Consider the following 70,223-nt stretch of genomic DNA (forward strand, 5'->3'; position numbering starts at 1 on the left):
GAAGGGCAATTTGATCCAAAAATTAAAAAAAAAATAGATGAAAGGGTAAGTAGTGGCATGTATCAACTAACTATGAAATTGTGATGGCATGGATATAAATATGTAAATAGTAATGGTATATTTCAAAACCATGAAAGTTGCAATGGCACGGGTTTAAATATTACATTCACTAGTTGTAAGTTAAGCATGGAACAGTCACATGTCTCAGCATCTGCCACTAAGAAAGTTTGTCTCAACATCTGCCACTATGAAAGTTCGTTGTTAAGGACAGTCCATCTATAAACTTTAATTTTTCGAATTTATGTATCTAAACATTTACAATTCTTCTTATTCTTAATCCATACATACGGCAGGGTATGACCTATACGAACAATAAGACGACCAATCAAGAAAACCATAGTTAAAAACTAATTTTTTAACTTTTAATTTGTTGGGTTGGACGACAAGTTCGGTTATATAATGCTGAATTATAAAATTAAAATTCTACCATTGAACATTCTAATAGGAAATGATGACAATGTCATTAATAAAAGTGAGCAAATTCAATCATTTTTATATTTGCTTTTCAATGAGATATATCCTAAATGGCAATATCCTAACATTGCGGAGTTCATCACTCTGATGCGCAAGACACAACGTAAGCTCAAATGTTATATATATTTAATAAATCACTTTTAAAATTTAAGAATGAGAGCCTATGCATCGTTGGAAATTCTACCATTAAACATTCAAAGGAAATGATGACAAGGTTGTTCATAGTAGTGAGCAAATGTAATTATTTTTATATTTGCTTTTCAATGAGATGTATCCTAAATGGCAAGATCCTAACCTTGCGGAGTTTATCACTCTAATGCGCAAGATATAACATAAGTTCAAATGTTATATATATTTAATAAATAACTTTTTAATATTTGAGAATGAGACCCTATCCGTCATTGAAAGGGGTGGTGGCAGTGAATGTCTTTCTTTTGAAGTGGTAAAAGTTTACATATACATATATCAATAGCTAAACGTTTTATATGTATTGCAGGATTGATCAGTTGCTTTCATTTCTCTTATCGCCTCTAAATATATATCTTATAGAAAATTATAACTCAAACATATAGAAAAGGCATCTAAAGGATATTATTTTTTCTAGATAATATAGTTCATTGCATGTTGCGTTTTTTTGTTACAACTATATAGGATATATAGTTCTAGTTGATGCGGCTTAATATATGTTGAGTTTTATAGTAATGACTATATTAAGTGCGTTATAAATGCAAATGACATATCAATGATTATGATCAAAACATAAGAAAGATCTAAATATTATTATTTTCTATATTATGACTCACTGCATATTGAGCTTTCGATTATAACTATATAAATAGGATATATCGATAATACTCACAATAGCACATCATATCTTCAAAGCAGGTTGTGGAGAACAATCCTATTTATATTTCTATAAAAGTGTACGGATGTGTGCCAAGTGGAAAATATCCAAATCCCCCCTCCCCCCTCCTTAAAAAATCTACTTTAGAGTTTTTAATGCTCATGAGTTATATCCCTATTTAGATACTTTTTTATCCTGGTAAAGGGATTTCTTCTAGGACCTCTTTAAGGAATACCTACCTTTTTTCCTTCACCATGTCTAGAATCATCCTAGAGAAATAATATTGACAATTCAACATATCTCTGAACCTTTCCTCTTGCTTGCCTTACTTTGAGACTTTGAGTAGTCTGCATGCTCTGGACTATTGAATAGATCAATGTGGAAAGTGGCGAGACGGGGAAGCGGCGGCGGTGTGGATACGGGGTCCTGCGGCGGCGGTGAGGTGGGGAGGTGGCGGCGAGGTGGATCTGGCGTCCCACGCGGAGCTGCCATCGCGTGGCAGCCTCTGCACCAGCGCAGCAGCTGAGGACAGCCAGTGGCGGCCATGAGCAGAGGTGGACCCTCGTCGTCGTCTGCTCGTGGTGTATGGCTCATGGCAGCAGGTTTGAGGAGGACGGTTGGCCATCTCCTTTGATGCTGGCCAGGCAACCCCCTCTCTGTGGACATCCTTCCCTCCTCAGTGGGGAGCTCCATAGGTGGATGGAGGTAGTGGCTTGACGACATGGGATGGCTTAGGTCACCGAAGCGGCGTGGCCCAACTCCGGGCTCTCCTTGGCCGGATTCGACAAGGAGGCTGGTGGGTAGCAGAGTGGAGGAGACCTAAGACAACACATAGGGAAGTTGGTGGCGGGGTAGAGAATGCTGGCGGCGGGCAGGGACGTCTCCCTTGATGTCGGTCGGGTGTCGTCTCGACTTGTGGAGCATCTCCCGTTCTCTATGGGATGTTCTATAGGTAGGTGGGGGTAACGGTATGTCAATAGGGGAAGGCTTGGGCTGCCGAAGCTACATCGTCCATTACCGGGCTTTTTGCCGGATTCGGAGCTGAGGTCGGTGGATGGCAGAGCGAAGGAAGCTAGCTCAGCGTTGCGGGGGAGTGACAACTGGTAAAAGGCGCTGGCGGTGAGGCGAAGTGGCCAGTCTTGATGTCGGTCGGCGGTGAGGAGCCGGACCGGTACGGCGGAGGACACACGCTACCGAATACCAATGTTGGGCTGGTGGTATTAGATCTGGCAGGCGACAGACCACAGAAACGGGGTGAAGAGGATCCCAGGCGAAAGCCTAGCCTAGCGCTTGATTGGGCTGGCAGTAGCTACGCCTTTGGACGCGGTAACCCTCTTGAGGGTGTTGCCGAGGTACCCTCCTTCCTCGACGGGGGTCTCTAGGTGAAAACCGTGTCCAATTTCTTTGGACGGATGATGACTGCGTCTTTTGGCATCGCAACCTTCATGGGGGCGTTGTTTTTTTGGACTATCATTCTATGGTGTTGCTGTAAGCCTGGCGGCGACCGGCATGCATAGCGGTGGTCGGTCCGTCGTTCGGCCCTCCTCTCTATAGCTTGTGTTTGTGCGGTTGGCGTGTGGTGTCGGGGCGTGTGCTTTGGTGCACTTTCTTTCTCGAGAGCTAGCTGTTGATGAAAAACTTTGTTGAGACTTTTTTTCTTCTATCTTTATAACATTTGGATGACTTCCTTCACTCACCCCGACAAAAAAAACATGGATATGTATATCCTATAGAATTTCTGGCTTCAGGTTTTTTTTAACGAATTTCAGGCTTCAGCCGTGCTCCAAGTCATCGTATGAAGTATGAAACTTCAGCCATCATTTAACAGTTAACATTTTTGTGCCAAATATTAACTATATCTCTATCTCTACTATTATAAAAATTAAAGATGTTTTTGCCATAATTTTGATACGTTATCTGTATTTGAATCGGTTTTAATTTTGTGTTTCGACTTTAATCTATATATAGAAAAAAAATAAGTCCGACTCAAAAAAGGTTAAAAAAAAGAAAGGAAAAACGTCCAAATTAACGAGCGATAAAAAAAAGCTTCCATCTATCTATTATATTATATTATTAAAACAGCCTTGAAAGGAGGCACCACGTTCGCTGTGGGGGCTAGAAATTCCCACATTAATCGAAGAAAAAGAGAAAAATCTACACCGTTAGATCGTAGTGGATCTAAATTATAACGGTATAGATTGATAGCTATATATATGTAGTACAATTGTAGTTTTTAAATTATAATAAGTTGTGGATGAAATATAGCAATCTACTACTCATATTTGGAATCAGGCATATTAGAATCGGCTTTTTTTCTTTGATGAAACCGTTAAGGAGTAGGATTAGGATTGCAGCCGCACGAATTTTTTCTTTTCTTTAATGAAACCGTTACGGGGTAGAATTGCAGCTGCCCAGGAGCCAAGTGCCGACCGGCCCTTCATACTCTGTCTGGCTGCACGGCTCTTGTGCTTAGAATTCTAGATTTACTGTGAAAAGCATAGGCTCATGGTAAACTGACACACGAACCCCATATGAGATTAATTAATTTTCAGAAAAAAATAAAATCTGAAATTAGCAAAAAAAGGAAAAGAAGAGTTTGAGTAGAAATACAATTTAAAAATAACTAAAATTCGAAATTAAAATTATGCAATATTGGAAGAAGAGTCTATATAAAAACCCAATACGAAAATATTAAAATTCAGAATAAAACAATAGAAATTATAAAAAAAAGAAAAGAAGAGTTCAAGTAGGAATACAATTTAAAATTAACTGAAATTCGGAATTAAATATAAGCAATATTGAAATAAGAGTACATATAAGAACCCAATAATACTAATTAAGATTCGGAATGAAAAATAGAATAAAATCCAAAATTGGACAAATTAAAAAGAGAGTTCAAGCAGGAATACAATACGATATTAGTTAAATTTCGAAATAAAAAATAAAATAAACTCTGAAATTATAAAAATTAAAATAAGATTTAAACTAGGATACAATTTATAAATAATTAAAATTGGTGATAAAAAAATAAAGACCATCTAAAACACATGACGGGATTAATTGAGTAACAGGCCTATAAAATAGTAGAGCGGTGGCGGTTGATGGGATATCTAAAATCTATTAATAAAACACTAAATAGAATGATAACGGGCATGTCATGAAGCAACCGGTACAGGCGGTTGGTGGGACTTCGGAAAGTAAAAAAAAACAATGATAACCATATTTGATTTTTAAAATCTCAATGATAATAAAAAGGAGAGGCGGCGGGAGGGTCGTACAGGAGTACAATGGCAGAGCGGACGATGGTTGGTGGGACTTCTAGAAAGTAAAAAAATGAATTCCAACGATAATTATGTTCGATTTTTAGAATCCCAATGGTAATAAAGAGTAGGCAGCGGACGGGTCGTAGAGGAGTATAGTGGCAGCGTTTGACGAGATTTCTAAAAATTATAAAAAATGGAATCCAACGAGACAATAAATTATAAAAACTATAAGGTCCAAATTTAAAAGGTTCGGGCTTCTGAAAAGTAAAAAAAATAATGATAAAATCTCAGTGAGAGTAAAGAAGGGAGGCAGCGGGCGAGCCGTATTGGAGTACAGTGACAAAGTCGCTGACGTTTTGGTGGAACTTCCAAAAAGTAAAAAAAAAGAACCTAAACGATAATTATGTTTGATTTTTAAAATACCAATGACAATAAAGAGAAGAGGTAGTGGATGGGCCGTAGAGGAGTATAATGGCAACGTTTGATGGGACTTTTACAAATTATAAAAACGAAACCCGGCGGGACAATAAACTCTAAAAACTATATGATCCAATTTTTAAATGTTCCAAGAAGAATTAATAGAAACAGTGGTAGATCGAGGAAGCAAATAAAGAAAGATATGACATAATTAAGGGGTATCAACTGGCGTGTGACTTTTAAAAACTATAAAATTAAAAACACAATGATGATAAGGTTTGGTCCAACGAGATAATTATTTAATAAATTTTAAGTAAAATTATATTAAAAATATATAATTTTGTATGGGTGCTAGCCGCGCAATTGCGCGGGTCACCCAGCTAGTTGTCAGTAAAAAAAAGAAAAAAACATCTCGTCGTAAAAAAAATAGTCCGACTCCAGTAGAGAAAGGGAAAAAAATCTCCCAGTAAAATAAACAAAAAAAAGTCGGTTTGGTTTTTTTGCACCGGTATTTTTTCCCCTTTTTTCTTTGCACGCAAAAGAGTTTTTTATGCGCACACGGTAAGTCTTTTGGTTTTTTGTCCGGCTTTTTTTAATCCGATCTGTTCATCGCGTGCCTCTCGGGCACTTTTGGTTTTTTTTCGTCAATCTTTTTTGTCGCTGGTTTTTTCTCCTGTGCACTTTTTGTTTTTCTCATCCGGTTTTTTAATCCCATCTGTTTGCCGCACGCCTCCCTAGGTGAACCCTAGCGCCGCGCCGCCGCCATATCGATCATGCATTTTCTCCTCCAATTTGATTACAAAATCGATTCCCCACTCCTCTCTCATCATTTCTCCATGATTTTCCCTTTGATTCAGTGCCAGATTTAATCTCTGTTTTACCGTTGCCGATGATGACGGCAATCTTCCCCGGTCATTTTTATCCCGAGTTTTACGCTCTGATCTTGGGGAAGACAGAAAGAGTAGATCGAGTGGATCAAAAACCCTCGACCAATTTGACTGGTCGAGAAAGATTCTGCCAGATTTGATGGGGATATTTGCTCTGGCTACCGTACGGGCACGGGATTATCTTCGGGAGGTTGAAGATGGTAATCATCTTCCCAGACACGGGACTATCTTTGGGAGGTTGAAGATGGTAATCATATTTGGGAGGTGAAAGATGGTAGTCATATTCGGGATGTTGAAGATGGTAGTCGGCTGTGTGAGTTGGGTTTACGGCTCTACTTATGGCTGGGTCGAAGAGAAGCAGACCAAATGGAGAGAGGTAGCGGACTAGCCTAGGGCTGAAAAGGAAGGAAGGCTTTCGGACGAAAATCCAGGAAATATTTTCATTAACTTTTTTAATTATAATCTACAGCGATCCCAATATTAAGATTTTTATTAACTTTTTCAATTATAGTGTATGTTGATCATAATATTTCAATTTATTGCTCAGCTCTTAATATATCACTGAAAAAACGTCTTTACCCATTGCAACGCACGGGTATTTTTTTTATTTTTTCTAGTCAATTATTATGTCTACTACTCTTGGTAAATAATCCCTATCTACCTTCTATTGTGTTGCTAAGCCACCTATAACATTTTGGTTGCTAAACAACTTCTACTACGGGAGGTTTGGGCCTAGGCCCGTTTTCCCTTTTTTTGGTGGGGGCACTTCTTTTTCTTGACAGGCAATGTGGACCTTATGGACCAAATGGGTGTTGCGTTTTTTTTAAAAAAAAAAACTTGCTTTCTAATTCATCCCAAATTCATATGCATAAAAGCTTCAAACAAATATATAGTTCATGGGTAATTTTATCATCTTTGAGAAAGTACTGAAAGGTATCACATTTTCTAATGTAAAATTTGGTACATCTAGATACAAAATATCTTGATGCACCAAAAATTTTAATATAAAATTTAGGTACCTCGAGGTATTTTTCTCAAGTACTATAAAATTGCTATGTTTCTATATCAATTTTTTTATACGGTAAGTTTCTAGGTAGATAGTTCACGTAGAAAGTTTCTATGCCTAGGTGGGTTTGTCTTTCTTTTCTTTTATTGAACTTGCCTTTTGAACTTATTTTAAATTAACGTTCATAAAATTCTCTACTGCGGATATTTCTATGTAGAAACTTTTGAGTCAATAAGAAGGAACACATCCCGAAGTGGAAAAAAGGACCTTAAGGCCCTGGTCGATTAATCCCAAAGGAAAAGGGATGAGAGAGGATTTATTCCACATATATTATGATGTGGAATTATTCTCATTTAATCTCCTCCAAACAAGATCTAGGGACTAAACTTTAATTCATGTCACATCAGATGTTTGAACATTAATTTAGACTATTAAACATAGACTATTTACAAAACTAATTGCATAAATAAGAGCTTATCTACGAAACAAATTTTTTAAGCCTAATTAATCCATAATAAGGGAATGCCTACTGGCATCACATAGACTAATCATGGATTAATTAGATTCAATATATTCGTCTCGTGAATTAGTCCAAGGTTATGGAATAGGTTTTGTCATTATTCTACGTTTAATATTTCTAATTAGTGTCCAAACATCCGATGTGACAGGAAAAAAAAAATTTTTAGCCCCATCAAAACTCGCCCAAGAGAAAACGAACGTGGACTCGATGCACGTGTGGAGTGAACCTGTCGGAATGCGTTTTTGCGTGGACTGAAAACGCACCCACGCTCACCCGCACCATTAGACGCGCACCCCCAACAATTCACATCATGGCTCGCTTGTCCATGCCCATACACGTTGAAAGCCACCAGCTCGTCCACCGTGGCAATATCCTCTAAAATTGCTCAACGTGAACTTGCCACAGGTGAGGTGAGCATGCGCGCGCCACGGCCGCGGCGGTGGCCGGCCGACGGCGACACGTTGTGCTAGATGAGGTGGTGCATGACATCCACGGCTTCAACAGTTCAACTTCCGGAGTTGAACTGTGCAAAAAATCCGACTCAGGAATGCAGGATTGTCCAAGCACACACAAACAATCTCCAAAAATCCAAATGAATCGGTCGCATTTCAACTAATTAAGGCTGCGTCTAGTTGGATCCAAAGTTTGGATTTTGATTAAAATTGGAGATGACGTGACTGAAAAGTTATGTGTGTATGGCAGGTTGATGTGATGGAAAATGACTGAAGTTTAGATCCAAACACAGCCTAAACTGTTTTGACTTGAATTTTCGACGAGTGTCCTGCATGCACATGCGTGAACACCTCAGTTGGAGTTGGGTCACTCCGATTGAACCAGCAATTGGGGCCAAGTGGCCAACGTTGATTGCATCAGTGGGCACACGATGACTTCGTTGCTTCTACTGTGCAGCGAGTGATATATATGCGCGTGATATATATGCGCGCGTGCGGCTGACTTCCTTGCTTCTACTGTGCAGCGAGTGAATTAGAGCAGCTAGAATAGTAGACTATATAAGAGCAGGTACAATAGCAGGCTATAAGCCAGCTGCAAACATATTTTAAGTAGATAAATGATGAGAGAGAAGGGCAGCTGGCTACAGATTTGTAGCCAGCTGCAGCACGGATTCCAAGACGCAGTGTGTATGACAGGTGGGACCAACTATTAATAGTGTAGTATGTAACTATTGTATGAATGAGCTATTAGATTGGCTACAGATAAATTGGAGCTAGTAGTTGGCTATACTATTGAACTTGCTCTAAGCCAACTATAAACACATATCGAGGAGAGATGAAAGAAAAGAAGAAAAACAGCAGCTATAAGCACGGACTACAAGAAATAATGTGTGTATGACAGGTGAGACCATGTATTAATAGTGTAGTATACGTTTATGGATAACTATTGTACAGATTGCTAATTAAGTCGACTATAGTTGATTTGAAGCTAGTAATTGGCTATACTATTAAACTTGCTCTTAAGCTGCAGCTGAGCTTTGTCACTGTCGCGCATCTTAGCCGCACGCCGGAATTCCAAACGAGTTGCAGCCACGCGCGTGCGACAATACATTGCGATCTCGTCGTCGCCATTGTCGATCGATCAGCCAGAGAGGTGGCCGATAGTTGGCTGTGAAACAGTGAAAGTTGCAGCAATTCTGGAAGCTAGCTGCTGCAGAGAGTCAATCGGAGAGAAGACGACAGAATAGTCGACGGTTGAGAAGAACGTTCAGAAAAGTTGCTTCCATCTATCTTTTCCTGCGAAGAAATGAAAATCTGATGTGGAAATTAGTTAGCAGCTATAATATCGTCACGTGCACATGAGTGGCCAGAGTCCATCGTTTGTCCTATATGAAGTCAACCGTTGTCAAATTTTGAATTTCAAATTTTATTTCGAAGTTAATTAACTTGGTGTCCTTTTTACCGTTGGTTTTTAATCACTGGAAATATATACTCCCTCCATTTTTGTAAAGAAAATCATTTTGGACAGCGACACGATCTCCAAAATGCAACTTTGACTCCTTCTTTCTATAAAAATATTATTGAAAAGTGATATATGTATACTTTTATGAAAATATTTTTCAATACAAATCTATTCATATAATTTTTACATTTTCAAACTCAACAACTTAAGAGTTATTCATAATTTATATTCCCAATGTTTGACTTAAACACTGTCCTAAACAATTTCCTTTACGAGTACGGAGGGAGTATATTGTAAAAGTTTTAACTACAATTTTTTTATTGCTAATAAATTGTTTTTGTTTATAATCTCATCTTATAGCCAACAAATGAGGCCCGAGGATATAAGCTGTCAGCTGTCATCACGATCTTTTCTCTTATATATGTTGTTAACTGCCGATAAGATTGACTCGTCACACCATGGTGCATGGTGATCTACAGGAAAGAAGTTATCAGGGAAAACTTGATTGTCATTTTGTCAGAGTTCCAGTCAAACTCAAAGCTACGAGCATTCTGCCATTTCGAGTCTTGGAAAGGCACAGGTTAGTGTATCTACTCGCATTTTGGAAAGTGGCAAGAAAAATATTTCAAAGATCTAGAAGAGAGTTACTCCGTACCTTCAAAAGATGATCTAGAAACGAGCCAGTGATCAGTGTTGGAAGAAAGAAAAATGACATACTATAATAATCTTATAATTGAAAAAGAAACTCGAATGATGTTCAATACTAATAAACTAATGATATTTTTAATCAATAAAACAACGAAATACTATTAACATTATTCACTTTAAAAAATAATCAAAAACAAATTCCATCCGGTTATTGTTTTACCGATAGTACGTGTGAACATTTTGTTTTCTTTTTAGAAAATAGATTAAACCGGCCTCTATTCAAAATAGATATACACAACGAACGTGCGAACAATTTAGCGAATATTCAGTAGTCCTTCAGAGAGAATTGTCAGAGGTACGAACTGCTTAATGGTGATCGAATCGACAAATAATGGATTAAAGACAATCAATAAAGCGCGCCATTCCCTAAAAAAGAAAAGACGAGAACTAGCATGTAAGAGCATGCCCAACAGCTACCCAAGAACCCTCCAGCGCGCGTGAGACAAAAACCAGATGATTGGGAATGAAATATCGCTTCTTGGAAGTGGGGATCGATATATACGGAGAAGGGAACGAGATATTTTGGGAGCAGTCATAGTGAATCTGTTGGATTCAATTTTTGACCAAAAATCCTAAAATTTCAGGATAGGGAATGAAAAAGGGAAGCTATTGGTAATGCTCTAAGTACGTTCAAATCAGCTATATTAATTCATATGATGTACAAGGGATATATACTCACCAATAACATTTTCCACACGATATGTAGTCTAGTTAATTATTATTAACTCTGTCTCAAAATATAAGAGATTTGGTCCGTATAATTAGTTAAGAGATGAGGTTGTATTTTACAGATAGTACGCGTGAACATTTTGGGAGAAAATGTTATTATTCTACCGAGAGTACGTGTGAACATTTTTTGGGACAATTTAGTTTCAGAGAGAATTTTCATAGGTACGAGTTGTTTGATGGTGATTGACTCGATGAATAATCGATTAAAGACAAGAACTAGCAGATAAGTACGTAGCACAAATCAGCGTACGCATAAGGTGTTGTTTCTTATACACTTGCACAGCTCGAATATAAACGATTAAATCCATACATCTTAGCACTCTAATTAATTGCTGATACGATGTTCCAAAAAAGAAAAAGAAATTGCAGATATGATTATGTGTAGCTTTCGTCGTTGAATAATCAACACAAACTAGTCCAAAGGCAATCTTACGTACGTCACAGGGGTTCATGGTCAGTGGTCAGAGAAGACTATGTAGCTTTGACTAATTTACTCCAATTATGCTGCTCCTTGTTCTCTGTTCTCACTTTGCTTACATCGGCAAAATGCTAACCCACACGTAATTAACAATTTAACATGCTTGCTGTGTCAATCAAAATTTTACTACTTGTGAAAGCCGTACAATTAGTGTGTCATTCTCCTGTATATATTATGGCCATTGATGGGTTAGGTTAGAACAGAAATAGATTATATACAAATTAAACACTGCATTTGTGTTTGTTTTCCAGGTAACCATTAATTTTCTAGAAATTAACGTTGTAAAATTTATGTTTTTAATCAGCCATGAGAAATACTTTCATAGCATCCATATATTGTGAAAAAATATGAATTTATAGATACTGACAGTCAAAATTAAAAATGTTTGACGAAATACAAAACTAAAATTACAAGCAATTTATAAAGCGGAGAGTCCTTTTTCTTTCTATAATAGTATCAAATCTTACAGTATAAAATGTAGTTTTCACGGATTTATGTATTCCTACCTAAAAACATGAATGAGATGAGGATTATTGGTGAGGAGCAGTCAATGCACCAAATCAGCCGCCACATAGTTAAGTATTACCACTACCAGTTGTAGTGCTATATGTAGCTTTCCAGTTGCCTGATTTTACTGGAGAACTAAAATATTTTTAGAGGCAGTCTTGGACTCCGACAGGATGCTTAATCATCGAGATCAAGACATGATGGACCGGTACACAATGTTAGAACTAATTAATCATGCATTTCGTGTTAAATTAGTGCACATGGGTCGATCAGGATCAGTATTAGCCGCCGTAGATTAGTACACTCTTTACCTACCGTCTTGGAAGTATGTCCCTGCTACTCCCTCTTGGAAGTACGTTTTTATGTCAATATAAAAATAACAACATTCATACTACCAAAATATTTTCAGTGTCAGTTTTAATGAAATGATTTGGTATTGTAGATATTACCAAATTTTTCTATAAATTTAATCAAACTTAAGAATTTTTTACTATGAGAAAACATCAAATCGTCAAGCGAGTAGAAGACTATTAGCTGAGTGGACAGGGGAATCGAACCTCTGGTATGTCCGACATCCCGGATAGAACAAAAAAGACTATTAGCTCATTTCTGATACTAAGCACTAATTTATTTCCATTTTCCTTTTCTTTTTGTTGGTTTATGGTATTCCGGTTGGATTTGGATCAGATTCTTCATCTAGAAACAGCAGTGTTGAGAGATTTGACTTGGAGAGTCTTGGTCAAACTTAGTGCGTTGCAAAGTCTTCATCCTCCCTACCAATCCAAGGATGGCTGCACATCTGGACTTTCAAAGCATTTCCGTACACACACATAATGCAAGATCCCGATCCACCTAATGTAAGAGGACAGTACGTAAGAGGATCCGGTTCCGTTACAAACAGGGCGTGAATTCAACCGAGAATTATCACTGCTATAATCGATTACATTATGGATCTGTTTAGTTGGTGAAATAAAAATATTTTAGTGTCACATTGGATGTTTGACCGGATGTTGGAAGGAGTTTTCGAACACGAATGAAAAAACTAATTTCATAACTCGCCTGGAAACCGTGAAACGAATATTTTGAGCATAATTAAGCCGTCATTAGCATATGTAGGTTACTGTAGCACTTATGGCTAATCATGGACTAATTAGGCTCAAAAGATTCGTCTCGTGATTTACATGCAAACTGTACAATTAGTTTTTCTTTTTATCTATATTTAATGCTCCATGCATGTGTCAAAAGATTCAATGTGATGTTTTTATGAAAAGTTTTTAGGGAACTAATCAAGGCCTATATTTACAAATTACTACCTCCGTCCCAAAATAAGTGTAGCCGTGGATATCCGTGCCCAACGTTTGATCGTCCGTCTTATTTAAAAATTTTTTGAAAAATTTGAAAATATTTAGTCACACATAAAGTATTATTCATGTTTTATCATCTAATAGCAATAAAAATACTAATCATAAAAAATTTTTAAATAAAACAAATGGTCAAACGTTAAACGTGAATATTATAAAACTGCACTTATTTTGAGACGGAGGGAGTACATGTCCTGATGGCAGGATGGCAACATATGGACGACGAGCAACATCACGTATCAGCGTCGCGTGTCACCGCGGGCAGAGCATATATGCTTGTGATGCCCATCGACGGATGATTGACAGACTCATCAAGATGGACACAGAAACCAGAAAAAGAAAAATTCCCCCCGAATCGCCTGAATTTTACAGGAAAACAGTTCGTTTCCTTTTTAAAAATCGTGAAAAAGGAATACTAGTGAAAAAGGAGAACTGCATATGGCGCACACAACACGAGGGAATACGCTTCTGCAGGAGAGAATACGCTTTCCAGTCCAGCTCTCCCATCATCACGCTGAACAAGCTACCGGCCGCCGGCCGGCGGTTGGTCAGGCGGTGGCCGCCGTCAGTCTGGTCCGGCCAAGTGTCCATGATTCTGCAACGCGAGAATGCAAGCCAGCTGTGGCGTCGCCTCGCGACAGACAGACAGGCCGACCGGCCGGAGAATTATTCCCTGGCGCCTGAAGCCTCCAACGCATTCGGACGATAATCTGTTCTTATTGTTTGTCTTATGCTTATACTTATGCATATAAACCAAAATTTTAATTTTAGAATTTTAATTTTAAATTTGATTTTTGTTTTTCATCGTATTTTATTTTACAATGTTTTTTTCTCTTAAATATTCTTTTATTTATTTGTTAATAAGCGATTCGGATAAGTATATGAATAAGCGAAACAATGGAGCTTCTAGATGGCGTGACTGGTCGTGCATGTCTTCTTCAAAAGTTGTACAGTGTTCCATCCGTCCTAAAATATAGTTAATTCTAAAATTCAAATTTTACCACAAATATAACAATCTAAGATAAACAAAAAATATTTTTTCACTAAACTGCCCACACAAGCATACTACCTATTGGTTTTATTATAGTCTTGATCTACACCTAACACCTCACCATCCCAAAAAGACGAACAAATCTCTCTATCCGTCTCCTTAATATATGTCTAATGTCTTCCTTTAAAATTGCTACATTTTAAAATGAAGGTAATAATACAACAACTTGTAAATATAAATTTAGATAAGTAGTTCTCTAAACATATAGATGTAGCTATAGAAATACTTATATTTTGGGATGAATGGAGTAGCATATAAACTTTGAATTTTGAGAGTTGATTTTATGATTCTTTTTTCATCATAGGATATTTTCTACTTAATTTTCAATTGATAATGACACAAATATAAACATTTTATCCTTATATCATTTTTTATCCGTTTATGTTGCTATGGCTGGGTCATAGCAGGCATGATTGATTTATATTATAGTATGGATTATTATTACAGATTATCTACTTAAATATAGTGTCAATTCAAAATTATAAAAAATAAATTTAAAAAATAAATCAAAATAAATTATCTAAGCAATATCAAGTTCTTTTAAACATGAAACAAATAATTCAACTTAATAATATGTCGAATAAACTAAAAAGAACATGAAGTTTTGGTCGCTGATAATGGAAACTATTTTAATCCCGCGAGCTCGAGGGATGTTCTCATTAATTTTAAAAATGTCGAAAAAGTTACGAAAATTTCTCAAAAAGTTTAACAGCACTCATACAACATATATATTCCACCCTAGAAAAATCTTATGTCCAAAATCGACTCGCACATTTAGATATAAAAGAAGACAAATTCAGTGTATAAATAATAGTGTATTATTATTTACGCGAAGTGAGTATAGCTCAACTGGTTAGGTTCCTTGTGGTGGAACCAAACCACCTAGGTTCAAATCCTAGATTTCACACGGGTGCTCGCATTTATGGCTAATTATTCTTTCAGTGGTAGGCGACGTACCCGTCGACAGCGAGGCGCTTGTGGTGACTTCGTCAATCTCAAGATATGCCGGCCTAGTCTTTCAGAGGTGCTCATAGGGGTAGGGTGTGCGTGTGTGCGTTCATAGGGGTGAGTGTGCGCACGTTGTGAGCGCTTGTGTTTGTACTGTGTTTCAAAAAAATAGTGTATTATTTACACACGAATTTGTATCTTTTTTCTCAGTGTGTTGGTCGAATTTGATTTTGATTTTTTTTAACTGATAGATGTCACTATACTCTATTTTTCTCGTTATTTTTTCTAAATCTTTTTAGAACTATTTATATTAGATTTTAAAAAAGATACACGATAGGACATCAACTCGGATTGGTTATAGAATTCCATTCCTCGCTGACAGGTCAGCCAGAGTTGAGGCCATGGCCATTGTTGAGCAGCAGGAGAATTTTCTGATGGCTTATTTGGTTTAGAGGAATTTGAACTCATAGGAATGGAAAAAAGAGAGAAATAGGAAGATATGCACATATCAATCTATATGAATTTTTCCAAAAGGTTTGAGTCGATGAAAATTCCCCTATGTTATCTTTTTACAACTTGGAGGGAAAGAAATTTTATTTTGATTTTTCTATACCTCATCCCTACAAATCTAATGACATTTGTAGAAATTAATTCTTAGGAATCCAAATTATTTATTTTTCCTTTAAACCCAATAAGCCCTGAATTTGTACGGAGCTGAACTGAGCTCCTGTGTTCCATCAATCGGGTTTATGCTGTCGCACCGGAGTACCGGACACGCACATTCTTCAGATCAAAGCCTCCTCAAACTTTCCAAGATTCTTCTTGTTTTCCCTTAAAATAAAAAACCTTTCCAAGATTCTCGGTGACGAAAGACGGTTCAATCTTGATAAAGCTTCCGTTCGACCATCACACACAGCCTAACTGAAACTGTAGGTCTGTAGCTACCGTCCTGATGCCCTTTCCTTTCCTCGTATGGTAAGTTTTCCACAAGCTTTTCACGCATTGGATTCATAATTCCAGTGTAATCCGGTTTTGTTCCGTGAAATCCAAACTTTTCGGACCAGGTCGAAAACACGAATCACTCGGTTTTTTTAGGCTAAGTTCAAAAAAAATCAAACTAGATTTTAAATCTCCAACGGAATTTTTCTGTATTTTATCGGTTTTTTCGACGGGTTTCGTAAAATCCGATGATATCGCTCGTGAACGGATTTCGATCCGGTATCAAGAATGTGAACTTCGGCGTCATGATCGGTCCGGCGTTCAGCTCACTGGCCACCGCCGTCGACGCGACTCCATGGCCGCGCCATGGGCGATGATGCTTTCCTCTTCTCCCTCTCTATTTTTAGGCTTTGGAAGGCAAAGTGTGTGCAAAGTTGAGGTTGATCCGGGCGTGACGTGCGTGCCATGGCATGACCAAAAACCACATCCAGTCACGTGGCTCAAAATGCACGGTTTTTTGCAGGCAGCATGTGAGCGTGTCTGCCGGCGCTCTTTTGCTGTGTCCAAATCCTAACGACACAGCCACCCGCGCTCGTGTGCAAACTTAGTTTTTGATTCCTCCCCAAAGTTTGTTGCCTTAGCTACAATAATAAATATCCAGAAAGCACGAATTATGTTCTACCAATACCATTACCAATATCTACTACGGATATTGGTAATAACACCCTTGAATATTAATAAGCTACTTTTTTCGTTTCAGATTATAAGTTGTTTCGACTTTCATCAAAGTTAAATTATTTCAAGTTTGATTAAGTTTATATTTTTAACCCAAAACAAATATATTATAAAAATACATTCAATTATTAATTTAATAAAATTAATTGTTATGATAAATATTATTATATTTATCTACCAACTCAGTTAAACTCGAAATAGTTTGATTTTGACCAAAGTGAAAAACGACTTACAATCTAAAATAGATGGAATATTAGTCCTTTATGATTTTTCTACTAAGTAGCTCGGTGGTCTCTACTGGTAGAGCTGATCACTGTACTATTTTCCAAAAGTATAATAGTACTCCCTCCGTTTCAAAATGTTTGACACCATTGACTTTTTAGTATGTGTTTGACCATTCGTCTTATTCAAAAAATTTAAGTAATTATTTATTCTTTTTATATTATTTGATTTATTGTTAAATATACTTTCATGTACACATATAATTTTACATATTTAACAAATTTTTTTAATAAGACGAACGGTCAAATATGTGCTAAAAAGTCAACGGTGTCAAATATTTTAAAACGGAGGGAGTATTTTTTTTAGAAGCTAGAGTCCAAGCGTTTAAGGCTCTCGCCGAGCAGTCCATCTCCCACTTGTGCGGTGTGTTGACGAAATTCACTGACAGGGGAGCATGGGGTGTGTGCTTATATAAACACGGACACTCGATTTAGCTAATAGCTAGCTGGAGCTCGATCCTGAAGAGCAGTATCAGTGCTCAGCTCACTGTTCATCATCACCCTCACCTCTTCTCTCTCCCTCCCTTACCTTCCTCCATAGACGACTGCAGCTAGCTCGATCGGAGATCGAGGCCATGTCCATGGCGGCGGAGAGGGTGGAGGCTGCCGGCGGCGGCGACGACGACTACACGCAGGACGGCACGGTGGACCTCCATGGCAACCCGGTGCTCCGGTCCAAGCGCGGTGGCTGGAAGGCATGCGGCTTCGTCGTCGGTAAGGATTGAAGACGATGAACTCTCTCTCGTGCATCCGGTTGGATTCAGCATATATGCATGCAGTGATCTAATTAATCCTTTCAGCTTGATTAATCTGTCATGAACAATTCATGGCAGGGTTTCTCCTTTCTTTCATGGGTTGGCATATGGTTTAATTACTTGCAAATTGATTGATATTCTTGGTTAGAAACTAGACATATCGAGGCTTGTGTTTGATTTGTTTATATGCCACGAGCGTTTGAACATTTTCCTCATCTGCTCACCCCTCACCGCATGCGGCGGGTGCAGGATTTGGGAGATTTGTTTTGATAGGATCGATGATTGTTTGTTATTTTGTCCGGCCAATCGCCATGGTTTTCATTAGCTGCCATTTTGTACTCCTGCCATAGTCTTTGGTACTACTATTTTTATAATCTCCCTACCTCGTGTCTCAGACAAAATATCCTCCTTGGTATTATAACCTCTACGGTATCTCTCAAGGACGTAAGAGTAGAGTACTTCGTCATGCCTGATAACCTTTTTTCACGAATACGCAAAAGGTTTGTGTTTCTTTGTTCCAAGAAGGTAGAGACCACCATGTGCAATACTAGTTGTTAACTGGTCGCTTGATCGCATCGTTTTCTGTGAAGTCAGAGTCAACATATCACAGTGTATCTGCTCAAAGTCTCTCACATGGATAGTAACATGTGCTACAGTATTTCTGTACTTGCGCCACTTTCCTGTAGAAATGGTTCTTCAGTGATTGTGTATACATGTACTGTACTGACTAATCAGTCAGAGCATACGGTTCAAGTGGTCAACGCTGACAAGAAGCAGGACAAAATCAAAAACACTATAGTACAAGGTTTTCCCTACCTCCTTTTCTTTTTTAAGGGCCTATTCGGATTGGAGAAATTTCACGGGATTTTTGAAGGAACTGAACTGTTGTTACCTGTGAAAATCTTGTAAAATCGAAGGAGCCCTAAGATTTCTCCTACATCTTCTGAATTTCTGATAGATAACAATACAAGTACATGGTGTGCCAATCACTGAAGACTGAAGATGATATGTATGGGCAGTGTGTAGCTAGCACAGTAGGAAAATGTCAAAAAGTTCAGTATGTTCAGGACCACTGAATTTATCCTACTAGGAACAGGCGTGCATGATTTTCTGAATTTCTGATAGATACACCAGCGGTGGCTATGAACTGAAGAAGCTGGATAGAAACTTCACTGTTGCAATATGCAGTGCTAATTTAATACAGTACTACTTCTAATCCTCCCAAACTTTGGAGTGATCTTTTCATAGATTAGGAAAAGGTGTAGTTAACCAACTTGAACATGGACTGCCGTTTTGTCTGAAGTGTTGGTTCGATTCAGACCCAGCTGAAAAACAATTTAAGGCAGGAGTGAGTTAGTTTGGATTCCTACGGTTAATTACTAGCAGTTGATCCAATAACAGTTTGCGTCATCAGAGATGCAATTTAGACTGAATCTGACAGGGAAAAAGCCTAAGAAATTGTTTGGTGATGGCTGCCCTGTCCTGTCTGCTTGGAGCGACAAATAGGAGTTGGAAATTGACCTTTGTGTTAATCAACGGTTTAGGGTAGGGACCCAGCTGATCCCTACTATATGATTGCTTGGAAAGAGGCGTTTTGTTCCAGCCCGGTTGGAATCTGTATCTCATCGCATTATTTGTTCATGACAAGAAAGAATGATTATGTTAGTGGCTGTCACCTTCCAATGATCACAACACTTATTAGCTCGTTGTAAATGTGCTATCTTCTCTGTCATAGAGGATTCTTGTTTTACTTTGACAAATAACAAAAGAAGTACATGTTCATTGAAACTGGTTTGCATGAACAACTTGTCCAAACTGCAAAATGTTTTTTTTCTAAATAAAAGAGAAGAGTTAAAACATAGGATGCTCTGTTGCATGGTTGTGTGGTGGTTATGGTTTGGTTAGAAATGCAGAGACCATGAGTCCTGTGGCTCATGAGAGAGAATGGTACCTCGGTAAAAAATGGTTGGTTGATCTCCATGCATATATTTTCCCAACCATACATAAATCTGGTCCTTAATTAGTTAACTAAGGTTGTGTTTTTCCCCTTTTCCCCCCAACAGCCCAACTTACCTTCCTCTTTTTTCCCACGCACGTTTTTCAAACGGCTAAACGATATATTTTTTAAAAAAGTTTTCTATAGGAAAGTTGCTTTAAAAAAATCATATTAACCTATTTTTCTAAAACAATAACTAATACTTAATTAATTATACACCAATAAGTCATTCTGTTCTACGTGCACGAGGGATTAGTCCCAACGGCCACTGCCAAACACAGCCTAAGAATTCATGTGTTCCAAACAGAATGTACTGTTACTACTGTATACCATGTTTTAAAGTGAATTATTGTTGTGCTGATAATGAAAAAAAATGCAGTGTACGAGGTGTTCGAGAGAATGGCGTACTACGGGATATCGTCGAACCTGGTGCTGTACCTGACGACGAAGCTGCACCAGGGGACTGTGTCGTCGGCGAACAACGTCACCAACTGGGTTGGCACCATCTGGATGACCCCGATCCTCGGCGCCTACATCGCCGACGCGCACCTTGGCCGCTACCGCACCTTCATGATCGCCTCCCTCATCTACCTCATCGTAAGTCCCTCACCTACTCCATCTCCCTCCATCTACAGCAGAGCACGAGAATCTTGGAACAGATCAAATGAACTATACCCTCTGTGCTAAAATATAAACATTTTTAGCATCGTGGCAAGTCATACATTTCTAACTTTGATGATTATTAATAGCAAAAAATTGATGATTAATAGCAAAAAAAATATAAAAAATCAATCATGTAAAATTGATCTTACCATTAAACAAACTATTATAATATATGTAACTATTTTTATTTAAAACATCTTACTTTTATATATATTGTTGGTCAAATAGCATCTCGGATACTGTGACAGGATCTAAAATTACTTATATTTTTTAGGACGCGGGGAGTAGAAATCAAAAGCTAGAAAATAAATTAGAAACCAGAACTTAAAAAATCTATTGGACTTTTAGATTTTCAAAAGTTAGTTACCCACCAGCTGCTTGGATTGCTCTCGTGTTGAAAAATGCAGTCCCTGTCTGAAGACTGTACGACCATCTAGCTGCTCTAGCCCACAAAAATCAAGATGGGCTTTAGCTCGAAGCCCACAAAGTCCAGTGAAAAAACAAATTGCAAGCCCAAATCCAGCACGACTAATTCAAACCAAATCTGTAGATTTTTGTTACCAAATTTGATCGATAGATTCCGAATTTTTGAACGTCGCTCGTCTCGTCTCGTCTCGTGCAGGGGATGAGCCTGCTGACGCTGGCGGTGTCGGTGCCGTCGCTGAAGCCGCCCAAGTGCGGCGCCGGCACGGCGGACCCGGGCTGCTCGGAGAAGGCGTCGAGCCTCCAGCTGGGCGTCTTCTTCCTCGCGCTCTACATCCTCGCCGTCGGCACCGGCGGCACCAAGCCCAACATCTCCACCATCGGCGCCGACCAGTTCGACGACCACCACCCGCGGGAGCGCCGCCATAAGCTCTCCTTCTTCAACTGGTGGATGTTCAGCATCTTCTTCGGCACCCTCTTCGCCAACACCGTCCTCGTCTACCTCCAGGACAACGTCGGCTGGACCGTCGGCTACGCGCTCCCCACCCTCGGCCTCGCCGTCTCCATCGCCATCTTCACCGCCGGCACGCCGTTCTACCGCCACAAGCCCACCTCCGGCAGCAGCTTCGCCAGGATGGCCAGGGTCATCGTCGCCGCCATCCGCAAGCTCGCCGTCGCGCTGCCCGACGACGCGAGGGAGCTCCACGAGCTTGATGATGAGTACTACGCCAAGAAGAAGACCACGCCGCTGCCGTACACGCCGTACCTGAAGATCCTGAGCAAGGCGGCGGTGAAGACGAGCACGACGTCGAGGTGGTCGCTGAGCACGGTGACGCAGGTGGAGGAGACGAAGCAGATACTCAAGATGCTGCCCGTGCTGGCGGTCACGTTCGTGCCGGCGGCGATGATGGCGCAGGTGAACACGCTGTTCGTGAAGCAGGGCACGACGCTGGACCGCCGCGTCGGCGGCGGGGGCTTCGAGATCCCGCCGGCTAGCCTGCAGGCGTTCGTGACCATCTCGATGTTGGTGTCCGTCGTGCTGTACGACCGCGTGTTCATGCCGCTCATGGCGCGGGCGACCGGGAACCCGCGGGGCATCACGCTGCTGCAGCGGATGGGCGTGGGGCTCGTCATCCACATCGCCATCATGGGGATCGCCTCCGTGACGGAGCGGCACAGGCTCGCCGTGGCGCGGGAGCACGGCATCGCGGACAGCAAGGGCACCACCATCCCGCTCACCATCTTCGTGCTCCTCCCGCAGTTCGTGCTCATGGGCGTCGCCGACGCGTTCCTGGAGGTGGCCAAGATCGAGTTCTTCTACGACCAGGCGCCCGAGGGGATGAAGAGCCTGGGCACGTCGTACGCCATGACCAGCCTCGGCGTCGGCAACTTCCTCAGCAGCCTGCTGCTGTCGACGGTGGCGCACGTCACGCGCCGCCATGGCGGCGGCGGCGGGTGGATCCAGAACAACCTCAACGCGTCGCGGCTCGACCACTACTACGCCTTCTTCGCCGTCCTCAACTGCGTCAACCTCGTCTTCTTCTTCCTCGTCTGCCGCCTCTACGTCTACAACGCCGAGGTGTCCCGCGTCGTCGACGTCGGCGGCAGAGGCGGCGGCGAAGGCGGCGAGGTGCTCAGGCCCAAGGAGGTGGCCATGGTGGACACAAATCTATAGAAAATGTATCGATCGATGATCAAATATACCATGAAATTAATATCACCTTCAGAAATGCTAACAACAGCGGCTTCAGCTTATTTTCAGAACAGTGAACATATGGATGCACTCTGACCAGAAAAAAAAACGAAATTTTTGTGCAATTTCAAGGCGAATTGTGCAGATGTCGAACAGAGCATTTGTTCATGGCTCCTTATTGCAACAGAATTGTCGAACACACAAGGTTTTTCATGGACATATATACAACAGAGAACGTCTAGAATATAACCTTCATCGTTAATTCATTCTAAACTAGCAAATTACCCATACAAAATTCCATGCTTTATATATATATATATATGAGGCAAAGCTATTGCCCTCTTTAAAAAAAACATACAAAATGGAACCGCTTTGTCGTGTTCTTAGCAGGCAACAGTTTTTCTTTCTAACATGTGGGAAGCACGGGACGAAGAGGAGGAGGACGACTCTTCTTTTATTGTACTCGCTCTGTTTCATCATATTATAAGTCGTTAACGTTGATTTTTTTTCCTAGTCAAATTTAAAGATTAACTAAGATTATAGAAAAATATAATAGTATTTTCAACACAAAACAAATATACTATTAAAATATATTCAATATTAGATTTAATAAAACTAATATAATATTTTAGATGTAGCAAAATTTTCTATAAACTTGGTCAAATTTAATAAAGTTTGACCAGGAAAAAAATCTAACGAATTATAATATGAAACGGGATGAGCAGTAGTAGTAGAGATAAGAGAGACCAAACGTAAGAAAGGAACGAGCTTTCTCAGAATTTTGGTTGTGACTTTGCCAGAGTTCAATCAATCGTAACGTTAACAGACAGGACGGCATTATTAGATTTCTTGGGTGGTTCAAAGTAGGTAAAGATTCATGCAAACTCTTGATCTGCAAATCCTCTATTTTTATTTCAGGGGATGATGAATGGTGCTAATACAAATCATACGCAACTATATCTATTATAAAAACATGACTAAATCTCCTATACCACATAATACATGGATTTGTTAACAGATTCGAAATTGCTAAACGCCCTGTTGTCCTCATTTCAGAGTCTCAACAATCGTATTTTCTTGATTTATTAAATCCAAAAATTAAAATATACTCCCTTTATAAAAAAAACTAATCTCAATGTCCAGATTCAAATATAGAATTGAGTTTTTTTTCTTTTTCACAGAGGGAGTAACAAATAAAAAAAATACTGATATGTACATGTTCTCTGTAGTCTCGATTATAACCTAACAATGTCAGTATTGTAATTATTTAGAACATAATATAATACACAGATTGATGTAGTAGTTTGATTTGAAAAGAACCCCAGGATTTGGTTTAGAGTTTAGACAGGATTTTGATAGAGTTCCTAGAATTTTTTTTATTTTTAATTTTTTTTATTAAAAGTTTTACAAAAATAATTTTCCATTTTGAAAATTGACGGAAGTGGTCGCCTACCGCCCTCTGGGAGGGCGATTTTTAAAAATCGCCATCCCAGAGGGCGGCGAAAATGACGTGGCAGACGGCCGTTCGCTCTCGGGCGACGGCCGTCAACGAAATTTGCAGGCGGCCCCCTTGCCGCCCTCCGCTAGGGCGATTTTGTACTGTGCGGGGGGCCGCCTGCAAATGGGCGGCGAGGGGGCATGGAATTTTGCAGGCGGCCCCCTTGCCGCCCTGGGGGAGGGCGATTTTTTCCTCCCCCTATAAAGCCCAGTCCCCCCTCTCTGAAATTTCATTATATTCACTAAAAATCCAAAAAAAACGAAAGAGAGAGAGAGGGGAGGGCAGCAGAAGGGGAGTGGCGAAGCCCTGCTGGTTCGCTCACTTCATCACAGGTTTGCTCCCATACATCTTTTGCATTTGTACTAATATGTTATGTTTGAGTATATATGTTGCGTTTTAGTTTTAGTTCCATATATTTTAGCATATCTGTAGCACACAGCACATATGTGTAGATCCAGAGCATAGAATATAATAGTATGAATTGAGACATAGACAGTAGTGTTAATTGTAAGATGTAGTTTAGTTTGATCTGGAGAATGTAACCTACTTTTAGAATTTTGGAGAACAATATTGTAGAGAATGTAACTTAGGGCGTAGTACAGAAATGCGAGGTTAACGCAGTTATTGATTTCATCAGGCACAATGTCAAATAAGGTCACATTTCAGATAGTTCACGGTGAAGGAAATATTAGATTTGGTCCAGATGGTGTTGATCTGTCAGATTTTGTAATGACATCTAAGGGCATCGATAGGCCTGCGGAGAGAACATTTCAGTCAATTTATAGTTGGTTGTTGAGAGGATTTAGAATAGACCAAGAAGTCTACACAATGTCAGTATCAGTTGTAGTGAGTCGTGCAACAGAAGGTTATTTTTGGGAACTAATGCCGATGGACAGCACTGCTGCTTGGAGACGGTATGTGGAAATGGCTTTTCAACGGTCGTGGCCCCTCGTTATATTTGTGTCGGTACAAGAGAAAGATATAAATGTTTCAATGCAAACCGAAGATGTAGAGGGTCCTATCAATGCAGGGGATGTTGTTGGACCATCGATGCAAAATGAAGAAAATCAACCAAGGGAGGAGCAGGCCATGGGCATGGCGGATGAGGGGGAGAGAGTCGGTATAATTGTTGATGAAATGGAGAGGGAAGATTCGGATAATGAGGAAGCGGACGACGACGCATCATCCGATGAGGAAGGTGATGTAATGGCCACTGATTGGGCAAATGAGGACTTCTCTGGACTTGTTATATCAGAGGGTGATCATGTACCCTGGGAGTATAAGGAGAACGAGGTAATTGACGGTGCAAGGTATGCTCATAAGGATGAGATGAAGGAGGCGGTGAAGCATTGGGTAGTTTCCTTGCAGAGAGAGTTTAGGGTGGTCAAGTCAACAAATTATGTGTATGAAGTGAGGTGCATGAAGGAAGATTGTCCGTGGCGTGTCCATGCATATAAGGGTAAATGGAATGATTATTGGAAAGTTAGCATTGTGACCGAGCACAAGTGCTACTTACAAGGGGTGGAGAAGTATCACCGAAACATCACTTCAGCTTTTGTGGCAAGTGAGATGTACAACAGTGTTGTTGGTAACATTGGCTTTGAACCAAAATCAATTATTAGGCACATCGAGAACAAATTCAAGTACACCATAAGCTATGCAAAGGCCTAGAGAGCCAAACAAAAGATTATTGAGATGAGGTATGGCACATTTGAAGCTTCTTATGATAATTTGCCTCGTTTGTTAGCCACCATTGCCCAGAGGAATAATAATACTTACTATGACCTACATACATTTACATCGGTTGATGATCGAACAAAGAGTGTGATGCAAAGAGCCTTTTTCTCATTGGGTGCTTGCATAAATGCTTTTGTGCATTGTCGACCTGTTCTATGCATAGATGGAACTTTTATGACAGGTAAATACCGAGGTCAGATATTGACAGCAATTGGGTGTGATGGGAACAACCAGGTTGTACCTATGGCTTTTGCATTTGTAGAGAGTGAGAACACTGAAAGCTGGTACTGGTTCCTAGAGAGAGTGCACATTGCAGTTGTGCGTATGAGGCCCAACGTTTGCCTTATACATGATCGTCATGCGGGTATGTTGCGGACTATTGACTACTTGCAGAACGGTTGGGATGAGAAGGGACTTCCAGCTAAGTGGCCTGATGTTCGGAGTCGGTGGTGCATGCGTCACATGGGTGCAAATTTCTACAAGCAATTCAAGAACAAGCATCTTATGGAGCTCTTTAAGAGGCTCTGTGCACAGAACCAAGAGAAGAAATTTAATGAGTTGTGGGACAAGTTGGATGAGTTGACAACGAAGCAAACAGATGAGCAATCTCGCAGACCACAAGTTGAAGGTGACGAGCCTCCCATACCTCTTGGTGCATTACATGATGACCCACCAACAATGAGAAGGAGGTCAGGGTCGTCCATCAGAAATTTCACTCAGTGGATTGAGAATGAGCCTAAGGAGAAGTGGTCTCTATTGTTCGACACCGATGGATCTCGGTATGGCATAATGACAACCAATTTGGCAGAGGTGTACAACTGGGTAATGCGAGGAGTTCGGATACTTCCATTGGTTGCTATTGTTGAATTCATCCTTCACGGCACGCAAGCGTACTTTAGGGATCGATACAAGAAAATTGGTCTGTCCATGGCCGATAACAACATAGTGTTTGGCAACGTAGTGACAAAGTACATGGAAGATAAAATCAAAAAGGCAAGGAGACATAGAGTTGTTGCTCAAGGCACACAAGTGCATCGGTATGAAATAATGTGTGTTGATAGGAGCAGGCGTGGTATCTATCGCAAGCAAGCCGTGCAGGAATGTGTCTTGAAGGCGGATGGTGGATGTACCTGCAGTTGTATGAAGCCGAAGCTTCATCACCTTCCTTGCTCACACGTTCTTGCTGCTGCCGGTGATTGTGGCATATCTCCCAATGTGTACGTCTCAAATTATTTCAGGAAAGAAACAATCTTTCATACATGGAGTGAGGAGATATATGGGTTCGGGATCTCAGGATCTTACACAACGCTGAGTGCCCAAGTTTTTTACATTACAGATCCATCTAAGTTAAGGGTGAAAAAGGGTCGACGCCAAACTAGACGCATCAGAAATGATATGGATGAGTCAGAAGCAGGTGGGAGGACTTTACGCTGCAGCAAGTGTGATCTGCGCGGCCATACTTACAAGAAATGCCCGAAGAATGCAGAAGTTCCAAGCGGCGCAGATGCTAGTCCATCTGGACAGGCAAGTGATGGTAGGCGACCACCTGGTGAAGGAACAACAAGCAGGCGCGCAAGGCCAAGGCGTCGTCGCGCAGCAGGCGATTCCATGGTGTAACAATGCTATCGAACATTTATTACTTATGTGTTAGTAATTCGCTTATGAACATTTATTACTTATGTTGAACTAATTATTTATATGTTTCTGATCAATCTATTTGATGCAGGTATGGCGTACGACACACCGGCGCTGTTGAACCGTGGGATTGACAGGAACCACCGCTCGTTCCTGTCAGCAGTCGAGGGTGCACAGCTCGGCACCTTCCATCCACGCACGTCGCGCGAGTGGTTGCGTGTCGACCTCCGTCACGTTCCTTGGTACGCGTATGTTCACATTTCAACTCAACTTTGCTTTGTGTTGTACTCATGTTTGAAGTTTGCTCTATACAGGTTGCGTGCGGCAGGCCTTCTACCACTTTGTAGGCTTGTTGAGGCGGCGGCGGACGACCGTGACCCAGCGAAGCGGTGGGATGCAGACCGGTCACTCCTTGCCGCTCTGGTAGACCGCTGGAGACCTGAGACGCACACGTTCCACCTTCCCTGTGGGGAGATGGCTCCGACACTGCAGGACGTGTCGTACCTGCTCGGGCTACCGCTGGCGGGAGCACCAGTTGGTCCCGTGGACGGTGTTTTTGGGTGGAAGGAGGATATCACTGCGCGCTTCGAGCAGGTGATGCTGGCTCCGACACTGCAGGACGTGTCGTACCTGCTCGGGCTACCGCTGGCGGGAGCACCAGTTGGTCCCGTGGACGGTGTTTTTGGGTGGAAGGAGGATATCACTGCGCGCTTCGAGCAGGTGATGCGCCTTCCACACCTAGGACCGGCCAACACCCTTCCTCCGTACTCTACAGTCGGGCCTAGCAAGGCTTGGTTGCTCCAGTTCACTGTAAGTAAATAAGTTGTTATTATCATACATGCTTATTTGCGATCAACAGAGTGTTTTGTACTAACATTTCATTCTTAATTGTAGGCGGACCTTCTGCACCCTGACGCTGATGATAACTCGGTCCGACGCTCCCTTGAGGCGTACCTGTTGTGGTTGTTCGGTTGGGTGATGTTCACTAGCACCCACGGGCACGTTGTGGACTTCCGGCTGGTCCACTACGCACGGTCCATCGCGGATGCTCAGCCACAGGACGTGCCGCAGTGGAGCTGGGGTTCTGCCGTGCTAGCAGCCACATACCGTGCCCTCTGTGAGGCGTGCACGAAGACTGACGCGGGAGTGATCATCGCTGGCTGCCCTATGTTGCTTCAGCTTTGGGCAGCCGAGAAGTTTGCCATAGGTCGACCAGTGGTGGACAGCGCACCCTACGGGGTTGGTCGCAGCGCGCAGTGGCCAGAGGACTGTCCCACGATGGGGACTTACTGGTGTCGACGTGGGGTTAGTGCAACTTCGCTGCGTTATAAGTTTATCAGTCGTCTTCTTTTTTTTCTTCACATAACATGTCTAATTCCGATCATGTTTATTGCAGCGTCGTTACGCTCACGTCCAGGTGAGACGAGGTTACCCGGACTTCGTGTTCGAGTTTGACCGTCTCCAGCCGAGCGACGTCATCTGGGAGCCGTACACAGAAGAGGCCGTCGCTGCGAGAGCACCGCTAGGACTTTCGTCGTTGTGCACACGCGACCAGGCTTACTGGCTCACCATCCTGCCGATGGTGTTCGACATTTTCGTTGAGCCTCACTGCCCGCAGCGTGTGATGAGACAGTTCGGACTTAGGCAGTTGTTTCCGGGCAACGTGCAGCCGACCGTCCTCCCTGCCGACCACTCGTGAGTTCGGATTGTTCATTTCTAAATTTTTATGATAATTACTACATCGAGCCATATAATTTACCTCTCTTCACAGGTTGACTCGACGGGGACAGCTAGCAGGCGCACTTTGGGCTCCACGTGTACAGCAGTACGTTGATGACTGGGTGTTAGCTACAGAGGAGGTGATCAACGAGCTCTTCCCACACACGGAGGAGAACTACCATGACTACCTTCGCTGGTACCTTCCTCGCACTCGTGCGCGTGTGACCTTCACTCCAGACGCCCCAGAGCCGCACGTTGCCGTTGTGACGGACGCGTATCCCACGCACCGTGACCGAGACTACTTCGTGGGGGTACGTCGAATTTGTATTAGTTCTTACAATTATTTCATTTATCTTGCATAATATAGGACAACTACTGAATTTTTTATTTCCATCTTGCATAGGCTGATGCCGCACGGGATATCAGTGCCGATATCACCGCAGTCCAAGTGAGGTTGAACAGAGGTTTGCACTTGACTGACGTTGAGCAGAGGGTGACCTTCGACCGGATGCAGGAGAAGATGCGTGCGGTCATGCGCGTCTTCTCCTGTCGCAGCGCCGTGGACGTCGTACCTCCAGCTGGTCCGGTACAACCACGGCCTCGCGCGCCTACCGTCGGAGCAGGACCTCGACCTACGGTACCTGTTTCGCACGGTACTGCTCAGCCCAGAGGTTTCTTAAGTTTTGTTTCTGTTTATGTACGAAAACATCAGCCCGTCGTAACTTGATGTTCCATCCTCGCAGGACCTCGTTTGCCTTCGAGCGCCCCTAGCTTCGGAGCAGTGCGACCTACAGCACCGGTTTCGCACGGTACAGTTCAGCCCAGAGATTAGTTCATTTTTGTTTCAGCTTTTGCACGAATATGTCACCATGTTTTAACGGCACGTTTCCTCATCGCAGGACCTCGTCTGCCTTCGAGCGCGTTCGCAGGCACGACCGGCGCTTCCGCAAGCTCCGCAGGGGCGTTCGCCACCTCTTCGGGCGCGTTCGCCAGCTCTTCCTCTCACGGAGCGTCGATCCCTCGCCCACACGGTACTTTACTTTTTATTAATACTATTAAATACCTGTATGAAACTGATGGTCCTTGTCCAGCAGAATTTGCAGCCGGGATCTTCGGTACTGGGGCCTCTTCGTCTCACGCCGGTAAGACTGGTCCTACTAGCCAGTTCTACGACGACGACTTGCACGGTGCACACCACCACGACGTACTAGGCTCCTCTCAGCTTGGAGGAGCTCCAGAGGCGCACACTCAGGAGCAGCCAGAGGTCACACCTGTACAGGCAAGACGGGTTGGCCGTGCCGTACCCCCGGACCGACTCACGTACTCCCAGGGGCACATTAGGGCGCAGGGTAGGAGGGACAGGGGTAAGAGGCCTCGTCAGTAGTGTTCTACCTCTTCAGTCCTTATGTGACCGTTTCTTTTGGCTTACAAACTTGTAAAGCAGTACTACTTTTGCTATTACTACTGCAGTACTACTTGTGTTTGTCTTGTCTACATAGTTCTTTTCATTCATATGGTGCTAGAACAACTTATGCTCACGACAACACACTTTCGGCGCTTCACGGTAGTGTCAGATCCAGTAGCGCGCACAGTCCACAACAGCACACATGAAAAGCGGCAGCTCGAGTTGTCACTATCAACTTTCGGCGCTGCCTGTTGACATAAAGTGAATCACGCCCACGCGTGATCGTCTTGTCACATCTAATGAATAATGTATCTTATTGAGTTCACATATATTGCAGTGAAAACGACGCTATATAATTGACAATCTGAAGGCAACCTCTTCATATCTTCTTTCCCACTAGCACACAACACACAAAAATGGAAGCGCCATTCCTTGAGCGTCTCAACTGGCGAAGCGATCCTTTTGCTGGTTGGTTTCCACCATGGTGTGACCGTCCTTTGTGCGATTGTGGGGATGGATGCATACTCAAGTCTTCCCTCATGATACAAACTCGGGGCAGGAGATTCTTCCAATGCGCGAACTTTGATCAGGTATGCTTCATCTATTCGAAGTTCAAATGGATAAAAAAACTAACTTCTTCGTACACAATTGTAACATCTTACGCAGACATATCGTCCAATGTGCAACTTCATCGAGTGGGTAGACATGGAGAACCCACAAAACGACGGAACCCGTGCTTACCCACGTAGTGAAACAAGATCGGACTACCTAAGGTGGAAGGATGAGCATGAACGTCGAATTGCTGCTGAGGCTTTAGAATGGCACGTAAATCCCCTAGGACTCCCCACGTGGCGTGAGCGTCCGGAGTGTCGTTGTGGTGACCGTTGTCAGGTCATAAGGTCCGTAAGGCACCGAACTCGAGGACAAAGGTGTTTCGTGTGTCCAAACATTGTCGACGATGATTTCGTGGTAATTACAACTATTCTTTTCATCACTCCTCAGTACTATCATTAACTTAACTATCCCATAATGGATGTACATAGGAGGATGTAAGGAAATGTCAATTCGTACAATGGATTGACACAGTCAGAGTTACTTCAAGTGGCGGGCTGATAACGCAACCTGAACCGACCATACAGTTCATTCATGTTTGGATGGAGTACGAACGTTGGGTGGAAATTGCAAGCTTAGACTGGAGGACCAATCCATTAGGGTTACCTAAATGGTCCGAGCGTCCAAAGTGTGGGTGCAGAGATCGCTGGCAGGTGGCTACATCCTTTGCTGAACAAACATTTCGAAGGAGATATTTTGTCTGCCCCAATGTAGACAACGATTTCGTTGTATGTCTAACCATTTACAAAATCCGCTATGATTTGCACAAAATTACTACCCAAACTGAATAACATTACTATTTTTACAGGGCAATCCAAGGATGGGTGGATTTACTCGATGGATCGACAATGTCACTCCATCATATCATGGCCAGAAGATAACATAGTCAGAAACACAAGTAGAGTATCAACGATTGAAGGACCACGAGAATGCAATGCATTCTGACCGACCTAGAAGGTGCCGATAGGTTACCGCATGCTTGATTCGTCGGGATCGACAAATTTGTACCGTGTATCGATGGCACTTCTTATCTATCTTATCATTACAATGTTTAATTATGGTGGTGATTTTTTGTATGCGTAAGACTAAGGGCCTATTTGGATTGCTACCAAAAACATGCCCTACCAATATTTTGGTAATTTGAATAGTACTTGTGTTTGATTTCGATTGAAGCCTATTCATTGGTAATACGTAATCTAGATTTGAGATTATGTAGAACATTCTTCACTACAATTTTACATTTTGGCAGCAAACCAAATATGATCAAATGCAATTTTACCTTACCAAATATTTGGTAGTGCCAAAACTTGCTTATATTTTGGCACTAACAAAATATTTGTACGGTAACATTCCAAATAGGCCCTAAAAAATAATAAAATTGTATTTTACCAGTCTTGGAGATTTTAATCTTGTATAGTTTTCAATATAAAAAGATTTGATAACTATTGATATTTATAAAAAATATAAAGCACAGTATAAATTCGCCCTCCCCCAGGGCGGCAAGGGGGCCGCCTGCAAAATTCCAGGCCCCCCGCCGCCCATTTGCAGGCGGCCCCCCGCACAGTACAAAATCGCCCTAGCGGAGGGCGGCAAGGGGGCCGCCTACAAATTTCGTTGACGGCCGTCGCCCGAGAGCGAACGGCCGTCTGCCACGTCACTTTCGCCGCCCTCTGGGATGGCGATTTTTAAAAATCGCCCTCCCAGAGGGCGGTAGGCGACCACTTCTGTCAATTTTCAAAATGAAAAATTATTTTTTGTAAAACTTTTAATAAAAAAAATTAAAAATAAAAAAAATTCGAGTTCCTACAAGCTCGCACCAAATTCGGCCCATAGAAAGAACAAAAAAAAAAAACCCCAAAAAAGAAGCCCACAGAGAAGAACAAAAATAACCCGTCTCCCCCACGTCCCCACCCCCCACACGACGCGCCCTAAAATATCCCCAAACCCTCCAAATCTCCGCCCCCCACCTCCCCTCCCCGACGCCGAAATCCCCCAAATTCCACCCCCGCCTCCTCCTCCTCCTCGCGTCGCGAGAGAATCCGAGGCGCGCGAGCGAGAGGAAGGAGAGAAGGTGAGAGCAGCGGCGGAGGGAGGAGATGGAGTCGGATCAGGGGAAGCTGTTCATCGGCGGCATCTCGTGGGAGACCACCGAGGAGAAGCTCCGCGACCACTTCGCCGCCTACGGCGACGTCTCCCAGGCCGCCGTCATGCGCGACAAGCTCACCGGCCGCCCCCGCGGCTTCGGCTTCGTCGTCTTCTCCGACCCTTCCTCCGTCGACGCCGCCCTCGTCGACCCCCACACCCTCGACGGCCGCACGGTATCCCCTCTCAAACCCTAGCGAATATTCGCGTTGGATTCCCTCCTCTCAAGGTTCGGTTCGGTTCGGTTTCGTAGGTTGATGTGAAGCGGGCGCTCTCGCGGGAGGAGCAGCAGGCCGCGAAGGCGGCGAACCCTAGCGCGGGGGGGAGGCACGCCTCCGGTGGGGGCGGTGGTGGGGGAGGCGCCGGTGGTGGTGGTGGTGGCGGCGGTGGTGACGCCGGCGGTGCGCGGACGAAGAAGATCTTCGTCGGCGGGCTGCCCTCCAACCTGACGGAGGACGAGTTCCGGCAGTACTTCCAGACCTACGGGGTCGTCACCGACGTCGTCGTCATGTACGACCAGAACACGCAGCGGCCGAGGGGGTTCGGGTTCATCACCTTCGACGCGGAGGACGCCGTTGACCGCGTGCTGCACAAGACCTTCCATGACCTGAGCGGGAAGATGGTGGAGGTGAAGCGCGCCCTGCCCAGGGAGGCCAACCCTGGCTCCGGCAGTGGTGGCCGTTCCATGGGAGGCGGCGGTGGGGGTTACCAGAGTAACAATGGGCCGAACTCCAATTCTGGGGGCTATGATAGCAGAGGTGACGCTAGCAGGTATGGTCAGGCGCAGCAGGGTAGTGGTGGTTATCCCGGTTATGGTGCTGGAGGATATGGTGCTGGTACGGTTGGTTATGGATATGGGCATGCTAACCCTGGAACTGCGTATGGGAATTATGGGGCTGGAGGATTTGGAGGTGTTCCTGCTGGGTATGGTGGGCATTATGGCAATCCAAATGCGCCTGGTTCAGGTTACCAGGGTGGTCCTCCAGGAGCAAACAGAGGACCATGGGGTGGTCAAGCTCCGTCTGGTTATGGCACTGGGAGTTATGGTGGCAATGCAGGCTATGCTGCTTGGAACAACTCTTCTGCTGGAGGTAATGCACCCACTAGTCAGGCCGCTGGTGCAGGCACAGGCTATGGGAGCCAGGGCTATGGATATGGTGGATATGGAGGAGATGCATCGTATGGTAATCATGGTGGATATGGGGGTTATGGAGGAAGGGGAGATGGTGCTGGCAATCCAGCTGCTGGCGGTGGATCTGGGTATGGTGCTGGCTATGGAAGCGGGAATGGCGGTTCTGGTTATCCAAATGCTTGGGCTGATCCTTCACAAGGTGGAGGGTTTGGGGCTTCAGTCAATGGAGTGTCTGAAGGCCAATCAAATTATGGCAGTGGTTATGGTGGTGTGCAACCTAGGGTTGCTCAGTAAATGAGGCCATTAGAGCATCTATGAGATGAACCAGCAAAATTGGGCAGTCTATGTATGTTGTGTTACCCTGGCCCCTCTGATTGCTTTTGGCCTCTTGAAGATCTCCCATTTGCTGGTTAAATCAGTATTTCTCCGGGTTGGAATGCTTGAACCTTTTGCGGCTTACTACTAGAATGTAGTCAATAACTAGCTTCTAGCTATACTATGGAGTAGCTGTATCTTGCGTAATGCTTTATTTAAGTTTAGCCTTATCTGTCGGTGTGCTTTGTCATGAGTGGAATTTCAGTTGCTTCGTCTCTAGTTTAAAGCTAGAGTAGCTTCACTACTTATGGACAACAAACTATCTAGTTGTACCTTTATTCTACAGAATCATATGTTTGTGGTTGACAGTAGTATTTATGCTGGATTGTGCTTTACCTGAATCTGAAATGTTCTATCTTTGGTTGTTTCTCTGTGGTGTGCTCTAGCTCACCTTGCAGTTAAGGTGCTGTTGCGTATTATTCCATTAATATTGATTGTAACAGATGACAATCCTCAAACTTCTATGCAGTGATAGAGGTGTTTTATACTGTAGCTGCTTCTAGCAGTAAGTTCAGGTGTAGTGCAAGTGCTTTTCATGTCATTGGAATGATATATCATTAAAGTATGTGGTCGAGCTATGAGTATGTTTCTGATATTTGGTATGTAGATGGATAAACAAGCATAGTAGAGGCAAACAATTAGCCCCTACCTGAAGCAATAAGAGCATATTAGCAGCAAGTTGGTAGCGCCAATTTCTAAGGTAGTATAGATACAGAGAAGTCTGTGATACTACTTGATGAATGAAATACAGGTAGAAACCATAGAGTAGAATACTCCAGGCATTTGGCAAGCAAAATAATCATCCTTCCTCGTACATTTCCTTTCTGTACAGGTTGGATGCGATGCCATTTCCTTTTAGAGCATGTCCAAGTGGGGCCTTTTGAATCAACTGCCTGGCTGCCTGAGAAATGGCAGAGACATCGACTGATTTTGCTTGATGGGCTGACGATTTCCAATCTTGAAGCATTTGACACAGAAAGCAAGCATCTTGTTTTTAAGCGCTTCATTTTCTGAAGGATCTTGTGCTGTGCAACAAGATGGTGGTATGTGGAATCATGTTTCACTTTCAGTTTTATTTGGAAAAGAAAAGCATTTTCACCATGGTACTTGTACCAGGAAAGTTGTTCAAGATGCTATCTGTCCTCATTTTCCGTTCAATTTAGTAAATGGTATATTATAGTTGAAAGAAAGCATTACCAGCTACCATAGGAAGTATTATGTTTTCATTCAAAATCTTGTCAATTTTGGCCAGAGTTCCATCCCCAATGTACAGATCGACAATGGTGAATTACTATCAGTTTAGTAAATAATAATAAATTAGAAGGTTTTTCAAAAGAATAATTCCATGATCTAATGTATGTTTTTACCTTTTTAGATACGCATATTTGCTAGTAAAACTAGTGATGAAAGTTGTGTCATGGAGATCTAGGAAAAGAACAACACTTGTATACCTAGAGGTGATGCATTTTTTGAAAATCTGTTTTACTGGCTTAACAAATTTAGTCACTAATAAAACTAGTGATGAAAGTTGTGTCATGGATTAGTGCACAAGTTTTGCAAACAGAATTTGGCTTAAACAAACAGTTTGGATGAGTAATTCCTTAACTTTTTCCCCTTATTTACTAAATTGATGAGCATGATTTAAGTTGTACTTACAGTCTTGCACACTGGCATGATGTTTTACAAGTTTTTGGAAGTACTGGAAACCTAGGATCCAATATCCTAGTTTGAGAAAACAACACTCATATTGCTTGTTCCTGTTAATAAGCCTGGGTAGCATGTTCATCGCTCAGCTATGCCTTGCTCGGTTGCTATTGTTGGATGGATAGAAGTGGAAAAAAGGGGGGGGAGGGAATCAGTCTATGATTATATACTTGTATGGTTCAATGTAGATTAAAATCCAAGGCTTTGACTTAAGGTTCCTACACTTATGTACTTCATTGCAAATTTAACTGTGCATATAGTACATTACTAGCCAAGGTAGTCAATACTCAATAGTATTATATATTTCTTCATATTGAATAAGGCTCGCTTCATAGCTTAACATATATGTACCACAATTTTATTGTCCACTACATTATATAGTACATAATCACAATTGCTTACCACTTGCTGTTTCTTGACTATTAAACTATTTAGATTAAAATGACCAATATTTTCTACCTTCTTTTGCAAATCAGTTTCATTACAGCACTTCTGTTAAACTAAAGGTATACTATAGGGTAGATTTAAGGTTATGTAGTTCTGTTTTGGCGTTTTGTTTGAACCAGTTGGATTAGTATTATGAATCCACATCCTTAGTTTATTTTATTGCAGAACACAAATAGTTGCATGGCTTATGCCTGTTGGAGTTAATAGGTGTTAAGGTAAAACATGTAAGTAAAAAAGGTTCTCCAGGACTTGCAATGATGCACCTGTACACTGGATCAATCTGATGGACCAGTATCTGACTTTAGAAATGACAATAACCACACTGATTTAGGAGACTCAAGAGTCAAGATATTTACTGGGTGGAGAGAGAAAACATTAGTGTTAGATTTAACGGCTAAGCTTTGTGTTTGCATTTAACCATTTGTAAATGTGAAAGCAATACTATTTTTGACAGAAAAATACAATTTTGATTAGTGTATCTCGCACGGTTAACTTGATTAAGATCTAAAATACTGCAACTTCATTTGTACTAACCATTAGATGATTTAGTTGCTCAGTGCCTGTTTGGGACTTCATGTGATATAATAACATAATATAACCAGATCGGCTTATATATTAACCTTGGAGCTCAATCACTAAGTCTTCTTCTGTATTATGACATGGATATTTGGAAATGACCAAGTGCAATTCGATTTACATGTTCTATTTATGCTATTTCTTGGTGTTGCTTTAAAACAACCATTTAAGTAATAGCTATGAGAAATAAATTAGTGCCACTTATTTTTCATGATTTTCAATATATTTTTTGCTTTGTTGCTGTCAAATCTCTTAGTAAACCTGATAAAGATATAAAATTAGAAATTTGACTGCAGATGCCATATATAGTGGATAGCTTTATTACCACACTGGTGCCAAGCAAACCAAGTCATAGTCAGCCAAACATCTTTGATATGTTTTTACTCGAGTATCTGAAATAACCAAACATTTTGGAGATATGTTATCATCATTCTATTGACCTCTTTGCATACCTTGTTTGCATGGTATCAATGCAATGGAATATGCCTTCGAGGACTTTGCTGAAAGATCACCTGCAAGTACATCAAAAATCAAGAGATGATTCTGGCCGCCATGTATTATGACCACAGTGACTCGTGCTCATCCAATATTCTTCGTTTCTCGTATCTTAATGGAAACCCTCACAGTAGCGTTGCCACCTTATATCGAAGGACAAGTTGTTTGAAGTTGGCTACCAATTGGTGCCCTACTTTACCAATTGTCAGATGGAAGGGTTGAGCGTACATTAATCTGGAGATGCTTATCGAGTTTGTTGCATGACAAGTCAATATATTCTATTGATGTGGCCAATATTTGCACGATATGATTTCTTGGCAAGTTTTAGTAACATTTTAACTCATTCTTCCAGACAATAGTGCAAATCGCCGAACTCTCTATTTTACTTGTTTTGTTGTCATGGATGAAAGGTTTGCAAGACTTTGTTCCAGAGGTGACGTTTCCTGTGAGCCTTTTACATAGCATTTTCTTTTTTTACAGAACCGTAATTGACAAATTTGCCTAGGTTACCATTGTTCATGTACAGCGATTGAATAGGAAGCTCACCGTTGTGTTAATTGAACAATCCAGTATCTCCAGTTTATCATGTTAAATCATGTAATCTCTGCAATTACATCTATGCTTAGTAATACATATTTCTTCATACATACGCTGGCAATGTTGAAACTTTATAAACTAACCCAGTTAGTGCAATATTTGACTGATGGCATTGACCATAAGCTATAAAGTCTGCCCATCTGTGAATGTATCCACATTTGCCCTTCATCTACTTCATGTTTTTCTCTGGTTATTAACCATGTTTTGATTACATATGAGGATCAAGCCATCGTTAACTCATAAATAAATTACAAATTAATCGGTTAGTTAGTACAGTACTTCATTTGTTTTAGATTATAATTGTTTCAGATTATAAGTCGTTTTGACTTTGGTCAAAGTTAAACTATTTTAAGTTTAACTAAGTTTGTAAACAAACATAGTACTCATTAAATTATTTATATTTTTATAATATATTTGTTTTGGGTTGAAAATTTTACTTTTTTTTTTTACAAACTTGATCAAACTTGGATCAGTTTTACTTTGATCAAAGATAAAACGACCAAGGGAGCATAAGCTAGCCTGATAAAACACGAGCTGGAATTCAATGGTTGAGCTGCAAGCCCGGCACCGAAATAGTTGAGCTCCATTTGGGCTCCCCTTTTTGGGCCGCTTCTGTCGTGGTCGCCGCGCGTCTCCTGCCTCCTCGACGTCGCCCGCTGCGCGCGCGCTCGCTCCGTCGTCGCCACGGCCGCCCGGAACGGCGGCGAGATGGGGCGCCACCAGCGTTCGGGCTCCCTCTCGGTGACCTCCTCCGCGACGCCCTCGTCCGACGCCACCGAGCTCGACTTCGCCGCCGCCGCCGACGTCGGCTGCCCGTTCGGACGCGTCGACGCGCTCGGCCCCGTCGAGCTCCGCGAGACCGCCTACGAGATCTTCTTCATGTCCTGCCGCTCCTCCTCCGGCGGGAACACCGCCGGCGCAGCAGAGGTGTCGTCGCCGGTGGCCGGGCCGAGGGGCGGCGGCGGCAGCCGCGTCAAGAAGGCGCTGGGGCTCAAGGCGAGGCGGCTGTCGTCGTCGTCGGCGGCGATGGTGGCGCAGCCGATGATGGTGCGCACGCTGAGCCAGACGTCGGGGCCGGCGTCCCCGGGGCGTGGGCGGCGGCCGATGACGTCGGCGGAGATCATGCGGCAGCAGATGCGCGTGACCGAGCAGAGCGACGCGCGGCTGCGGCGGACGCTGATGCGCGCCGTCGTCGGGCAGGTCGGCAGGAGGCCCGACACCATCGTCCTCCCCCTCGAGCTCCTCCGGCAACTGAAGCCGGCGGAGTTCGCCGACGGCGAGGAGTACCACCAGTGGCAGTTCCGCCAGGTGAAGCTCCTCGAGGCCGGCCTCATCCTCCACCCTTCCCTCCCCCTCGACCGCCTCAACTCCGCCGTGCTCCGCTTCCGCGAGGTGATGCGTGCCACCGAGATCCGCGCCATCGACACCGCCAAGAGCTCCGACGCCATGCGCACCCTCACCAGCGCCGTCCACGCCCTCGCCTGGCGCTCCGGCGTCGGCAGCGGCGGCGGCGACGCCTGCCATTGGGCCGACGGCTACCCGCTCAACGTCCTCCTCTACGCCTCGCTCCTCCACGCCATCTTCGACCACCGCGACTGCACCGTCGTGCTCGACGAGGTCGACGAGCTCCTCGACCTCATCAGGAAGACGTGGCCGACGCTGGGCGTCACCAGGCCCGTGCACAACGTGTGCCTCGCGTGGGCGTTCTTCCAGCAGTACGTCGTCACCGGCCAGGTCGAGCCGGAGCTCGCCGCCGCCGCGCTCGCCGTGCTCGCCGACGTCGCAGCCGACGCCAGGGGGACCCGCGACGCGGTGTACGGCAAGGCGCTCCTCGGCGCGCTCGGCGCCATGCAGGAGTGGTCCGAGAAGCGGCTGCTGGACTACCACGACAGCTACGAGAAGGGCATCGGCGGCGCCCCCACCGAGGTCATGGAGATCCTCCTCTCCATCTCGCTCGCCGCCGGCAAGATCATCGCCGACCGTGATGCCGCCGCCGACGCCGACGACGCCGCCAATTTCGCCGGTGACCGCGTCGACTACTACATCAGGTGTTCGATGAAGAACGCCTTCACCAAGGTGAAGTTCTTGGGTTCAGAATCACAATTTGTGTTGCATCAATTCATGTTCGTTTTGATTCCAGATTCTCGAGAGCGGAATGGGCGACGGCGACGGCGAGCCGGGGGTGGTGCTGACGCAGCTGGCGAGGGACACGGAGGAGCTCGCCGTCGTGGAGCGGCGGAGCTTCAGCCCGGTGCTGAGGCGGTGGCACCCGGCGCCGGTGGCCGTCGCGGCGGTCACCCTGCACGGCTGCTACGGCGTCGTGCTGAGGCAGTACCTCGGCAAGGTGACCATCCTCACGGAGGAGCTCGTCCGCGTGCTCCAGTCGGCGAGCAGGATGGAGAAGGCCATGGCGCAGATGACGGCGGAGGACGCCGCCGACTGCCGCGACGACCGGGCCAAGGCCATCGTCGGCGACATGGAGCCCTACGAGGTGGATTCCGTCGTTATGGGCTTGCTCAAGGTGTGGATGGACGACAGGTTCAAGATCACCATGGACTGCCTCGCCAGAGCCAAAGAAACCGAGGTAATTTCGTCGAACACCTTGATGACGTCCAACTTGAAAAATCATTTTTCATACTTACCATTGATTTGCAACAAAACGTGTTAGAGCTGGATACCAAAATCCAAAGATGAACCTTTTGCCGGGTCAGCGATGGAGATGATGAAGCTGGCTAAGTATACCGTCGAAGAGTTCTCCGAGATCCCGGCGAGCGCGAAAGACGAGGTGGTGCAAGACCTCGTCGACGGCCTCGAGGCGATCTTCCAAGAGTACATCTCCTTCGTCGCCTCGTGCGGTGAGACACATCCACTCACGTGACAAGAAGTCAACGATAACAGAGTATCATATTTGTAGTGTTCAGATCAAACTTACACGTCTCTGAATCATAGGGGCCAAGCAGAATTACCTCCCACCGTTGCCACCATTGACGAGGTGCAACCAGGACTCGGGCTTCTTCAAGCTGTGGAGGAAGACGGTGCTGCCGTCGTGCCAAGCGCCGGAGGGCGGCCCACGCGGCGTCGGCGTTGGCGGCGGCTCGCACCACGTCCCGCGGCCGTCGATCAGCCGCGGCACGCAGCGCCTCTACGTCCGCCTCAACACGCTCGAGTACGTCCTCACGCACCTCCACGCCATCGACAAGTCGCTCGTCGCCGCGCCGTCGCCACGCTTCGACGGCGCGCGCGCCGCGGCGAAGTCGGCGATCGCCCGCGTCGCCGAGGTGGCGGCGTTCCGCCTCGTGTTCCTCGACTCGCGCCACTCCTTCTACCACGGCCTCTACCTCCGCGGCGTCGCCGACACGCGGATCAGGCCGGCGCTGCGCGCGCTGAAGCAGAACCTGACGTTCCTGGTGTCGGTGCTCGCCGACAGGGCGCAGCCAGTGGCGGTGCGGGAGGTGATGAGGGCGTCGTTCGAGGCGTTCCTGATGGTGCTCCTCGCCGGCGGCGGCGACCGGAGCTTCGCGAGGGGGGACCACGCCATGGTGGAGGAGGACTTCCGGAGCCTGAGGCGCGCGTTCTGCACGTGCGGCGAGGGGCTCGTGCCGGAGGAGGTGGTGGCGCGCGAGGCCGAGGCGGCGGAGCGCGTCGTGGAGCTCATGGCGCGGCCGACGGACGCCCTCATCGACGCGTTCGGCGTCGCCACGTCCGAGTCCATCGTCGCCGCCGTGGGGCGCGGCGGCGACGACGGCGACGGCGGCTACGGCGGCGTGACGCCGGTGCCGCCGACGTCGAGGCGGTGGGACGCCGCCGACGCGAACACGATCCTCCGCGTGCTCTGCCACCGCGACGACGAGGCCGCCAGCCAGTTTCTGAAGCGCACGTTCCAGCTCGCCAAGCGACGATGATCATGCAAAAAAAGCTTCGCGTCGTCCCGTCTCCAAGCTCAGCAATGGCGCAGCCGCGCAGTGTATCCATCGGAGTTGAAGAAGACGGTAGCTACACGCCATACAGCTCTAGATTTTTGCGATCTTTGCAGTCGGAATTAAACCTCATAATCTCTCGAACGAACTGTAAACCCAACACAAATACGAATATGTAAAATTTTCTGGCACGGATCTGAAAGTTTCAATATTGGTGTCATTCCTATGTAGTTACATTCGAAAGTTTTCTAGCGAAAAAGCTTACGATAATTTTGTTCAGTCCTCCCTCCGTTTCTAAATATTTGACGCTATTGACTTTTTTAAATATGTTTGACCGTTCATTTTATTTAAAAAATTTAAGTAATTAATAATTTTTTTCCTATAATTTGATTCATTGTTAAATATACTTATATGTATACATATAGTTTTACATATTTCACATAAGTTTTTGAATAAGGCGAACGGTCAAACATGTGCTTAAAAAGTCAACGATGTCAAATATTTAGAAACGGAGAGAGTAATTTCCTACAACGCCCACTCGCTCCCCATCCACAGTCCCCACCCTCCCACTCCACCTCGCTATGCTCTCCGCTGTATCCGCCCTCGACGCCGTCTTCGCTCCACGCGCCACCACCTTCGCCTACCACGGCTGCCGTCCGCTACCTCCGCTCCATCTCCAATGCGTCCTGGTTCTTCCACGTCGCGATCCCACGCCAGCCCTTTGGCCCTTGCCACGTCCGCCGCCTCCTCACCGCCATCTCTCGTAAGGTTGTCGATGGCCGTCCGGAGGCGAGGAGGCCTTTGAGGGGGGACATGGAGGTCGGCGGCGAGCGCGCATGGAGAGGGAGGAGGCAGGCTCGCCCGCTCCGCCCCGCCCCACCCAGCAGCGTGTAGTGAGGAGAAATTTTTTTAATTATTTTCTAGCGTAACTGAAATGTGGGCCTCATGTTTTTTATCAAATTGCCAAGTCAATGCCTCATGGGATGAATAACTATTCAAAGGAGCCACGTAGATGCCACATCAGCCAAAAACTGTAACTGGCACGTGGGCCCTCATGTTTTTTATTGAATTGGCACGTTAGCGCCACGTCAACACCGCATATGACAAAAACCTAATCAAAGGAGCCATATATGCGTCACATTAGCCAAAATTGGTGATAATACCACGAAAGGATCTCGTTTGTACTGGTTTTATAAGTTTGGGATGTATTGTATTTGGTTTTACAGTTAAATGACGATTTTGTAATTCGGTGTTAAAAGATGCGATAGAGAGATCTCCGGTGTACTTTCTCCATTATCATAAGACGAGATCTTTTGGGACGCTCATGGCCCAGAGTTCTTAGCCCGTGATGATGAAGCCTCTGCCTCCGGATGCTTCGATCGGCTTCTCGGCCCGCCGCCCCTGGTCTCGTCGTCGTGCCGCTCGAGACGGACTGCATGCTCCGCCGGCCCTAGAATTCCCTCCTCCTGAGGTCGTCGCCGCGCCGGCACGGCGAGCCGGCGAGCGCGGCCACGGGTTCCTACCGGCGCCGCCGCCGTCCACCGTGAGTTTCTTCACTACTGAAACAATTCCGTACTAGAGTGTAAACAATGCCGATAAATTTAGGTATAGATGTGTTTGCAAATTCTGCATTCGTCAAGGCAGCTACAGGATTACTGCTACTGAAAAAAACTCTGCATTTTGGTATTTTATTGCATGCTATCTTCTTTATGGAATTATGGATATGTCACGTATATGAGACTGCATAACAATTACTGGTGGGTTTCTTTGTTGGCACAGAATGCTGCCATTCATTACCAGTGTTTTGATAATAGGAGATGAGATGAGATAGTTCAGTAAATTTTTTTAGATAATGGGAATTTATAAAACCTGGCTTCTACACCAACTGGGGTGTATACAGCCACAGAATATCCAAGCAAACAAGCTTAGTTCATACACACAAGTTCACAAACAAAAGAAGCACAAAGGCTCAAGCACCTTACATAAAACTAAAAGAGCACAAAGACTCCCTACGCCTTTCAAAGTGAAAAGACCTTCCAAACAAACTAAAAACCACATTCCTCCTTTAACCGCTTTCTCATGTTCCATCCATCTTTACCAAAGAAGTGCATGACAGATGTCTCTAACAGTTTGCATCCTTCCTTCATCACATCGCGCTCATCTTCTTTAAGCAGCAAGGACCATTGTCGAGCCCAATACGTCCCCCTGAAAATAACCTGCAAGTAAGAGTTAAAATTGGAGCCATTGAAGACCACATCATTTCTAGAAATCCACATTGCCCACAACAACGTCGCAATCCCTGTAAAGATTTGGTACTTTAGCCTAGACTGTAAACCCTTTAGCCAAATCCCAAACATATTAGCAACATTGTTAGGCGGATTTATCCCAAATGTTATAAAAAGGGTACTCCAAACAAATCTAGCCACATGACAATCAAAGAAGAGATGTTGTATCGTTTCATTGTGGTTACAAAAACAACACTTAGTGCTGCCCTTCCAATTTCTTTTTGCTAGATTGTCCTTCGTGAGAATCACTCCCTTCTTTAAATACCAGAGGAAGATTTTGTTTTTCAAAGGAATTCTAAGCTTCCAAATTAAATCCTTCATTGGTACTATATTCTCATACATAATCATTTTATACATGGAACTAACCGAAAATATTTCGGTTTTGTTAACTTTCCAAATAAGCTTGTCTCTATGGTTTGAGAGCCTAACAAGAACCACTTTAGCCACTAGGTTAAACCATGCAACCAAATTCTCCCCCACCAAAGCAACTCAACATTTAACGGCACTTTATCTATAACATCCGCAACAATAGCATTCTTATTCCTTACAAGATTGTATAAATTAGGGTACAACTTTTCGAAAGGAAAATCACCAATCCAGCAATCCTCCCAAAATCTTATTTGAGAACCATCCCCCACCTTAAAGGCACCGCCTTTAAAAAAGACATCCCTCACCACCATTAGCCCAGCCCAGAAATGTGAATCTCCAGGGCATTTCTCGACTTGTGTGATGGTTTTTTTTTGTCAAGTATTTATTCCTAAGAATGTCCTGCCAAACCCCTTCTTCATTGATGAGTTTGTACAACCATTTGCTAAGCAAGCATTTGTTTTATATCTCTAAGTTCTGTATACCCAAGCCACCACATTCCTTTGGTTTGCACAATACACTCCATCTTACTAACCTATACTTATTATGTTCATCACATTGCCAGAAAAATCTAGATCTATAATAGTCTAGCTTTTTGAGAATACCCTTAGGGATCTCATTAAGGACAGTAAATAGCTAAGCTGAACCATAGCAGATCAAACTACTCTGATGCTACATCTGTTCTTGGAGATTGAACATCTGTTTCTTGTACCATTACATGGTTCCATGGAACATATGGCACATCCCTGAATAACTTATTCTGCATTGACAGGCAACCAGAGCATCAAACACGAGCAACAGGGCAGAACCAATGACGAATTGCAGTCGAGCACCATGTCTCCGCATTCGTGCTCACTCCATCCCTCCAGCGCGTGAACGATTCCAGCGATACGCCATGCGCTCATGACCCTCCTTGGTAGCCAATTCTGCCAAATAAGCTCAAAATTCTGTACTTAAGACCATTCTGTAAAGCTCTTTCAGAGTACGTTGCAGCTCAACAGTTTATTAATTACCTCACATGAATGCATGTTGTGCAGAGTTTTAGGAACAACCATTGCAGGAGTCGTCCAGTAGGTGCAGCAGTTGTTGCGTATCATTCTCGGTGGAAACTGTGAGTATGGGATGAAGTGTGCTCCTTTCTGTGTCCTGAATTGTTCCGTAGCATCTTAGATTTTCCCCAATTAACCAAACCTGAAGAAATTTTGAGAGCAACCTGTTATGCCACTGGTTGATCATTAGGCATAAGTTCTCTTAATCCGCATATGGCACTCCCTGTTAATTTATCAAGAGAAAGTAAGAATTCTGTTGTCCCTGTTTTGGAAAATGAAAGATTGTTGGCCACATTTTCTGGCATTTTCGACTTAAGTAAATGATAGCCCTGCTTGTTTGTCATTATGACCTGCACACGAAGGGCGGTTTGTATCATTTTGACGTACTGAAATTTCAATCACATGCAGAAAATGGCAACAAGTAGTTTTTAGCTAAGAAATTTCCATGTGCCGAAAATGTTTCTGAATTTCTTGAGTATAGATGAATACTGTGAATTATACTACTATGTAAATACTGTTCGTAGTTACTTTTTTTTTTACTGCATGTTAAGACCAAACAGCAAGTTCATATACACTATTGTAAGTCCTTGGTACTTATGGAGTTATTGTACAGTTGTTTAACATGCTTCAGTCATCATGCATTTTTCTCTCATATCTATAGATCTATTGTACAGTACTTACGGAGCTATTGTCAAGTACTTATGGAGTTATTGTACAGTACTTGAACTAAAACTTTTGAAATATTTCTGAACTTAGCTGCTTTTGTTTTCCTTTGGTTTAGATACTCTACTTTTGTTAAGGGCATTGCAGTATACAATGAGATAGTTAAGGGGTATTTTTACAAAAAATCCAGGCTGTGTGCGGGCGGCTTTATGCAAATGTGCATCAAATAGGTGTGATAGGGTGACCTCGAACTATCCTGGCCGTTGGGATCCAAGAGAATGGTGGAGATTGAAATTTCCAAATTTTCAACAGTTGGACTGTTTTCACCTGATATGTACTCATTTCTAGAGAAGCTTCTAGGATCTTAACACAGATTGACTGGAAATATGTCCAAGCGCAGTTGCTGATTCTCGTGGGCAATTTTCTTACTACATAATCCTGATTCCAAGCTGGCTAGCTACTTGATACTAGTTCCTCGCTTCCTTTTAATAAGGTACTCTCTTTTGTTCATTTTTTCAATCACAATTTTGTTGATCTTTTTATATGTTTAATGACATATTACTGCATGCTAGTTGTACTATCTATTTTCTTACCATTAAAACATGATAAATAGAAGCATATCATTCACTCTCAACTACTAACCATCATCTTATAAGAGCAGGTACTCTAACAGGCTATAAACCAGCTTTAAATATATTTTAAAAAGATAAACGAGGAGAGAGAACAGCAGCGGGCTATAGATTTATAGCCAGCTGTAGCACGGACTCCAAGACACGGGGTGTATATTACAGGTGGGAGCAGGTATTAATAGTGTACTAGTATGTAACTATTGTATGAATAAGCTATTAGATTGGCTACAGATGAATTAGAGCTAGTAGCTGACTATACTATTAAACTTGCTCTAATCGGCTAAAAAGGAAGAAAAAAATATACATCGTTTTCAACACAATAAATCCAGTGATGACCTATGCTCTGGCCATTTAATCTAGATGTACTAATAGTGGTACTACTGATGTTTCAGCCCTATTGATTGCGGAGAGCAAACGGAGTTGTCTGCATATGAAGGAAGAACGTTGCAAAGTAGTACCAACTAACTTACCTTTCTGATGGGCCTCATAAATCATCGTCATTAACTTACCTTTCTGATGGGTCACTCTTATATCAGTATTATTCCAATACTCTGCATAATTGCAACTGGTCACAGAATTCACAGTGTTTGGTCCTTGTGCTTTTTATCTGAAGAAAGGAAGATGCATATAGTACCTCCTTGATGCTGACTCGTGGTACAGAAAAACATCGCTTTAGCTGCTGTTTATTTATTAGGTCCTTCGATTATGAGACGTATAAATGAAACATTGTGCTTATTACACAGTGCAAATGTAGATTACTGTTGGTGGCTGGCTGCTACCCTTCGCCGTCGCCACCAGGTAGCACGGCGTGCACCGCCCATGGCGCCAGCACCACGTACTGCGTGGCATGCACGTAGATATATACAAATAAATTAATCATGTTTAGGTTCCATTTTGTTTGAAAGCGAAAACATTTCGAAAGGGAAAGATAGAAACTGAAAGAAATTTCGGGCGAAAATTTTCAAAATTCTGGTTGAATTTGAACAAAAGTTTATAGAGCCATGATCATGTTAAGTTCATGCGGCTTTGGACTGTTTGGTGATAAATGCAGATATAATTAGAGGCATATGGATGCACCTTGAAGCTGCCAAGTTTCTTCCATGGCCACTCGGTGAAGATACCGGGTTTGGTGACCAATTCAGGCTAGCTGAGCTCGTACAGTACTTGCTAGCGCTGCTGCTACTACTGTTTTCAGGGTTAGTGATTTACTGAGCTCTGTTCTTGCTCAATTTACAGACTCCTTTTGTGTGTTTGATACGTACATAGGGTGACAGGTTTAATTAGTTGACAGAATGACAGATATCATTAATTATGCATCATGATTCACGGTGAATGACGGCAAAAATTCATTAGGTTGGCAACAGGTGTCGTCTATTTAGATTAGAGAACCTTGCCTTGCACTGCTACCCAAACCCAACAGTATTGTGTTATTATCCCATGGTGTTGAGTTATGTCTTGTCAACCTATACCCATGGAAGAACTTTGCTTTCCCGTCTCAAGTGTATGGATGATCTAATTACCATGTAGAGTTACTTAAAAGGGATTTAACCTATACAATTTTCCTACCGAGGATGAACTCATGCAAGATTAGTCACAACTGTCTCTCCTTTTTAATTGTTAAAAGTTGTCAATGCACAGGTTCATTGAAGGTTTGAAGCATTGTAAAGTAAAACCCATCACCTTTTTCTTAGAAGTGGATTTTTATCCCTCGAGGGGACATCCCCTCGTTTTGTGCATGTCGTTCAAAAAGTTATCAAAAAAAATTTAAAAAAAATATCAAGATAGATCAATATATGATATATCTTTTCGTAAACATGTGAGCTAAAATTTGACTTATACTATTCGAAACAAAAATAACAAATTTGACCATGAATTACACGTTCTATTCATAGTCAAATTTATTATTTTTGTTTCTACCTGTATAAGTTGAATTTGAATTTGCATGCTTGTGAAGTGACATATCACATATTGATCTATTCTACTATTTATTTTAAAATTTTTTTGATGACTTTTTAAGTGACATGAAAAATGAGGGGATATCCCCTTAAAGGATAATTTGAGTTTTCCCTTTTTCTTTGTTAATATAGGGTTTTCACAGTCTGTTACTCCTACTAGAGTATTAGCTACCTACTGCTTGACAGTTAAATGCCTTGTCAGTCAGATTGTTGGCAAGCCGATCAAGCCTTGAACATAAAGCATTATGTCGATTTCATCTTTAAACAGTTCTCTCAATCGATTGAACCTCCAGGTGTCAACACACATTACTATGTTCTGCCTCCCAAAGCAGGTGGCGGATTTCGGGCAGAAGTTCAATGTCATAGTTGATGTCAGGCTGTCCCAATCTTAGGTGTCCAGATAATGTACAATGAGTTCATTCTCTGTTTGGGACACATAATTTAATTTCATGGAATATACTTCCAACTTCTAACTTCTAAGAATCAAAAAAGTTTTCCTCGTTCCAGATAGGGCCTTAAATAGCTCTCTTGCATTGTTGATCATGTGCACTTCACCTGCACGAGTTTTTTTTTTTTCTGGGTCGGCGAAAGCTGGCCAAAGTTTATTTTTAGAATTGTGAGTAAGAATTAAGAAAGTGTTCAATTATCTGCGTGCCCTCTAATTGTAATAGTATATTGAAAACAATACTTTATGTTTATACATGTGTGGGGGTAGCATTTTTAAAATAATAAGAGCATAAGAAGAGAAACTGGGGCAAATGACCAGAAGTCCTATAGGCTACAACAACTTACATTTGGAAAAAAGTAAGACACTACAAATTATGTTCCGAAACAAAATAGGAGCAGGTAATTCCAACAATAATATCGTTACTCCTTAAAGGATGAGTTGGATGTGTTGGATGATGGTGTGTTTTACACCCACCCCCATCAAGATATTTTTTAGCTAGATGTGTATATACGTGTGTATTATTATCTTTAGTAAAAAGTACATTCTTATCATGAATGTACATGTACATTTTTTATTCATCTTATATTTATATATGCAAGTGTAATAATAATTTCTGAACTGAGGAAAATTTTTTAGATCTCAACTCTATATCTTATAGGGTGGACTTGTTGGCTAGTTAGCCATAAATATCTACAAGGTATGTATTTAAGATCACGTTAGCATCACCATTCTCTTGAGGGTACTAAGTGGTTTTGTTATTTCCTTTGAAGGCAGGATGGGGTATCTCTTAGTTGGGAGTTAGAAATTCAGCTCAGAGAGGACTTCTGATGCATCGAGATCGATCAACCATCAAGATGAGATGCACAATATCTTCGGAAAGCTAGGCTCATAGAACCCCAAAGCATTCATGAGTTGATCCGTAATTCCGTATGCTGGAAAAACATTCATGAGACTGCATAACAATGCCAAGAGTGTTTTGTTGCTGAATTACACTATGGACTAAAAAGGACAGATACTTATACAGAAAGTAGCCATGGCCAGTCTTTGATCAAAGGAGATGATGAACAATGTTTTAAAAACCATGGCAGATGAAATTACTCAGATACTATATCTCTTCTTGCCAACAGAACATCTCTCTTTCTGATACGGTGACCACATAGCATAATCCAGCTAAAACTTATTCTGATACTTTGCAACTGAATCATCAACCTTGAGCAACTGGGCAGAACCCATGCATAATTGCAGCAGACCAAACTTTGTCCATATCAAGCACCTTGTCACCACATTCATGCTCATTCCATCCCTCCAACGCATGAAGAATTCCCGCGATTCGCCATGCGCTCATAACCCTCCTTGGCAGCCAATTCTGTCAAAAAAAAAGTTCAAAAATTTTGTGATTAGATCATGTGAAGTTCGTCTGAATCTCTGGATTATTTCAACAGGTTATTACTACTACCTCGCATGAATGCACATTCTGCAGCGTTTTTGGTACAGCCATTGCAGGAGTTGTCGAGTAGCTGCAGCTGTCCTTGCGTACCATCTTTGGAGGAAATTGTGAGTATGGGATAAACAGAGTTCCTTTCTGTGCTCTGAATTGTTCAGCAGAATCTAGACCATCACCAATTAACCAAACCTGAAAATTTTTGGTTTATTAGGCAATGATATTTCTCTTATACATTCTATTCATTTGTCCAGAGAATGTAGGAAAAATGAGGAAATCTATTCTTACCTTTGCGGTGCCTGTTTTCGAAAACGAAAGATTGTCAGCTACAGTTTCTGGTATTTCTGGCTTGAGTAAATGATAATCTTGCTTGTTTGTCATCGTGACCTGTACAAGAATAGTGGTTTGTTACAACATGGTATCCTTTTGCATGCTATAAAATAAATCAGAGGTGAGTAGTGGATTAATTACTTTGATATTTTTCTTGCATAATGCTTGCGCTACAGCACGCGCCACCTTGGAAACATTTCCTGCAAGAATTACTTGGTCTGTGCCTTGGGGGATACTGTTGACAACCACTGCAGCAGCTAAGCTGGTTCCATCGACAATTCTTGCTCCCAACTTTGGGTATTTCAGCAGATATTGTTCTCCACTTTTATTCAGGGTATGTGCCTTATATTGAAGATATTGTATGTCAATTACCAGTTCAACCATGCATGAGTACATACTTCCCTAATTTCTACATATTGTATTCTCATGAAATGTACAGAATTTATTAGTTCTGTTGGACTACTGTCAACGGACTCTTTGCTACTTAATTTTTTTATTTTCCTACCTTTATGACTAAACCTTTTCCCTGAAGATAAACAATTATTAAGCACTAACTGTTTTATCTTGACTAAAATTTGGCAGTACATGTGGACATATAGCTAACATCTGAATTCTGAAGTATGGATGATAATGTTTCAACTTGCTCTGAATTCATTAGGAAATGAGCTACCTGATTCAGGAGTCCAAGGCTTACAACTTTAGCCCCATTCTTGTCAGCTTCACATACCGCCTTTTCGATAAGATCATTGATAGCTTCCTTCTCCCAATCCAATCCATACTGCACAAAACAAAATGTTTCTAACCTGATTATCAATTTATCATGCACACCATCTGTGAATCATGCACTGAACATGGTTACTCTTACATGGAAACTGTATCTTGGTATGGCCCATGACTGCATCCTGATCTTCTTCATGACATTCCTCTCAACAGTGAATGAAGAACCGTACGTCCATGTCAGCACCATGGAGAGCCATGACAGAGGCCACATCATCCTCATGTACCACCTGGAAACGTAGGGCCTGGACGCAAATTCGGCGAAACCGGGCCTCATGTGGTAGATGGAATGCAGGGTGGTCAGGTGTGTAAGGTGAACCACATCCACTGCTTCTTCTTCCTCATTGTTTTTCAGTGAGTTCTCATACAGAGTGTCTGATGACTTGTCCATGGTGTTGTAGATATAATCGTAGAACGGCATGAAAAGGGAGTAGTTTGTCCGAAACTGAGTGTGGTGCAGAGAATGAAACCTAATATATCACATAAGTTCAGATTATTATAACAGTGAAAACAGCATGTATGATCAAGTTATTTATTTTGCAGAGTGACATGCACATCATCTTCTTTTATTTGGCTTTTTCAATAACTATAGACCATGTGCATCCTAGCTATGCAGATATCAGGAGTGGTTTTAGAGTATATTGTATCCAAGATCAATAAAGCCTCCTTTATCTTAAAAGAAATACTGAAAACCGTAAAATTTCTCCAATATAAAATATGGTACTTCCCCTATGCTTTCTTAAAAACTGTAAAGTTACTCTTTTACATACTCCCTCCATCCCAAAATATTTGATGCCATTGACTTTTTTAAAAATATTTGACCGTTCGTCTTATTCAAAAATTTAAATAATTATTAATTCTTTTTCTATCATTTGATTTATTGTTAAATATACTTTTATGTATACATATAGTTTTACACATTTCACAAAAGTTTTTGAATAAGACGAACGGTCAAACATGTTTAAAAAAGTCAACGGCGTCAAACATTTAAGGAAGAAGGAAGTATTATTAAGAGCCTGATGAAGTACTTACGATGGCGTGTACATGAGATACTTGAGAGGAGGGAACCATGTGAAGAGCCAGCTGGGTACCAACTCGAAGTTGCAGTGCCCCATGTTGTTCATGAAATCAATGTAAATCAAATACATCTCGAATGCAATTATGGAAGCAGTTCCAGTCAAGGCACAGGCGATCAGTGGGATCGAGAAGAGCAATTCGTAGGCAACGAGCTCAGCAAACGGATGGATGACGGCTGCAACAACGTTAGGAATTGTAGGTAATGAACATATATGCATTTAGGTATATGTATCTGCTTGCTCAATTACAAATACTGCAGTCTGCAGGGTTCTCTTCTTCTGCAGTGTAACCAGTAGACACTATTGGTTTTTTTTTAACAGTACTTAAAGAAAACACCATAATCTTAAAGGGATTTTATGGTTATCAAGAATCACTGAATATATCGTGTTCTCTAATGTAAAATTTAGTACTAATACAAGTAGTGCATTATTTTACATTTGAAAAGCGATTTCTCCCATTACACATCCATTCAAATCACTTTAAAGTCAATTTATGGTACCGTCTTGTACATCTTAAAATTACAAGATGACACCAAAATCTTTACTACTATTAAAAGATAGTAGTGGTGGTAGTGAATCTGCCATCACCACAATCACTGATAAGGGGCGGACCCAGAAATAGGCCAAGGCCTAGGCCGCCCCATGGAAATTTTGGCCCAACACAAAGTTACATGGTTGAAAGGAGGAAAAATAGACTTATTCCTAGTAAAAATGCATATTTCTCATCGGGCCTTTCATCTCAGGCCCTGGGCCGTGGACCAGTTTGCCCAGGGCCTGGGTCACTGATATATGGGCCATGGTATTAAGGTTTGGGAGAGTCGCCTGTACTATATATACTGTACTATACTTTAGCTCTTTAATTTTCTAAGCATGGCATTTTTGTTTGTTTCTTTAAGATGAAAAGTTGTGTTTCAACCATTTTTTTTTAAAAAAAATTTAACAAGGACTTAATTTTGCTATTTTTAATAATCCGTTGCAAGTTGCAACGCACTGATATTTGGCTAGCTTACACGAAAAATATAGTACTTCTCGATACCTCTCAATAAAAAAAACTCTTCCACTCAAAAAAAAGGGGGAAAAAACCCCTTAGAATGTGATTTCTCTCTTGTCTAAAAGTCTCTGATACGTTGTTCATGGACCACGTTTGCTTCTCCGTTTGGTCAGGCATTCAGCAACGGATTCGATGGGCTACATAAATTTAGCTCGCGATCGATCGGTCGGCTTACTTCGATCTCAATGGTCCATGAAATATCGTGTGTCCTTTGCATTCCTTAACTCACACACTCTCTAGGCCTACAATTATTGTTCAGGCATGCATTGAAGGAGGAGGGAATTGAAGTAGCGATCGACTGGCCACAGGAACACTCTGTGTTTCCTGAGGAACGGACACGCGCGACACTTGCATCTGACGAAGTACACCTCCTGTTTTGTGTCCTTATGGAAAAGACTTGTTTTTTACTTTGTTCTATTGGAAGATTACCGTGGTTTAATTTATCCCAAGGTTACAGGTCTAGTAATATTTCTGTCTCAAAATTTTAAGAATTTGTATTACCAAAATCTTAATATTCATTTAGAGGTTTGGGACGAAAGTAATATCATGTAATAGGTTGTTTGGAGCAATGATGGTACAACTAGGTAGTACAACTTACTTCCTCTATTTCAAATTACTTGTAACTATTAGTATTGATTGAACTTTGATCATTGATAACTTTAGATGATGAATAAAAATTTTGTAAAAATATTTATGACGCAACACAATTCGATACTAATATAGAAGCTCAAAGGTTATTGCCTAAAAGAGAATGTAATGTTTGGAGCCTCGAGGATAAACCGTCTCTAGTGGCAATTAATTACGTACATGTGATGGGCTCAGTGACGATTGAAGAGTGGTGGTGCGAGTGGTAGTGGGTGTAGAGAAAGTGGTGGTGCAACGCACGATGGAACCAGTAGTAGAGGAACTCCACTGGCCCCGCATGCAGCAAGGCGATCAGCCCCGCGCCATCCGTCCTCCACAGCGGTAAGTGTTGCCCGCCCGGTACGTACAGTGCGCCGAGGTATAGTAGGATACCGCTCAGGATGATCTGGTCGTCCCTGCACGCACACCACCATACACGTAACAACACATCAACTATAATGAGGTTGAATTAATTAATCTCGAAGGTGAAGCTAGCCGCCACGAACACACCGCGTGGGTTGTACGTAATTTTATGGTGTTTGGCATACCAGTTCCTCTCGCGGTCAACCTGGTCGAACTCGATGCCGCGGCGAACAATCTGGCGGCGGCCACGGGCGTTTTGGAGGCGGGAGATGGTGATCCAGGCTTGGTTGTGCAGCATCCGCAGCAGCAACGACGGGAGGATGGCGATGTACCCGAGATCCACCTCCCGCCACCCCTTGGTCGCCACCTCATACCACCCGTGCGCTACCCACGGCGCCAGCAACACGTACTGCATATGCACACATATACATGCATGAATCCATCCATCGAATTAACTCACATGTGCTATAATTTATAGCTGAAGTTACTGTTGTAATTTGTAAAGGTCGGAAGTTGTGTATACTGAATGTTTTTGCCTAATCAAAGACGATGTGGCAAAAGCTTATTTAACCATGTACTCTTTAACAGTTTATTTGCTGCACAGAGGTGCTGCAGGAAAGTTCATGCCCCTGCATTACTGATCTGCAGCAGATGCAAGAGAATTAATCTCATGCACTGCTAGCTGCACATGCGGCAATGTATGCTTTGATATCAAACAGAAGCTAGCGAACTCAAACAAGAACATAATGGTCATGGTGCAGTGCTGCCATGGATGGAACTAGAAGCTGTGCGTTTATTTGCTCGATCGAGCTGCCAGAAGACAGTGAAGTAACTGAATTAAGGAGAAGAAGATGGAAGGTTAATTTTGATTACCTTGAAGCTGCCAAGCTTCTTCCATGGCCACTCCGTGAAGAGTCCTGGGTTTGTGGCCATGGTAGACGATCTATGGGTGCAGAATCTTCTTGCAGCCTCTGGCTAGCTAGCTCTCGTTTCTGCAGTCTCAACACGGCAAGAGTCTTGCAAGAACTGGCCTGAGAATGGAGGACGGATATATCTCAATTTATAAACTCGACCAGGGCTTCGATCTAGCTGTGCGTACGTGTCAGAGTCTCATATACTACTCTTACATAGTGCTCCCCCATCTTAAAATATAAGGAATTTTAGTTGAATATAGCACATCATAGTACTTTAAATCCGGATTTAAGTTTTTTTAGAACGGATAGAGTAGATGAGAAGTATGTTCAGATTTCGTTGCACTGTAATATATCCCATCAAACTAAATTTGCTTTTTTTTTTTTTACGGAAGGAGTACCAGAGAGAATGCCAGTAACTTCTGAATAATTCTACCTTCAAAATAAATATTCTTGCATTGATTGGGGTTGCTCGAAGGGAAGATATCGGTCCTTTATGAATCATGTGCGTCAGAAATAGGTAACTAGGGTCAGGTTTGTGATAGATGCAGCAGACGGCATGAATGTACCAAAAACAAACGAGTTACTGCTAAGCTAACCTTCCTGTATTATTTTTTTATTATTATTTGTAACATAATTAACTGCAAATAATAAATATATATATATAATCGAATTCCATCATGAAAATGTTGTTTTTCTTTTTCCTACCAAAGCATTTCAACATTGATACGATCATTATGTATTTTTAGGTAATTCTTTACGGGAGGAGGACGGGTTATTAATTCCATTTTGATACTGAACAAAATGATAGTACAAGTTTCGGCGTTAAACCGGTGTTCGACGAGGGGTTTAAAGCTATGATCGATCGTCTAAAACTTAATAGATAGATTTTTATCAGGTTTGGGTCTTTCTGAAGATAATAGCTCTAGTGACCCGGCTATATTTTCTTATGTGGATTATTGATTTGAATACAAAGAGGAGAGCTTAAGGGAACACAATCTTCTCCATCTGTTCGGGCAGTCTGTGTCTTTGAGAAGAGTAAAAAAGGGAAATTAAGAATAAAAGAAAAAGAGATGAGTCATTAATGTATGATTAATTATTAATTATTTTAAACTTTAAAAAGTAGATTAATATGATTTTTAAAACATTCTTATAAAATTTTAAAATATATATGTATATATGTATACTGTTTAGTAGTTTTTTTAACGAATCGGCAAGCTGCCAATTTCATTGAATAGAGAAGGAGTAAACTTTACAAGTAAGAAAAACAAGGCTCAGGACCTTCGGTCCAAATGAGCTAAAATTATAAAGCAAGCCAGCTACCAAGATGCCTCGCCCCTGCCCGAGACCATGTTTTGGCCTCCTCTTTAATTTTAGCCAACAGACTTCCGGTAGATAGCTCTTTGTGCTGGAAACCTCGCCCCTGCCCGAGACCATGTTTTGGCCTCCTCTTTAATTTTAGCCAACAGACTTCCGGTAGATAGCTCTTTGTGCTGGAAAATTCTACAGTTTCTCTCGTTCTAGATTTCCCAGTTGACCAGGAGTGTTAACGTGTGGAGTGCTTTCTTTGGGGCTTTCTTCAAGTTAGCGGTGGCCTCTCTGTTTAGCAGTTTGAAAAGTGTGCACGTGAAAATCGAGGGACTTTTGTGCCTTTTTGTTTTTCAAACGAACGCTCAGTTCGGGAAGTCAGATTCCTACCCAAAACCACTTTTGAAGTCTATGTATTTCTTGATTCTTTATTATTATTATTATTATTATTATTATTATTATTATTATTATTATTATTATTATTATTATTATTATTATTATTATTATTATTATTATTACACACGCACACCCTACCCCTATGAGCACCTCCGTAAGACTGGGCCGGCATGTCTTGAGATTGACGAAGTCACCATAGGTGCCTCGCTGTCGACGAGTACGTCGTCTACCACTGAAAAAATAATTAGCCGTAAATGCGAGCACCCGTGTCAACTCTAGGATTTGAACCCGGGTGGGCTGGTTCCACCACAAGTAACCTAACCAGTTGAGCTATGCTCACTTCGCATTTTTTATTTTTTATTTTGCTAGCTGTTTTAATCATATATACACATTTATTGACACAGATTGTTTCCAGAGTACATAATAAAAAAAAATAGAACTACGGCTCGAGAACGCCGGAATGTCAACCAGAACATTCAGAATGGAATTGATGACAAAGTATGGTGACCACGTTCGCATGAATGTTATGTCATATCCATTAATTTGAATAAGTTATTCTTTTCACTACTTGCGTATTCTTTCATTCTAAAATAAACAAATCTAAATAATACAGGATAATATATATCTCGGTATAGATTTACAGTATCAAAATATGTTATATGCCGTACAGTATTACGATATAATATATACCTCGGTACTGTTTATGATATTTAACCCAAATCAAATCTATCGACAAGTTCTCATTCAACATAAATTTGTCCATATATTCCGCAGCAAAGCAAATAACTTTATCTAGCTAGCTTTTAATAACTTTGTAAGCCACGATCTGTACACTTGTAAGCCACAATGCAAGTACGGTTCAGCTCACCTGCAAAGCTGAGCGAAATTAATTAAGGTGAAGCCTGAACATTGTTACGAGTGACGGTGACAATGCGCAAGAACATGGCCAGTTCCGTGTATACACTGCACACTGTACGTTTCTTTTCGTTGCACACACAATTAATCGTCGTCAGCCACGCTTTAATTTGTTCAACCAGATTTGGTTGCAAGTATTGGTTCGGTAATAATCAGATCGACATATAGAGTATACATGCACCACGCGTGCATTCTATCACTAATTAATTGACTATATTTTTTTTAGATAATGGATTTTCATTAATAATCCAGCCTCTATATCCACGAAGGATATACACAGCCAAAAAGATACAAGAGCACTTAGACTCAGATCTCAATAGAGAGAACACAAAACCAAAAGAAAAAGAAAAAACAACTACCGGCACATCCTTGCTTTCCGACATCCTCTCCTAAATCAGCGAGATTCGGAGTGGAAGTCGTCTAGTCGTCAACGCCCCTAGTGCGTCGTCGCCGCGAGCCTCCGCTGATGCCATCTTCATTCGCTTCAGATGAGTTGATGTCATACGTCCCGGTTTAGCCCACCTTCATCCGTCGTTGCCCAGCCTAAACAAGCCAACCAAATGCAGGCCGACAGATCCATTTCCGCTTCACTGAATTCCTAGGCCTCTGCCGCCCCTAGGGCCGTCACCATCTTCGGGATCCTCCTCCCCTCCTGGATTCCCAGCTCGTCACCGCCCCAAGGGCCGTCGTCGGAGACCTCTGGAACCGCTGTCGAGGAAAATCAATCTCTTCCACCGGACTCCCAGGCATCTGCCGCCCCTAGGGCAGCCACCGTCAACGGGATCCGCCTCCTCACTGCGAACCTTGAACTGGCACTCAGGCTGCCACCGTCTCGGTTGGACGCTGCCCCTAGGGCCGCCGCCGCCGCCGGAGAAGCCTTCTGCCCGGACTCCCAGGCGATTCTGCCATACGCTGTTGCGAAAGATACCACCTCCACCCAATCCCGCTATCTCCTTGCCAAGGATACACCGGCGACACTTAGGCCACCGCCGTCCGAAGGGACGCCGCCGTCGACTCCAGAACACCTCAGCTCCCGCACTTAACAATCACATGGCTAGATCTCTGTCCTCCGTCGCCAACTTCACCACCGCGCCGAAGGGGACAGGCCACGCGCAGAGGAAACATATATATATATATATTGTTCTAGTTCTTTTAAATTAAATACTTTTAAAGTTATTGATAGTCAAAATTATAAAAAATTATAAAAGTTTGACTACAATCTTGTCCAAAACGTCAAGAATTATAAAATTAGTGGGAGTACACGTTAAGTTTATAATAGTAACTTTCATATGCTGACTCGTGGCATTAATTTCGCGTGCCAGAATCAGCTAAAGCCTCAACCTAGCTCACATTCAATCGAGCCTTAATGTTTGCGGTGTATGTATACAACAACCTTAAAGCTAGCATCTATTACTATGATTTTAATTATTTTTTGTTTTAATACGAAGAAACTGTAGTACATGGATTTTTCGTTTCTACAGTGCTCATATGAAACCGTTACAATATTACCATAAGATAAAATTGTGACAGTATATATAATTAGTTAAACTATATATCTCAACAATTTGATTAGCTGTAAACTTGTATCGATAAGAATCCTTTGTATACAGTGAGATTGACAACGTGTGATGAGATCCATATTGTCTCCTAGAGTTGTGTAATCTTCTGCTCCTACCCCAGTGTGAATCGTTAAAAAATACTCCCTCCGCCCAAAAAAATAAACCCTGGGTTTCTATGTCCAACATTTGACCGTCCGTCTTATTTAAAAAAATTATGAAAAAAATTAAAAAGATAAGTCACGCATAAAGTATTAATCATGTTTTATCATCTAACAACAATGAAAATACTAATTATAAAAAAATTTCATATAAAACAGACGGTGAAATGTTGGACACGGAAATTTAGTGTTTGTTTTTTTAGACGGAGAGAGTAATTACTTGTATACCGTCAGATATTCAGGTTGTCAGACGACTAAGTACGACAGTGCATTTGGTTAGTGGTTGGTACCGGTACGCGGTACAGTGCAACTTTTGTTCTGTCACACACTTGGCTGGTTGGGTTTTAATTTCTACTTCTCTTGCTGATTAATTGGCACATGTACGGCATACACTACAGTGCTCAAAGCAAAAATTAAAAGAAAATAAAGAAAAAAACAAATGGCACGGCACGTATTTTAGAGGGAGAGTGTTTTGCAAGCAGCTTCTCGTTGCATGCTATTCAAATAACTAAGATTTTTTTTAGAAAAAAATGTCTCAGTTTATATTATTACCTGTTATTGTACTAGACAAACCATGCATGTGCGCAAGAGTAAAAAATTGATCTAACACGTGGAGAATATATATCAGATATGCATTTGGATTTATTTTTGTTTTCCTCCTTGTTTTTGGTGAATTTATGGAACGATATGATGGATATGCAATTGTAATATACTACATCGCTATTTTTTTCTTTAAAAAAGTTATAATTATTTAGATAATTGACGAAGGATATGCACATTTAAACTATAAAATGGCTTTCCGACGGAAGCATATTTGAAAAGCATATATAGATACAATAAAATTGTTGGTGTCATCCAAGATATATCTAATCGATATATAGTGTACTATATAGTTGGCATTCAGATCCTTAATTTGGATTTACTACAAGGAGCTGTATATGTAGTGGGTTGGATCGAGTTGGTTAAATCTTGTATCCATAAATATATATAGCTGTGTTTCAGTTTTAGTTGGTATAGTTATTTGTATAAAAAGCAGCCAGCCTTTTGGGATGGGATATTTTCCCTTCCGTTTTATATTATAAGCTCTGACTTTTTTGACTTATTAAGTTTGATCATTTTTTTTAAAAAAAATATACTCCCTCCGTTTCTAAATAGTTGACACCGTTGACTTTTTAGCACATGTTTAACCGTTCGTCTTATTCAAAAACTTTTGTGAAATATGTAAAACTATATGTATGCATATAAGTATATTTAACAATGAATCAAATGATAGGAAAAGAATTAATAATTACTTAAATTTTTTGAGTAAGACGAACGGTTAAACATAATTAAAAAAGTCAACGGCGTCAAATATTTAGAAACGAAGGGAGTATATAGCAACATCTAGAATATCGAATGAGTTATATTAAATATAATATTGAATATATCTTGATAGCGCGTCTTTTTTAATGTTAGTTTGTTTCTAAAAACTTAGTTAAATTTAAAGAAGTTTGTTTTAGAAAAATAGTTAATGCCAATTATAATATGAAATGTAGTAAATAGGAAATTAACTAAGAATATGAGTTTAGGTTGGGTTCAGAAGGATGATCCGGTGGTGCAATGGGGTGCAGGGGTAAAATTAATAAGATGTCGTGAAGTCATAGAACAGAGACGATGAGAATGGGTCGAATTATCATGTTTCTCGTGGCAGACGTCTGAATATGCCAACGATATATTTCCTCTTATCTCAAAATATAATAATTTAGAATCGAATTAGGCACATTCTAATTTAGGATCGATTAGACACATCCTATTATGATTAATCCGAATAGAAGGTTTATCCATCGTAATATTAGAATGTGTTTAATCTGATATTAGGTTGCTATACTCCCTATGAGTTGATAATACTTTTTTTTTACAAAGTCACAGCCTCAGAAAATAATTTTGGTAACTATTTTCTATTACAATATATATAGAATTATCAACAAATTACGATATTGAAGTATTATGGTTTATATTTTATATTTCTAAGACAAGTATTTTAGAAACTATTAATAATCAAAGATTTTAAAGTTTAACATCAACCTTATTCACAATAATAAGTATTGTTAATTTGGAGGACGTATATTTTAAGATAGAGCAGAGTTATGTACTTACTAGGCGTGACCGTGTGAGCTAGATTGGACATACTCCCTCCATTATATCCGTTATATTTCAAGTGCAATCATGAGTTTTCGTGTCTAATTTTGATCGTCCGTCTTATTTAAATTTTTTTTTATAATTAGTATATTTGTTGTTATAAGATGATAAAACATTAATAGTATTTTACTCGTGACTTGTGTTTTTAATTTTTTTTTTAAAAAAAATAAATAAGACGGACGATCAAAGTTGAGCACGGAAAATTACAGCTGCAGTTAAAATGGGACCGAGGGACCAAAGAGTACAGCGATTCGCTGTGAGATTGGACAAAGAACACATGCACGCGTGTAATTAATTAGCCTGGAACTCTGGACATGGAATACATGCATGCATGTCCGGTCGTCATGGGCGTCAACGACTCATAAATATCGACCTCAATTTGATCATAATGATCAGTAGCAGCAACTCCGCATGCTATGCAGCAATGCAGCTCAAAAACCGTTGGCACCTTTTATTATAGGGCTCCTATAATCCAAAGAATTTCAAAGGAAATTTGAAGCATTTCAATTCAATCCTGATGATTTTTCTTTCATATTGCGTTCGCGAAATAAAAAGATATTTCTTTCATATTAGCTTATTTGGAACAAAGGAATACGATTGGGAAAAATCAACCAAATTTGAAATGAAAAAAAAAATGCTAGTTCTTGTGTTTTGAAAATCATGTGTCAAATAAGCCCTATGTTACATGTGTATTTTAGGGTAGATAGGAGCAGATCTATACTATTTGAGGGGTGCTCACGATTGGCGGAGCCACCGCCCGGTGACCCCGGGCTCGTCGCAGCGAACACCTGTAAAATTTGTTATATTATGGAATCGAACACAAAATTTTCATAGCAAATAGTTGCTGTGGTTAGTGTTGGCAACTTATTGTGACAAGTTGGCAAGCACGATTGCAGGACCTAACGCTTTGCGGTGATCTTAGAGTCGCCAACCACCCCAATCTAACAAAAGCTAAATCAATATAGGATTTTAATAAACTAAACCGGCTAGCGGAGCCGATCTAGATGAAACTATGGATAACTACCCATCTCGCGAGCAAAACGGAAGGTTTTCAGGACAAAACTACAAAGAGGTGTCGCACTCTCGCAGCGGCGGCGGACGATTTACGGCGCAAATCGACAAAGATGGACAAACTGAACTAGAACTAGAAGTAAAAGTAAAATAATGATTCGATTGATTGATAATTGGTTGATTTTTTACAATGAACCAGCCTTACCCTCTTATATATGGGTTAGTCTTGCCCTCTATAGGTACTCCTCCACGTACTATTCGGGATAGAATCCAAAAGAAACCCGAAACATGCCTTCCCGAGCAAGGAAACCTCGAGACCCGGTGAAACAGTCCTGAACATGGACTCTGCCGGTCAGACCGGCCACACACCACCGGTCTGACCGGTCCACTGTTGGCGGTCTGGCCGGATAGTACATGGCGGTCAGATCGGCCCTCTCAGAGGAAAACCGGCAGATCGTCCAAACTTTGGCAATTTCCCTATTTTAATTCTAGGTGCTAAAATTGGGTGTAAACAGTTAGCTAGATTAATTGTTCTGGCTTTGAAAACTTTCTAGCTCTACCAGGAATCCAACCAAGAATTTTTTTTCAAGATATAATTTATCTATTTTTATCATATGTGCACCACTCAGGTCCGTTTAGTTCCCCAAATTTTTTTCCCAAAAACATCACATTGAATCTTTGGACACATGTATGAAGCATTAAATATAGATAAATGAAAAAACTAATTGCACAATTAGGGGAGAAAATCGCGAGACGAATCTTTTGAGCCTAATTAGTCCATGATTAGCCATAAAGTGCTACAGTAACTCACATGTGCTAATGCTGGATTAATTAGGCTCAAAAGATTCGTCTCGCGGTTTCCAGGCAAGTTATGAAATTATTTTTTTTTCATTTGTGTCCGAAAAAACCTTCCGACATCCGGTCAAACATCCGATGTGACACCCAAAAATTTTCTTTTTGCGAACTAACCAAGCCCTCAATGTAAACTTAAGCACTCTGCATCGATCAAAACTCAAGCAACACACTCTTCATTCCTTTCTACCTCCACCTATGGTAGGGGCGTAGGGCGATTGACTTCACTTGTACGAAGTCGTGAGAGATAGATCTCATCACTGCATGCACCATCTTCGTCTCGGTCGCCGGCCGGCCCACTTCATTCAATGAACACACGCGGCTGGCCGTTCGATATATCCATTGATTGATCGTACTCGATAGCTAGCCGCCGGTGCCCTGTGGCCACGGTGACAATGCACGCGTGATATCGCTGTGCAGTCCAAAGCCTAAGCTAGGTACATGCCCGTGAATGGCGACTAGCTAGCTCGGCCACAGTGTACTCAGTACAGCTGCCTCTCTACGGTGTACACAGTACGTACCGTAGTGCTGCACGCAATGCATCCTAGCTAGCTATTCACTCATTTTAAAATATACTCTCTCTCCATTTTATATTATTACTCGTTTTGATTTTTTTTTCTAGTCAATTTTTTTTATGTTTGACCAAATTTATAGATAAATTTAGCAAAATCTACAGCAACAAATTAATTTTATTAAATCTATCGTTCAATATATTTTGACAATATGTTTCTTCTGTGTTCGAAATGTTGTTATATTTTTATATAAATTTGATCAAACTTTTAAAATAATTTAACTATAGAAAAAAATCAAAATGACTTATAATATGAAACGGATGAAGTAGCAAACTAGTAAATCTGGATGGATCATTATAAAAATTCGTAGCATTAAAATATATTTTATAACTACTATCCGGCCATGACCTATGCACAGCGTGGATGGTGTTCTTTCCTCATTAATATATATTTTACCTCGATTTCTGTTACCATATTTTTTAAACTGCTAAATAATATATCTTATAAGAAAAAAAATTAAATGAAAGTTGATTTAAAATATCAAATAAATCTATTATTTTAACTTTGTAATAATTAAAACGTCTACGGCCGGCAGAGGAGAATAGAAATAATGCAGTGAGGGTGACGAGAGCTTTTGTCAAGGCCAGATCGACACGCACTCTTGTCATCTCGTGTTGGAATCAACTGGGGCATTCATGTGCACAACAATGCACTTGCTAATCAAGCTGACGTCTTGATTGATTGTCTTGGTCTGATCAGTGTGCGAATTAAATTAAGCTATGGAAGAGACTGACAAAGAGAACGACTTCAACACATGTCCTGCCTGCTTCTAAAGAGTCAAGAGCTAACACATTCTAGGTAGCCGGCTAGTTATGAGATTTTGATCAGATCATTATGACCTTAATATAGACCGTGTTTAGTTCTAAAATAATTTTTCAAACTTTTAACTTTTTTTATCACATTAAAACTTTTCTACATACATCAACTTTTAATTTTTCCATCACATCGTTTTAATTTTAACCAAACTTTTAATTTTGATGGAAAACCAAGTTGATCGAGAGCTGGGCAGCTGTACGGCTACTGTCCCGGCGTCTGCATCCTTGACCAAGAGCAGTTTGTTGCCAGAGATTAACACTGACGGTGATGGTGGTCATTCTGCAGACTGCATATATTAATTTACAATCGGATTAATTTGTTACATAACATTCGCTAGAAAAATTCCCCGCAAAAAAAAAACATTCGCTAGAAAAATTAAGAGAAAATCGAGGAAATCTATTGTAATGGCATATGCTTGTTATATTATAATTACAACATAATTATGCCATAATTAGGTTTAATAGATTTTTAAGAATATTTTATCAAATGTTAGCTAGGTAGGAGTAGGCAGTGCCTTATTATGAAATTCAATTTATTTTCCATTTACTAGTTTTTATTAGAAAACGAACCCAAACTAAAGATTCCGACATGCATGCCGGATTCAATTTTATTCTGTGCCTTTCAACGAATAAATTTACTTTAATACTACTTGATGTGCTTTCAAGGAACCGTTATAAGGTAAAGGTATCTTCTTTTCTAAAGAATGGAAGGATTGCATTCACCTGCAGCTCTCTGTGATTTTCATAAAACTCTATAGTATATGTGAATGTCTTAAAATATGTTTTAAATTTACTTTTCAACTTTATAATAATTAATTTATTTGTTTGTACTTTCGAGTCCAAAAATCATTTAGCTATTGAGCCATTCAGCAAAAAAATAAACCGGCTTCCTACATCCGTCAACTTGTCACATAAACGGTAAACCGTATTATTTTGCCATGATTTATTTTGGGCATGACGAAATTGGAGTACTTTATTGTTTAAAGTCCGTATTTTGTACTTATGACTTTAATTATATGATGATATGGAGCCACGATGGTCTCTGCAACTATTCTTTTTGTCTGATTATATAGTAAATGATACGTTATCTGATTTTGTAATAATGTTTTAAGGGTACAAATGAATGAATTTTCTAGTACAAAGTTGAAAATTAAAGTTGTTTTAATATTATTCTTAGATATTCACACCGTTTATAAGTTTAGGAAGCGTGCCTGTGATAGTTTCTAATATGTAAGAGGAAATTGTTTTTCTGCGAACGTGTAAAAAGATTGAATTTCGATGTATTAGAAGAAATCATAGTTTTTGTTACACAACACAACCAGCCAAATGGCCATTTCTTGGGAACAAGGAAAAAAGAGAAAGGAAACAGAAAGACCGCTAAAGTGCTAAGGTTAAAAAAAACTACGGAAAAAAAATACTACTCCTATACAGAGGGAAGGTGATGGCGGAGCCCCATGTAAGAGGAAATAAATAATCCATCCGTCTCAAAATACCAGTATTTTTGGACTTCGTCACAGTCTTCGAGATTCTACTTTGATTAACAATATCTATATAAAAATAAGATGTTTCAACTAAAAACAGTTGCATATTATAATAGTTTGTTTAATGATAAATCTAGTAACATCAATTTTACATGATTTATATTTTTTATTTTTTTGCTATTAATAGTCAAAGTTAAAAATGTTTGAATTGACACTATGCTAAAAATGCTTATATTTTGAAATGGAGGGAGTAGAGCATAAAGGGCTAAATGAGGTAGACATTGGCTGGAACTACAAATCTATGATCAAATAGATCATTGTTTACTCTTCAGCTTATCACTAGTACCCAAAGTTTTAAATCTTAATTTTGGAGTTGATTATGATGTTTTTTCATCATAATCTATTTTTCAATATTGGCTTATAAGTCCCTAGAAAGTAGAAACACACATATAAAAGTTTATTACGGCTAATCAGCTCGAGATCGACTGGTTTTTTAAGTGGCAGGTTGACTTCTTCCTGCAGTCAGAATAATATTTTTTGTAAAGTTAGAACATTAACTGTGGAAGTACTAAAAGAATCACATGAATATGTCACGTACACTGATCACATATAGTGCGAAACATCATATCAAAATTAATTAACTTTTCTCTTTCGTGCAAAAAAAAAGTACTTTCTTGTTTTCCTTAGCTACTTCCTAAGATGTAATTTTTCCTTTTTTCCTTTCTACTGACCTCCCCCTGTTCTTCTCCTGTCACCTTTGGTGACTCCTGTACAGTGCTTACCTCTCTAGATACAAAACCAGTTCGGCTGGCTTAGGTTTTTAAAAATAAGTACTTTTAATTTCCTGCAAAAAAAATATTTTCCTTACCAACGGCTTCAAGTTTGGAAAAGAAGATTGCACCAATATATATGAATGGAGCGCGATATGTACTGCAAAGTGGTAATTTTAATGAATTTTATTCCGAAGAGAAAGACCAATTTGAACCTATGGTGACCACCCAAATGTGTTGTCGGTGATTAGTTAACAAATAATTCTGTTGACGGTTGGGGGATTCTTGAAAGGGGTTATTGCAAGTTTTATTTTTAACCAACTGCGAAAGGACTACTGTGATCATTAATTACTTGCACATCGGTCCCAAATTATAAGCAAAATTTCTTAAATTTTAGAACGGATAGAATAATTAATTAATTGAGTAAGGAGGTAAAAAAGATGATTGCTAGTTGTAGCACGATTAAAGCTAACATGCAAAATAAAAAAAAGGCTATACATACTAACTTTTTCTTACTAAATTCTTATTAACACTGATGTATCATACTATCATCATCATTTTTAATTTGCATGTGTACTTGTGAATATTGCTATGCATTTCTTTGAGTATTACTCCTTTCAGTGCAGTTGCAAACTTGAAATGCTTCCAACTGTCCACATTACCATCGCATTCTTTACCTGTCGAGAGAAGATGAAAAACATTGTGTTGTGTCTGCAAGAGCGATTTCAGGGCATGCTTTTCAGCCTTACGAAGTGTACGAATTTTATAAAAGAAAAAACTAATTTCTTCCTTAGTACTTCCTCCGGTTTCATTTTAATTGACGTTTTGGATAATAACACGGTCTACAAGATATATCTTTGACCTTATTTTTCTATTATAATATATATAATAAATAAATGCATGTTTACTTTTATTATAGTGCTTTAAAAGACAAATCTATATATGTTGTTCTAGTTCCTTTAAACTAAATATTTTTAAAGTTATTGATGGTCAAAGTTATAAAAGTTTGACCTTAACTTTGTCCAAAATATCAATTAATATAGAACCAGGGAGTACTTCTTAAAGAAACTTAATTAAATCGACCTTTTAGCTTTCTAATATTTAAAGTAATTGTCATAAACTAACTTCCATCCATCATCCATCAGCGCCTTAAAACTAGACAGAAAGGAGACTAACAAGTGAGCTATAGTGACCCATCAAGCTAGCCGCTAGCATCATGAAAAAGTTAAGGAGAAGAGATTCTGAAAGCCGCCGTCTAGACACCTTCAATAGAGAGTGGCGATTAATGTTTTTGATGATTCGTAGCCCGTGTTCTTTCGGGGAGGTTGAGAACTCTTTTATCTCCGGCACCTAAAATATAGCGACGGAATATCGCGTATAATTAATTAAGTACTCCATCTATCTAAAAGAGTTTAGGGTGTATTTTTTCATCAAGATTAAGAAAAAAATAAATAACTCATCCTATATATAACAAAGAAACCAATGAGTTTAATAGTTGTTTAGGTTCTGGTCAACAATTTAAATTTAGCACTGCAAAAACAAAAATACACATCTTCATTGAAGTGCTGGATGCATGAAAACTATAAATATGACTATC

The 70,223-nt window shown here is 41.4% G+C and overlaps 4 protein-coding genes and 2 long non-coding RNA genes across 7 annotated transcripts; 5 read left to right on the top strand and 1 right to left on the bottom strand.

Moving 5' to 3' along the window:
- The first annotated feature begins 17,562 nt into the window (after positions 1-17,562).
- Positions 17,563-22,714, top strand: LOC4348866 (protein NRT1/ PTR FAMILY 5.2). Its single transcript, XM_015759321.3, has 3 exons — positions 17,563-17,836; positions 20,253-20,470; positions 21,159-22,714. The coding sequence occupies exons 1-3, from the start codon at positions 17,698-17,700 to the stop codon at positions 22,632-22,634; spliced, it is 1,833 nt and encodes a 610-aa protein (XP_015614807.1). The 5' UTR covers positions 17,563-17,697; the 3' UTR covers positions 22,635-22,714.
- A 6,591-nt stretch (positions 22,715-29,305) lies between these two features.
- Positions 29,306-30,573, top strand: LOC136353810 (uncharacterized). Its single transcript, XR_010737254.1, has 3 exons — positions 29,306-29,552; positions 29,645-30,050; positions 30,141-30,573. It is a non-coding gene; the product is annotated as an uncharacterized lncRNA (long non-coding RNA).
- A 2,666-nt stretch (positions 30,574-33,239) lies between these two features.
- On the top strand, positions 33,240-38,561 carry LOC4348867 (heterogeneous nuclear ribonucleoprotein 1). 2 transcript variants are annotated; one of them, XR_001540666.3, is made up of 3 exons: positions 33,240-33,576; positions 33,654-34,962; positions 35,740-38,561. XR_001540666.3 is itself a non-coding variant. In XM_015758759.3 (2 exons), the coding sequence occupies exons 1-2, from the start codon at positions 33,355-33,357 to the stop codon at positions 34,824-34,826; spliced, it is 1,395 nt and encodes a 464-aa protein (XP_015614245.1). In that variant the 5' UTR covers positions 33,240-33,354; the 3' UTR covers positions 34,827-35,248. The 2 variants fall into 2 exon arrangements, 1 of the variants encoding a protein (XP_015614245.1); XM_015758759.3 differs by lacking the exon at positions 35,740-38,561 and having other exon boundaries at positions 33,654-35,248.
- A 754-nt stretch (positions 38,562-39,315) lies between these two features.
- On the top strand, positions 39,316-42,863 carry LOC4348868 (protein unc-13 homolog). The gene is made up of 4 exons (XM_015757761.3): positions 39,316-40,802; positions 40,867-41,310; positions 41,395-41,581; positions 41,676-42,863. Exons 1-4 carry the CDS (start codon positions 39,435-39,437, stop codon positions 42,626-42,628), a joined length of 2,952 nt encoding a protein of 983 aa, XP_015613247.1. The 5' UTR covers positions 39,316-39,434; the 3' UTR covers positions 42,629-42,863.
- A 1,061-nt stretch (positions 42,864-43,924) lies between these two features.
- On the top strand, positions 43,925-49,376 carry LOC112936618 (uncharacterized). Its single transcript, XR_010737100.1, has 5 exons — positions 43,925-44,186; positions 46,067-46,210; positions 46,332-46,405; positions 47,197-47,499; positions 47,668-49,376. It is a non-coding gene; the product is annotated as an uncharacterized lncRNA (long non-coding RNA).
- Positions 49,377-51,054: 1,678 nt separating this feature from the next.
- LOC4348869 (very-long-chain aldehyde decarbonylase GL1-5-like) lies at positions 51,055-56,733 on the bottom strand. The gene is given in 12 exon segments (XM_066304911.1): positions 51,055-51,341; positions 51,343-51,404; positions 51,495-51,536; positions 51,539-51,671; positions 51,768-51,866; positions 51,951-52,151; positions 52,480-52,587; positions 52,675-53,056; positions 53,619-53,838; positions 55,521-55,753; positions 55,886-56,109; positions 56,574-56,733. Coding segments are annotated over 12 exon segments (1,863 nt in total). The 5' UTR covers positions 56,634-56,733; the 3' UTR covers positions 51,055-51,242.
- Between the last annotated feature and the right edge of the window lie 13,490 nt (positions 56,734-70,223).

The sequence above is a fragment of the Oryza sativa genome, chromosome 10 (genome assembly GCF_034140825.1).
Source record: "Oryza sativa Japonica Group chromosome 10, ASM3414082v1".
Classification (NCBI taxonomy): domain Eukaryota; kingdom Viridiplantae; phylum Streptophyta; class Magnoliopsida; order Poales; family Poaceae; genus Oryza; species Oryza sativa.

Excerpts from the sequence above, each read along its gene's own strand:
- LOC4348866 (XM_015759321.3), top strand. The coding sequence starts at position 17,698 with ATGTCCATGGCGGCGGAGAGGGTGGAGGCTGCCGGCGGCGGCGACGAC. Across the intron at positions 17,837-20,252 it reads GGCATGCGGCTTCGTCGTCG|TGTACGAGGTGTTCGAGAGA; the intron begins GTAAGGATTGAA and ends AAAAAAATGCAG. Across the intron at positions 20,471-21,158 it reads CCTCCCTCATCTACCTCATC|GGGATGAGCCTGCTGACGCT; the intron begins GTAAGTCCCTCA and ends CGTCTCGTGCAG.
- LOC4348867 (XM_015758759.3), top strand. The coding sequence starts at position 33,355 with ATGGAGTCGGATCAGGGGAAGCTGTTCATCGGCGGCATCTCGTGGGAG. Across the intron at positions 33,577-33,653 it reads ACACCCTCGACGGCCGCACG|GTTGATGTGAAGCGGGCGCT; the intron begins GTATCCCCTCTC and ends TCGGTTTCGTAG.
- LOC4348868 (XM_015757761.3), top strand. The coding sequence starts at position 39,435 with ATGGGGCGCCACCAGCGTTCGGGCTCCCTCTCGGTGACCTCCTCCGCG. Across the intron at positions 41,311-41,394 it reads CCAGAGCCAAAGAAACCGAG|AGCTGGATACCAAAATCCAA; the intron begins GTAATTTCGTCG and ends AAAACGTGTTAG. Across the intron at positions 41,582-41,675 it reads CTCCTTCGTCGCCTCGTGCG|GGGCCAAGCAGAATTACCTC; the intron begins GTGAGACACATC and ends TCTGAATCATAG.